This window comes from Alnus glutinosa, chromosome 10 (assembly GCF_958979055.1).
Source record: "Alnus glutinosa chromosome 10, dhAlnGlut1.1, whole genome shotgun sequence".
In the NCBI taxonomy this organism is placed as follows: Eukaryota; Viridiplantae; Streptophyta; class Magnoliopsida; order Fagales; family Betulaceae; genus Alnus; species Alnus glutinosa.
Window position 1 is genome coordinate 10,609,965 of NC_084895.1, and position 69,272 is coordinate 10,679,236.

The 69,272-nt window shown below is 36.5% G+C and overlaps 1 protein-coding gene, 1 long non-coding RNA gene and 1 pseudogene across 2 annotated transcripts; 1 reads left to right on the forward strand and 2 right to left on the reverse strand.

Annotated features, from left to right (window-relative positions):
• Positions 1–16,204: 16,204 nt before the first annotated feature.
• Positions 16,205–20,021, reverse strand: LOC133880732 (uncharacterized). Its single transcript, XR_009902389.1, has 3 exons — positions 19,807–20,021; positions 17,806–17,904; positions 16,205–16,599 (listed from the first exon to the last, which is right to left on the reverse strand). It is a non-coding gene; the product is annotated as an uncharacterized LOC133880732 (long non-coding RNA).
• Positions 20,022–28,176: 8,155 nt separating this feature from the next.
• Positions 28,177–45,642, reverse strand: LOC133879025 (uncharacterized). Its single transcript, XM_062317576.1, has 4 exons — positions 45,426–45,642; positions 35,695–35,793; positions 31,298–31,377; positions 28,177–28,860 (listed from the first exon to the last, which is right to left on the reverse strand). The coding sequence occupies exons 1-4, from the start codon at positions 45,640–45,642 to the stop codon at positions 28,249–28,251; spliced, it is 1,008 nt and encodes a 335-aa protein (XP_062173560.1). The 3' UTR covers positions 28,177–28,248.
• On the forward strand, positions 33,270–35,598 carry LOC133879766 (transcription factor MYB1R1-like; annotated as a pseudogene).
• Positions 45,643–69,272: the final 23,630 nt, after the last annotated feature.

The window sequence follows — 69,272 nt, forward strand, 5'->3', positions numbered from 1 at the left end:
AATTTTACTTATTCTATCAAATTAATGTTGGAAACTCAACAAATCCAAAACGTAACAAGGATATTTAATAAAGAAGCTAGTTAATAAAAGGACTGAACAATCGTAGAAAACTCTCTGTTGTTAAAAGGGCTTAATTTTATGTTTGCACATTCTATGCTCATTTGTATGCCACTTCGAATACTACTCGTCGTTTGACTCGCGTTTGAGCAACGTTTTCTAACCTACTTCCATTTGAAATCTTGTTTGAATTCTACTTCGAATATATTGAAAATGCATCATTGCCAACAAATGGCGAAGATAATAATACCCTGATGAGTTTCACGATGAAAATTCATGAATTTGATTTTTGTAAGAGTCACTTGCGAACATCATTGCCAACGAATGGCGAAGATAAGGTACAGGAAAAAAATTTGAAAAACAAAAACCAAAAGTTTTGGCTCGGTGACAAAATGCCAAAAAAATGACTAGTCTTTGATACAAACCAACATAGAAGAGGCAACTGGAAGAGGAGAGGAAAAGATGGATCTTCCTGAATTATTTGAATTCCACAAGGAAAGACAATTGAAGTAATTTTGTTTGATTAAAATTACTTACTATCGATCATATGAAGTTTCATTATAGTCTTCATATAGGTAGCACTGCATGCAAAACCCTAAACAAAATAATATAAAAGAATGAATTGACCTTTAAAACTCTAACCACCGCTTGAGTTCCGTTTGCACATTTGATACACTTTTCTAAACACACAACTCTCCATTTAATTGACTCACGTTCAAATGGTGCTTCAAACGAGCTTTCAACCCTGCTTGAAATCTTGTTTGACACTTGCTTTGAACGCAACTGCTCTCATTGGAAGGCACGTTTGAAATGCTACTTTCAAAGTAGACTTCTATCTAAACTAACTCGGGACCGAACCTTAAACAAAATGTATGTCTAGAAAACATTTTAGGATTTCCTTTGAAAATTCTAGCATTTATTTCCCTTCATAAGTAATACAAACTTGAGCACGTCCATTTCATGTGAAATGGAGAGGAGTTTATGTCATGGTCAACATTTAAAATTTAAAATTTATTGTATTTAATGGTGTACATAATATTGATGCCACATCATTTAAAAATTTTAAATGTTATGTAACAATATTCACCATGAAGAAATGCTACTTTGCATTCATTTGTCATTCTCTGCTGATATGGCATTGTCAATTCACCATTGAATAATTTCTTTTTCTTTTTTTGTTTAATTAAGATTGATTTAAAGGTGGATTGTCAATGATGCGTCAATAGAGAAGGATAGGAGAAGGACAATAAAATACCAAGTAGCATATCTCATTCATTATGAGTAATGCTACTCTTTACGTCAATTCATTATATGCACTCATGTCATATCAGCTGACGTAACATGTTTTTTTAGTTTAGTTTTGAATATATATATATATATATATATATATATATATATATATATATATATATATATATATATATATATATATATTATCTACATGGGAATCTACTTCAAACACACATGTTGGCCCATGTGACATAAGTATGATAAATGAGTGAGAAGAATAGCATTATTCATTGACTATTTGATAACATATACATCATTATATATGTAAAATCCAATCTGAACCCTAACAACAACAAAATGTTGATGCTAGGAACCGTAAAATGACGAGTAATTATACTCTTCATAGCCATTTATTATACTCATTTCACATTGGTTGATGAGATATGTTTTTAGTAGCTTTTCTTTTGTTTTTTGAAGTGACTGACATGGAAAGCTACTTAAAATATGCCACATCAACCAATATAATAAATAGATGTAAAGAATTGTTAAAATAACTCATTTCCACTTCATTTGAAATGAACAAAAAAGCCGATGGGCAAACATTGACGTAACAATATGATTCAAGAGTCTTCCTACTAGCATTAAATGCCATCCAAAGTAGGCCAAGGAAGCTGTTAATACTAAATTTCATGTCAATTCAATATCATTTACTATCAATTCGATATTCATTCTTTAACGTAAAGGCCAACAATAAAAAATAAAAATAAAAATTGTTTTATCAATTTTTGTCCTAGTACCGACCAGAAGAGAAATTATAATATCCTAATAATATCAATATATTATCTTCTCATACAAACTGCAAGTTATTCTTCCTAACCATGATAGCTTATATATTAAAGAATTTTTATAGGTCAAATTAGCTGGTATGGTTGTTCCATACATCTTTCTAATTAATGGTACAATCCCTTTACCAAACTTAGCTTCTTTTAAATCATAAAGGGCTTTTTCTTTAAATAGTTTTTATATTATATAAAAAATAAAATGATGTTAGATATCGATGATGATATAAACTCTTTCCGGCCGCTTTTTGTTGCTGCCAAGGTGAAAAGATCTATCTATACAAACAACAATTTGGGCCTGGATTCGTTTGAAAGAAAGAAAGTCGTTAAGCCTAGAACTCATAACAACCAGAGTAGTTGGAGGCTACCGGGGGCAGTGTCAGCCTGCAAGAGACTAATGCCCAAGATTCCCCGTCTATGTATCACATGAGGTGGAGACTAGGGTTTTTCTCTCCTCTCAAGTAAACCTAAGCCTATAAATATAGGAGCATATGAGGCACATTAGATGCACACTAGACAATACAAACGACTACACAGTGTTAAGAGTTAACACTTGGTAGAATTTTGTATTCTCAAGAGTTGAGAATTGAGAGCCCCCTTTCTTGATCATCTTCAGTCATTGAGAAGAGGACTTGAAGGTTAAATAAACCCAAGGCAGCCCATTTCTATAAGAGAAGAAGAGAAATAAAAAATTGTCCATATCCAAAGAGTGGCCAAAAATACAAGTATGAGTACTCTTGTCTTATGATGTACAAGAGTCCAACAAATGCTATGAGGGTCAGCTTCAAAGAAAATATGAAGATAGAAGTTTTTGAAACGTCATGCTTATTGCAGTTCATGAAAAGCTTTCGGAGTTTGTCTGTAGTTGTTGTCTGCAATTCTTCGGGGTGCTTCCCACGTTGGGTTGATTGTCCCTGGTCTTCTAACATGTCTATTCACATGTAAGGACCTTAATTGGATTATTCCAAGTGGTTTGAAGCATGTTTAATATTTTACTAATCTGTTGCATTCATAAGAGTGTTGCTGTAATTTTTTTAAAGCAACACCTGTTTGTGTTGTTATTTTTTATAATGCCTATAACTGTTCAAAATTTGTTTTGATGATTGACTTCGCATGTTAAAATCATGGATAACACATTCGGAAAAAAAAAAAAAAAAAAAAAAAAAAAAAAAATCAAACTAGCGTTTTAGAATAGTTCTATACACTTTTTCTAATTGATTGTAACATGCTAACATGACTGGAATTCAGAATTCCAGCAACATGCTTGATTTGTAAAAATTCCTTTTGATCAATAATCGAACAAAATTGTTTCTTTGGTTATGGAATATGTTGTAAAGTGTTTATAATATATTTGGATCATAAAAGAATCGATTTGCAAGTTTGTTTCATGTGTTCTTGTAGGCTTGTAGCCCTTTAAAATTGTTTTCAAGTTGATGGCCTACAACACATGATTTCTTTTGAAATTGTTTTTCATTGAATAAAATTATTTTGTTGATGCCCAGTGATTCGAAAAGTGTTTTTGATTGTTGAGGCATGATTTTCAATAGAAAATAATTTGTTTATGGCTTGTTTGTAGGATGGTAGGACCACCTTGGGCAACCAGCCATGGGTCCAAACCATGGTTGCAGCACCACCTTTACAGCGCAAGGGATTGCCGCCACCCCCTAGCTCCTACTCCTAACCTTAACCTTTAACTTAAATTTTTATTATCTCAAAATACTTCAGCTTGGATGATTTTTTAAAGTGTATTTTCTAGAATCCACAGTTATTAATTTTCTTATTTTTGAGTGATGTAGTGAGGAATTAATGTAATTTTAAATGTGGAGGGACTCACTTGCACATGATGGATGACACATGTCATTCTCTCCTTCTTAGCCTTTCCACCCTACCATCTTCTACCTTGGTCATCTAACCATCACTACCCTCATTCAACCCATTTCATCTTTCAGTGCAACCTTATACCTTCCCAAGGAACATTATTATCATTTCATGTACAAATTCGTTGTTCTTCCTTGGTCACATGAAAAGTCATTCTTATCTTCTTAAGTTAAGTGTAAGAATACTCTAGAACCCTTCCCTAACCCTTATATATACCCTAGCCATGCTTTCAAGTCTCTCATTCCATCCTATCTCACCAAAACCTTCTTCTATCTTGTGCAAGTGTTGTCCAACCCAAGTTTTTTCTATTGCTGTATTATTTCATAAATAAGAAGTACATTTTCTATTTAGTTTTGATCTTTCTTCTACTTTTGGTTGTGAGTCCTTGGGCTAGTGTAACTTTGTTGCACTACTTGAGAATCGGTTGTTCCTAATATTTGGACACCGTATTTCTCTACATGGTATCAGAGCTTCAAGGGTGGTGGTGATTCATCCTTGGTGAAGAAGATCAATTGGTGGTGTGGAAATGGATTCGGGTGGACGGTTTAACAATTTTGGGGTTGAGGTGCTCAACCATTCTAACTACAAGATATGGAGATCATGCATGGAGTCTTATCTTGTTGGAGAAGACTTATGGGAGGTTGTTGGTGGTGGTGATGTGAATCCTCCGGAAGATGCTCCAGAGAATGTTGATAACTTGAAGAAATGGCGGATAGCGAATGCAAAGGCGGAATCTATCTTGAAGAGATCTATTTCCCATGGGCTATTTGAGCATATCATTAGGTGTAAGTCGGCCGGAGATATTTGGACTACCCTTGATGGGTTGTTCAATAAAAAGGATGTGGCTCGATTGCAACTAATGGAGAACGAGTTGGCAAATACAACTCAAGGTGATCTCTCTATTTCTCAGTTTTTCTTGAAGATTAAAAATCTTTGTTCGGAGATTTCAGCCCTTGATCCAGAAGAACCTATATCGGAGGCACGAATGAAGCGTCATATTATTCGTGGTTTAAAAAGGGAATATATTCCCTATGTTACGTCTATCCAAGGATGGGCTGTTCAACCCACCTTGGTAGAGTTTGAAAGTCTTCTCACATCACAAGAATCATTGGCTCGACAAATGGCGGGATGCTCCATATCGGGAAGTGAAGGAGATGCGCTCTTTTCCAATAAAAAGAAAAATTTCAACAAAAGTAAAAACGATGGTTCTAGCAAGCATGAAGATGGTGGAGAATCGTTCGAGAAGCGAGATGTAAATAAAAAAGGTGTCAAGTGTTATCGATGTGGTAAACTTGGACACATAAAGAAGAATTGCCGCGTGAAACTCAAAGGAGGATACGTAGCCAAGAAGGACGGTGAACCTGAACATGAAGAAGAGTGGGGAAAGTGCTTTATGGCAGGAACCACTACAATTGATGCCTTGTCATCAATCGATTATAAAAATGATTGGGTCGTTGATTCAGGTTGCGGGCATCATCTCACTGGCGACGAATCCAAATTCTCAAGCTTTCGAGATTACAAAGGAAATGATGAAAGGAAAAAAGGGTGGAAATGCATGGATCCCGAGACGCATAAATTTATTGTTTCTCGAGATGTTGTATTTGATGAAATCTCTTCATATTATAAGGCAGAAGGTGCTATTATTGGGAGTGATGCTGGTGACACTAGTGTTCACAATCAGCCACATACAGAAATCAGTTTACCATTGTCACCTAATGCTCCTATGCCATCAGACAGCTCTTCTTCTTCTTCTTCTTCTTTTTCACCTACGGAGGAGCAATCCAATTGGGGGAGTAGTGTTGATTGCCATGAGCTGGAAGGACAGCATGTTGATGAGGAAGTAGAAAGTGTACCACCTCTTAGGAGATCTAAGAGGAAAGTCGTATTGCCGGCTCGGTATAGGGATGGAAATTTTGTGAGCATGCACTCATGTTTTCTTGCTAATCCTATTGATGATTGTGAACCTTCTTGTTTTGATGAAGCCACAGGTGTTAAGGAGTGGGATAGTGCTATGAATGATGAAATGAATGCTCTCATAAAAAATCAAACATGGGATCTCGTGCCAAAGCCTAAGGAAGTAAAGCCTATCACTTGCAAATGGGTTTACAAAATCAAACGTAAGGCAGATGGCAGTGTTGATAGATACAAGGCAAGGCTGGTTGCTCGCGGATTCTCTCAAAAGTATGGGGAGGATTATGATGAGACATTTAGTCCGGTTGCAAAGATGATTTCCGTTAGAGTTGTCATTTCATTGGCTGCACATCATGAGTGGAAGCTATGGCAGCTTGATGTAAAAAATGCCTTTTTATATGGTGAAATTGACAAAGATATCTACATGGAGCAGCCTGATGGTTATGTTTCTCAGTTACACCCGGAATATGTATGCAAGCTGAAGAAGGCCTTATATGGATTAAAGCAAGCACCTAGAGCTTGGTATGGTAAGATTGCCGAATACTTACAATTTTGTGGCTATTTTGCTTCTAACTCAGATTCTAGTTTGTTTGTTAAGAAGCAAAGCAAGGTGCATGTCATTGTTCTCTTGTACGTTGATGACATGATTGTTACCGGCAACGATGATGAAGAAATTGCAAAGCTTCGAGCTGAACTTTCTATTCGGTTTGAGATGAAAGATTTGGGGGAGCTTAGTCACTTTCTTGGTTTGGAAGTTAGCTCTCTCAAGGGTGGAATATTTGTGTCACAACAAAGTTATGCAAAGAAGCTTGTGGGAAGATTTGGGTTGAACCAAAGCAAGTGGTGCTCCACTCCTCTTGATACGAACATTAAGCTGAGGCGTGATGAGGGCAAGCTTCTTTCCGATCCTCGTCCTTATCGGGCTCTTGTAGGAAGTTTGATTTACTTAACTATTACAAGACCTGACATTGCATTCTCGGTTGGCCTTGTTAGTCGTTACATGCAAGAGCCACGAAAACCACATTTGGAGGCGGCAAAACGTATCTTGAAGTATGTATATTCTACAATTGATATGGGTCTTTTCTTCAAGAATGGAGGTGCCTTTGAGCTACATGGATTTTCCGATGCTGATTTGGGTGGTGACTTGGATGACCGGAAGTCTACATCCGGTTATGCTTTCTCATGTGGTTCATCTTATATTTCTTGGTGTAGTAAGAAACAAGATTCAGTATCTCTTTCAACAACTGAAGCAGAGTACAAAGCGGCTTCTCTTGCTGCACAAGAATGTGTTTAGCTACGTCGGCTGATCGAGGATATTTATTCACCAATTCACAAACCAACAATTATCTATGGTGACAATCAAAGTGCTTTAAAGCTCGCAACAAATCCGGTTTGTCACGCAAGGACGAAGCATATTGAGATTGAGCATCATTTTATTCGTGAAAAGGTGTTAATGGGTTTAATTGAAGTTTTGGAGGTGAGAAGTAAGGAGAACATTGCTGACATCTTCACCAAGTCGCTTTCCAAAGGTCCGTTTGAATCCCTAAGAGAGAAGCTTGGTATCATTTCTAGAAAATCACTTTAAGGGGGAGTGTTAAATTTTAAAGTGTATTTTCTAGAATCCACAGTTATTAATTTTCTTATTTTTGAGTGATGTAGTGAGGAATTAATGTAATTTTAAATGTGGAGGGACTCACTTGCACATGATGGATGACACATGTCATTCTCTCCTTCTTAGCCTTTCCACCCTACCATCTTCTACCTTGGTCATCTAACCATCACTACCCTCATTCAACCCATTTCATCTTTCAATACAACCTTATACCTTCCCAAGGAACATTATTATCATTTCATGTACAAATTCGTTGTTCTTCCTTGGTCACATGAAAAGTCATTCTTATCTTCTTAAGTTAAGTGTAAGAATACTCTAGAACCCTTCCCTAACCCTTATATATACCCTAGCCATGCTTTCAAGTCTCTCATTCCATCCTATCTCACCAAAACCTTCTTCTATCTTGTGCAAGTGTTGTCCAACCCAAGTTTTTTCTATTGCTGTATTATTTCATAAATAAGAAGTACATTTTCTATTTAGTTTTGATCTTTCTTCTACTTTTGGTTGTGAGTCCTTGGGCTAGTGTAACTTTGTTGCACTACTTGAGAATCGGTTGTTCCTAATATTTGGACACCGTATTTCTCTACAGATATAACTACCAAGCCTCGACAAGACAGATTTCAACTTGATTGTAATTTAATCTCCTAATGTGATTAGGATGACATAATTTTGTAGGGTTCCCTAGTTTAGGAAAGACATGACCTAGGGTTAATTTCATATATAATGGAATGGAATATGACTCCTCCAACTTACAACAAGATAGATTCCAATGTGATTGGAATATGGTCTCCTAATGTGATTTGGTTAACCATATCTTATTGGATAGGGTTCCGTTTTGAGAAAATTTATTTCCAAAATGAATAAAATAAATTGAAGGCATTCTAATACGATTAGAATACCAAGCACCTACTTAGATAAGGAACCCTAATGTGATTAGAATTCCAAAGTCCAAGTAGGTTTAGGTTTCCAATTGTGACTAGGATTCCTAACTAGATAGGAAAACCTAGTTGAACTAGGAATTTTTATCAAGACTTTGATTCCTATTTTAAGGTGAAATTCTAATGAGATTAGGACTCCTAAATTTAAGATAGGACTTTTGTAGGATGAGTTAACCTAGTTCAACTAGGATTACTACCCAAACTAGTGTTCCTAATGTGATTAGGAAAGTGATTCAGTTTTGGAAAGATATGAAAGGGCAATGTCACAATTGTGACGAGGTCACAAGTGACACAAGATCACAATTGGTTTCAATAAAACCCGCATTTTTCAAAACATCAAGTGAGATAGAGATTCAAGATTTGAGTCTCATAGGCTCCATCATTAGCCTATAGTAATGTACAGTTAAGGCATCTCGAGTTGACCATAGGTCATGCTCCCTGCGGAGGGTGTCTTTACTTTGCAAATTACAAGGATAGACTTCCTTAAGAGATAGAGGAGATGTGAATAAGATCATGAATAACCATGTTGCTGTGGAGTTATTTGATAACCACATTAAATCTATATGATGGTATACACTTTTCTAATTAACGATGTTTGCCTCCATTTGAAGCTTTAAAATCTTAAACTTAGAGGTTAAGTGAAGAACAGAAAATTGTTAATGTTTATTATCAGAGTGCAAAAGGGATCGTATCTTTATATATTTATATATCTTGTGAACATGCTATAGAAACATGACATCGATAGGGCTACGTTTAGGGTTCATAAGCGAGCCAAAGTGAATGTGTGACCTGAATCTTTGGTCACACCAAACAATAGGCAAATGAACTCTGTAACGTCCAAGATATTCATTAAAAGTTTAAAACATAAAATAGACTAATTAGGTAAAGAATTGAAAAGAACACTTAAAAATTGTTTAAGTATGAATTTATAGGATGTGTGTCAGAACAGTACATTCTCTATGCCCGGATGGGTCAGGCAGTAGGGTCCCGTTCGCTGCCGTCCAGACAAGACATTTTAGTGTCTGGATGGTTTGACCAGTGAGTCAAGATGTGTGTTTCACTTTGGCGTGTCTAGAAGGGTCATTAACTTGTCCGGACAAGCTGGGGTAGAAAATGGCTAAACGCATTTTCAACCCGTTTCTCTTCTTCCCCAACAAAAATATATCTTCTCTCTCTTAAGGTTTACACCCAAACCCTAGATCTTGATAGTTTGAAGCTTCCAAACTCAAATCTGAAACCGGAAACGTGATCCTTGGTGTAAAACCATCATTTTCACTGATTGGTTTGAGATAAATCCATAAGCCCAAGCTTTTCTTATATTTTTGTTTGATCTTGGGGAGTTCGAGCCTAATCTCTCAAATTTCTCTCGGTATTTTGTGTTTAGAGGTATTGTAGACAATTTCCAAACATCATGTACATCTTTGGTGAGAAATCAAACTATAACTAAGCCCCAAACCCTAGATTTTGGTTAAGTGTAGTAAATTGATGATTTTGGTGCCTAAGCCAAAGATTTTCTTATGGGATAGTGTTATTAGTTAATGGGTTATTAAATGGAACCCTAGAAATTCTATGAATTTCCATGGGTTGTGGCTCTTGAGACAAATCAAAAAGGTAAGTGAGATTTAGAGTTAGAAATGTTGTGGGTTAGTTTTCATGTGTCATTGCAATGTATATACAGTGGTATATTGCGAGGCTTTTGTTGGGAAATCTTTCATAAGCCATCAGTCAAGTAGCCTAGGTGAGTATTCAACTCACTAAGAAAATATATTTAGTTTTGTGATTACATGATGTTACAAAAAGCTATACATGTCTTAAATCGAACCGATGATATTTTGTGATGATATATGCTTTAAGAATGCTTTCAATACCTTGAATTATGTTGAGATACGATTTTGATGATGACCTATGAGTTTTAAGGTATGTTTATGCAAATTGAGAATTATGATAAGTTTTATGGGCTTCATGATAAGTTATAGACTTCATGTTACATTTGAAAATGACATGTAAAGTATATTATGTTAAATGATGCATAAGTGTGATCATGAATGAAATCATGAACGTTGAACGTAATCATGGGTTCATGTCCCATCAGCAGATCAAGTTTAAGACCGTGGGTTCAATTCCCACTGGCATAAAAAACAAGACCTTGGTTCAAGTCCCATAGGTACTAAGAATGAAGACCATGGGTTCAAGTCCCATTGGTACCAAGTGTAAGACCATGGACTCAAGTCCAGCAGCACTATGAAACAATGAAAACGAATGAAAGGCAAGCATGACATGATGATGATGTGTGACATGTTTTATAATGGATTTCATGCTAGATGTATCGATATGTATATGATTTTGAATTGAACAGAACATATGTATACCATTACAGTTAAATTGCATAAAATGATTTATGTGGTATTTTATACTAGACGTATTAATATGTCTATTAGTTTGAATGGAATAAAACATATGAATATTATTACAGTTGGTTTGCATATGATGGTTTAGGTTGTTTCATGCTTAGGAGTACATGAATTCTTGTATTTCACAAAGGTTTGAAATGCTTGAATATGAGTATCGCTAGTTTATGATGTCATCTGTTTTAGGTTTAGATGTATTCGTATGCTCGTATTTCCTAAAGATTTGGAAAACTTGTATACGAGTATAGCAGAGTCACATGATATATATATATATATATATATATATAGTATGATGTAGACAAGTTTGTAAGTGCGTATTTCCAAGTGGGAGATTGGAACATGTATTTATATTCACAGCTATGAAGTATGAATTCATGTATTTATGGAATATCTGTGTTTACCTTATCAGAAACGAAATATTTTACGAATAAGTATTTACTAATGGTATCTGTTATTGTAAACATATGGTAGAAAAAGATAAATGTTGGGTCATTGCAAACACTTAGTGAGTTATATACTCCTTGGATTGTAGACTCATTATTCCACCTATGTGGACATGGCAACCACCACGATTGTATAGATGATGTTTGGACTGCAGGTACCATAGACGTCATTGAGGACCATGTGGTTTTGTATTTGAAATGTTACGACTGAGGCTTATTGCGACGATTGTATGTGTTAGACTTGTGGATAGTCCATCTTTTGTGTAGTTTTATTTTGTATAAGGCCACATGTCGTATGAGACACCTTTTGTATAACCATATTTTTGTTATGTAAAGAATACAATGATCAAGCTTTAAGCATATAGATGTATTATTTAGCTCTGTATGTTGTATATAGTCATTATTTAATGTTCAGATATTTTGATGCTATGTATTATCTCTGATATGTTATGCACATGTTATGAGAAGTGTTGTGTTGATATTGGCTTATAACTAACTGTCATGCCACTGTGATGATATATTTTGTTTACAAAAAAATAAAGGGTCTTCATAAACTCTAAATTCTTCAAGGGAGATGTGAAAACGTTTGTTTAGAAGTTACCCAGTTACTCGTAAAATGACTCATAAAATATTAGACCTATTGAAGTAAGTTTAGGTGGCATAATAAAGTTAAAATGATTTTCGGACCTGCTGCTTTGGGCACATGAAAATAGGTTCAAACAAACTCTAAATGCTTCTTGTGATCTTAACTGTCAAGGAGTTATCTATCTACTAGTAAATGTTCAGCTCATTTAGAGATCGTTAAGGGGTCAAAATTAGGTCGAAAAAAGATTGCACCTGGTAGCCAATGGCTGGCTGCCATGTGGCAACAACATTTTTGGACAGTAACTTGTGCCACATGGCACAAGCAATTGAATCGCTAGCCACATCTACGCTATTATCCCAAAATGACTAGTCAATTTGGAGTTTCCCAAAAATTTCTTATAAATCTCAATTTCACCTAATAATTAGGCAATATGGGACTTAACACTCATGATTATCTCTATAAATCACTCACTCTATGTGAACTACTCATCTTCCCAATATGGGACCGGAGTATTACACAAATCAATATCAAAGCTTATCTTTGAAGGGAGACAAACACATTTGCCACATGTCATGCCGCATTACAGCCTGAGCGTGGCCAATCAAGGTTATCCAAGATGGTTACATGCGTCACCATCCATGCCCAAATCGTGGCCTGTAGAAGGGTGCTTCCAACCTTTAGTTTTTCATTCAAATTTCCTTTTACTTATGATTTCCATACGTAGAGAGAGAAAGCCCTAGATTTTAGAGAGAGAACGGCCAAGCAGCTTGGGAATAGTGTTCTTGAAGCCCGGAAAGTGATTTTTCCAAACTTGCTCGATAAATTCATTTTTATCTCTAGTTTATGCAAATTCTAGTTCTTAGAGTTAAATTATGTTGTTATGATTCTTAAATTGATTGGGAAAGTACGGTTGAATATTTTAGAGAAGGTTATTATATTCAATCGTTCTTTAAATATTACGAAAGCGTCATTGTGCTCCATTAATTTCATTAGGTATTATACAATTGCACCATTGCAATGCCCGAGTGATGTTAGATATGTCATTATAATGCCCAATTGATACTGTGACATTTTAAAAATGTCATTGTGCTGCCCAAATTTTAGGATAAAGGCGAAACATAGGAATAATATTGCTCGAGGTATTTTTTTTTTTATAAGTAAAATTTTATTAAACGCAAAATGCGATCAAGTACACAGGGAGTATACAAGAACGGCTGCTAAGAAGAGGAAAATAAAACAAGAAAATCATTATAACTAATCCCTGAAGGTGCTAGGAACGCGGCCGTCCAAGAATACAAAGAAGAAAAGAAAAAATACATGAGTTCCTCTATTGATCTTTCTTTGTCCTCAAACTGTCTATCATTACGTTCCATCCACAAGCACCATAAGAGGCAGCAAGGAACCATCTTCCACACCGCCGCATTTCGAGAGCGGCCACCCATCCGCCAACAAGCAAAAAGATCTACCACCCGACGAGGCATCACCCAAGACAGACTGAAACGGCAGAAAATGGCATTCCACAGAACACTAGCGACCTCACAGTGAAGAAGGAGATGATCCACAGACTCCTCATTCTTTTTGCACATGCAACATCTATTAATCACAATGATTTGTCTCTTTCTAAGATTGTCCAAAGTAAGATTCTTCCCTAGCGCTGCCGTCCATGTGAAAAAAACCACTTTCGTAGGAGCTTTAGTTCGCCAAATACTCTTCCAAGGAAAAGAAACAGACTCCTTAAAAACAAGAGTCTTATAGAATGAACTAACATCAAACTTCCCTTTGCGAGAAGGAGACCACCAAAGCTTGTCTTCTGCACCACGCCCTATTCTTATAGAATACAATAAGGCGAAAAAAGAGGCCAAATCATCCACCTCCCAATCATGTGCCGCTCGAATGAATCTGACATCCCACTGGAAAGGCTCGTACTCCAAACTGAAATGCGCTGCAACTAGCAAGCTCTTGTCGCAAGCTATGTCATACAAACCTAGGAAAGCTTCCTTGAGAGGCATCTCTCCAACCCACAAATCATCCCAGAATCTGATTCTAGATCCATTACCCAAGATAAGTTTGGTATGCCTACTAAACGAACTCCATCCCTTCCTAATAAACTTCCAAAACCCTACTCCATGAGACCCAGGGGGATCTAGAGAACACCAACCAGCCCGAACAGAACCAAACTTAGCATCCACAACTGATCTCCACAAAGCCTCTTTCTCGTGCTCATACCGCCACAACCACTTCCCTAATAACGCTTGATTAAACATCCTCAAATTCCGTAAACCCAAACCTCCTTCTGGAATAGGAGTACAAACCAAGGACCAGCTAACCAAGTGATATTTGAAATCATCACCTACACCTCCCCACAAGAAATCCCGATAAAGTTTTTCTATGCGATTAGCCACACTGGAAGGGATGGGAAAAAGGGAAAGTAAGTACGTGGGGAGGTTAGATAAAGTACTCTTTATAAGGGTAACTCTCCCACCCTTAGACAGGTACATCCTTTGCCAACTAGCCAGTCATCTTTCTATCTTACAAACAACATCATCCCAAATGAACTTTGCCTTAAAGGGAGCCCCCAACGGAAGCCCAAGATACTTTATAGGTAGAGAGGAGACACCACAGCCTAACACACCGGCCAACTCATCCAGATTGTCCACAGCACCCACAGGAACCAGCACAGACTTGGCCAAATTAATCTTCAAACCTGAGACAGCTTCAAACAACACAAATAAAACCTGAAGAAAACGAAGATGATCAAGGTTAGCCCCACAAAAAACTAAAGTATCATCAGCAAATAATAAGTGGGAAATATTACCCACCCCATCACTGCTCGAACCCACTACGAATCCTGACAAGAAGCCTCTTAGGACAGCGACAGAGAATAACTTGCTAAGGGCCTCCATCACAATGACAAACAAAAGAGGCGACAGAGGATCACCCTGTCTAAGACCACGAGAGCTGCTAAAAAAGCCAGTAGGGGACCCATTCACTAGAACAAAAAAGCGCACCTAAGAAATACAATGCCGACCACCGTTCTGGCTCTTTCCCGGCCAGAATCCGGCCGTTCTGGTTTGGGAAGGGCCGAATCCAGGCCAGTCGGCCAGGATCCGGTCGTTCTAGCAGGGAAAGGGCCGGATCCCCAGCTGTTCTGGTCGGGAAAGGGCTGGATCCCGGTCGGGATCCAGCCGTTCTGGCTGAGAAAGGGCCAGATCCCGGCCATCCGGCCAGGATCCAACCGTCCTGGCCGGGAAAGGGCCGGATCCCATCGAACCGGCTGGCACTCTCCGTCTCCGTCACGCTCTCCGTCTTCGTCACCGTCTCCGTTTTCATTTGCCGACCGGAAGAGAGAAGAAGAAGAAGAACAACAAGGGAGAGGAAGAACGAGAGAGAGAGAGAGAGAGAGAGAGAGAGAGAGAGAGAGAGAGAGAGAGAGAGAAGAAGAAGAACGAGAGAGAGAGAGAGAGAGAGAGAAGATTTTAAAAAAGAAAAAAAAAAAATTCTGATGTGGAATTTCCACGTCAGGGTGTGGGGATTTGGGTGTGGGAATTAGGTGTAAGTGTAGCATTTTCCGTCTTAAAAAGTGTTACTTGGAAAGATAACATTACCAAATGGAAATCTTTAGACAATGGACAATTTATTCGGACATGGACCTGGACATTGGACAATTTATGCGAACATGGACAATGGACAATTTAACTAGTCTTAGACATGAACAATTTTACCTTGAGTTGACAGGACAATTCTACCTGAATTCAGACAAAGGACTTGAGACATGGGACAAAGGACTTTTTGAACATGATGATTATGATAAAAATGAGAAACTGTGCTTAATAATGAAAGGATTTGAGTTATGAACTCGAGTTTATTTTGTAGAAATCAGGATTCTAATTTTTAATAATTTAGATTAGATTATAATTGATTGATATTAAGAAATTCTCTACTTCCGTTGTAAGAATTTTGAATTCAAATGCAGAGTCAACCAAAAAGGTATGTAGCGCCATGTAACTAAGACAAATTTTCTATTACCCTCTTTTGTAAAAAAAAAATTCTTAAATAAAGTAACATGTGTGCAATGAGCTCTAAAGTTAAATATAAATGAAAGTCACTTTTGATAAAGTAAATTTTGTAAAAGGGTAAATGTTGCTTTTATGAAAGCAGAGTATGTATCCGAAATATTTATAATCAGAGTTTCTCTATACATCTTCATATTACAAAAAAGTAAAGTTATTACATCTGTGACAACCCTTTTTTTTTTTTTTCTTTTTATATATATATATACAAACATAAATGAGTTATCACAGTGGCACGACGATGTATCGCAAAGCCAACATATGGTATATATCCCATAATATATACACCTGGTAAATCAGAGTATAACATATAACTAACTATACAGCGGAAACATAAACCTGAATAGTGAAAAGTATAGCTTATACATCTATTACAAATTATTTACAATACAGAGCCATTTAACATCTATATGTTTAAGTTTTATCAACATAATATTTAAACAACAGTAATGGCTTATACAATAACTAGTGACCAAAGCGTCACAAGCCATAAACAGAACCTATAAAATTGTGGACAACTGTGGTCCAACCATTACGACCGTCGCGGCGAGCTTCGGTCATATTATCCCAAGTGCACATCTACAACACTCTCCCCTACTACCGGAGTACCTGCAGCCAAAGGAACATCTATACGGTTGTAGGGGTTTGCCACATCCGTATAGGTGGAATTATGAGCCCACCGTCTTAGCATACATAAATACACTAAGACCTCAGAGGTATACTATTCACTGAGTTTTCGCAAAGAACCAACTTTCATTTTCTAGTCATGTGCACACTATAGCAGCCACCAATTTATAAACTTTTATTTGAAAACACCCATAGCTGATATAGCAAACACTGACTATTAAAAAGCATTTAAAGCATACTACGCAGCTGAGCTTATACGTAGAAGTTCTATTGTTGGAAACATCTACATACATCCTCACCTACTATATTACTTTTGATTTAGTGAGACTTAAAAGCAAGAGCATTTAAATCATGCAACCATCCGATAGAAATATGCATAAGTTCTTTTCCATTGAGACTCTTATGCATACTAATACGTCTAGCATAAAACTACTATATACCTAGAAAACAGTGGCTTTTAAATCATGCAACCATCCGATAGAAATATACATAAGTTCTTTCCCATTGAGATTCTTATGCATAATCATACGTCTAGCAAAACTACTCATAGTATAAAAACATCACACTCATCAAAACCATGCTATAAATGATCATGCAATGCACATCATGGAAATTAATCCAAGCATCATGGAAATTAATCCAAACATCATGGGAGTTACCCCAAACATCATAGAAATTAATCCAAGCATCATGGAAATTAATCCAAGCATCATGGAAATTAATCCAAACATCATGGGAGTTACCCCAAACATCAAGGAAATTAATCCAAGCATCAAGAGTGTATGCACGTTAGCGTTCATATGCGTATGCTTCATGCCTTAAAACAATATATATTTCATTTCATGAATCATGTCTTTAACACAGGCTTTCTTTATAAAAACATAAACAATTCAACATGTCATTTCTTAAACAATTTACATAACTTTAATCTCTCACTTTATACTCACTCTAAAATCACATTAATATTCCATTAAAATCACATTTTTCAAAGCTCCCAACCATAACTTACAGTAGCACCATTTATTCAAACTCCACATATCATATTCATACTTCAAAACATTATCATAACTTTAAAATACTCAAAAGTACTCAAATCATCCAAACAAATCATAATCAACATACAGTTGGCTCAAGTTTGTAAAACAACATATACTTTGCAATTCATCATTTATGAAAATAATACTTCTCAGTGAGTAGAATACTCACCTTGGCTGCATTAAACTCATGACTCGAACACTCCCCGTGTTCTATTTACTTGAACTCTACATTGGAGAACAAGTTGAAGTCTCCAATCAAGACACGTGCCTGCAAATACTTATAACGTTAGACTAGACCATTGAACCCCATACTCAATGACACATAAACTACCCATGTGCTCACACGTCGCATAACCAGCTTGTAAAGCTGATTCAACACTTTTAGCTACTATTAGGTTAACACTTAGGTTTAGGTTCATATTTTGTTCCACTATAATCTTTAAGACACATTTGTTATTTTATGTCTCTTTATTATCATTACATCATATTGTCATTATTGTTACTCTTTTTATAGCTTATTACTTATGTACTAACTTAGCATTATTTACCAGAGTTATATTCATGTATATGTCTGTGTATGTGTATGTATATATATATACACACATGCAACGCTTAACAAGCTTAAACCTAATCTAATGATACACTTAAACACTTGGCATACGTATATAGGTAAATTGGGTACCACGTTCCCTTATTATCATTATTGACTATAAGCCTTATAGTTGGTTATCCATTTAAGCTAAGTGTATTCAATCCATATACATATATATGTACATATATGTATAAAGTGCTTATTAAGTTAAGCACAAACCCATAATACGCTTAGGTATTTCGTATTGCATAAGTAGACACACTAATCATCTAGTTTCATTATTAATTGACTTTGGAGTCTATTTATGTATTTCTATAATGTCACTATTTTATATTTGTTGTCTTAAAGTTATTTGGACAATTTACCACTCTTTGACGTTCTTATCCTTAAATACAATTTCTAATATATTCAATGGTTTATCATTATTGACTACTAACCATGTAAGTAGTTTAGATTTAGAACTTTTAATCTTATTTAACATTATAATTTAATAACTCTTATTAAACTAACTTATAATTGCATATTATAATATATATATATATATATATATATATATTCATTTATTACACTTTAATTATTTAATTATTCGTTTTCCTTCATTGTTTGTTTCATTTTCTCATTTGGTACTAACACTAAAGTCCTTTGATCTCATTCAGTTCATATAAGCATAATAAAGGCTCAACTTTAATTCCTAACCATATTTGTCATCTATACAAAGAGTCTAATTACATTAACTTCAAACCCTTCTCCAACAAGCCAACACTTACCCAACACTCAACACTTTAACATCACCAACCCACCATTCGGCCAACCACCTAAATAAGCGTCCATCAACTACCCTTCGCATATTAAGATTCAACCCATTTCTCAAATGGAAATGCCCACATTTCTCCCACTAGAATATCATAATAATAATAATCAATAATCTATTAACAAACTTCATAAAACTTCATCCCATAAATACCCAATAAATTCCTTATTTTCAAGTGGGGACACACTTGGATTTTCTACAAGATTACATAACAATGTCCATTAGGCTTCATACCAATTCATAATCAACCCAACCCAAATACACTCAATCTCTTCCATAGGCAACACAACTAACCATTTCTAACAAGCAAACATAACCAAAATTATATTCTCTATCACCCATCAATTATTGCAAATCAAATACCCAAACTTCACACACATGCACCAATTCAAATAGTAGTCCATGGAAACCCCTAAAATCACCAAACATTAAACCCTAATTTCGGATCCAATAAGAATTTCTACAAAACAATATAATTTCAAACTATAAATTTAATGGGTATGATGGAATTTCAGGGAAAAGCTTCAATCCTTACACTTCCAGCTTCTATGGAATAAATTCCTTAATAAACCACTCAAAAATCAACTATGATCTTCAAAAATCGAAACCCATTCCACAACAATAATACCCATTCGGTTATTCCCTTCCAAAGCCCCTAAAAATCAACCTAACTCAAACCCACATTTAATCTTAACAATTAAACATGATTTTCGTGGTATATAAATAGCGGGTAACACATGGGTACAAAGAAAAACTAGGAATTTTACCTTACAAAGACCCATGTCCGAAAATCCATTTCTCCTCTTCGTCTTCTTCCTTGCGTCGTGCTCTAAATCTCCCTCTCAAAAATCTGCAACGCCTCACTCTCGGCATCAATCTCTCCCATGGCAGCTCTCTCTCTCACGGCCGTGTGTGTGCGAGTGAGTGAAGAAGAAATGAGGAAGAGAGGAATGTGAACAAGGGAGAGGAGGGGCTGCGTGGAATGGAGAGAAGAAAAGAAAGAGGAACGAGGGAGAGAGAGAGTGGGACACTTGTTCCATTATAGGTGGTTGGGAGAAGATGATGTTGTCTTCTCCTAACCAATTCAATAGTGACATGTAACAAGGTGAGATTATATTTTTATTTAAATGCATAGACTTCCATAAATTACACTAGGACCCTACAATATTAAAATCCATAATTCATTATTTATTTCATTAAGACCCGTTATTATTATTATTGTAATTCTATTATTTCACCTAAGACTTATTTTGTTTTCAATAATATAAATATTATTCTTTAGAATATAATTATTAGTATCATCTATTTAATAAATATAATTTATTAATTGCTAAATTTCTTATTTATTTTATTGATCTTTACAATATCATGCAAATTTCAAAGAAAAATCTTACGGCTATTTTCTGCAATATAATCATCATTATTGTGAAGAGTTGAGTTAATGTGATGTAAAAATCAAGAGTTGGATCCTACGGCAAAAATTTCTATCAGTACCGTGTGAAGAGAGATAAAGGATAGAGTGTGCTATCAATATGAGCCTTTAGTTGAGTGAGCCACCATGGGATGTATAGCCACCGGTCAATAAAAATTTCCTAAATAGTTGGTCTCATTCCTATGGCCACAAGATGCGACATTCCCCTCTTTCGTATAGGGAAAATAGTATGAAAGAGACAAAAAGGGAAACAATTTTCCAGCAAAAGTTTAAAAGAGATATTATGGTTTAACCATCTATAGATGAACAAGAGATAAGTTTAAAGTAAAAGTTTAAAGGGATAAAGAATATTTGGTACTTGATGTTTGAAAAATTTTATATTTTGGTACCTAAAATTTAATTCGCTGCGATGGCACTTAGGTTTTGGAAAAAGATGAAATCAGTACTTCTATCTATTTTTGCGTCTAATATTTAAGGAGTTGACACGTGGCATAATATAAAAAATAAAAATCTTTAAAAATTAATTAAAAAATCTTTAAAAAAATAAAAAATTAGCATATTACTACAGATGATTTCTATGAAGATTATTGACTTCCAAAAGAGGAATTATGGGCGAGAAACACTTGGATTCGGCAAAGCGAAAGCAAGCAGGTCTGGGTCATTTTCAAACACAGCCATTTCCTTTTCTTGTAAAGTCACCCGTGCTCCCTCTGCTCAATATTTCACATTGGCAAAAAAATTGAAACTGATCCATCACTCTTACACAACAACACAGAGTTATAAAATTTTCGTAATTCTAAGCACAAAAACCAACAAATTCTACCGCAGAGCAACACAACGAAAAGCAATTCCGTTCGTTTCCGCGGAATACGATTCCCGGGAAAACAATTCTCATTTGGCAAAAAAAAAAACGGTTTCCACGGAAACAAGCAACAACTGAGAAAGAAGCTTTGGAATTCCGAACCATGGAGAAGAGGGAGAGGAAGAGCGCGAGGAATAGGCCTTGGGAATCACGCTGCAAAAAGGGGCACAAGGAATGTTGAGAGCTGAACCACCCCGGTCAAAGGTGGCTCAGCCACTCTTTTTTTTTAAAAAAAATAAAATTTTTAAAATTTTTAAATTTTTTAAGTTTTATTAATTTTAATTTTTAATTCATTTTTAAATATTTTTACTTTTTATTTTTTAATTTTTTTTTATGACACGTGGCAAACCGTTAAATATTGGACGGAAAAATAGATGGAGATACCAAGTCCGTCTTTTTCAAAACCCAAATACCATCTGTGATACGAATTAAAACTGAGGTACTAAAAAATAAAGTTTTTAAACCACGGCACCAAATATGTCATTAACCCAAGTTTAAAAGAGATCATTCATGAAATAGTCTATGGCTAACTTTTTATGGAATAAAGAGATAAATTTATACAACAAAGTTTTAAAGGGTGATTTGAAGTTAATAGTATAATTACACAATTAAAGTTGTACAAGTACAGTTTAAAAGTTAAAGTTACAATGAACAGTTATAAAAGAGATTAGGTATGGTCTAAAGTTAACCATTCCTGGATGCTTTATTTTAAAGTTAATTTTTTAAAGTAATGATTTAAAGTAAAGATTTGGGAAAGAAGAAGAAAAATAAAGAACCCCGAAGATGGTTTGTTTGGGAACGAAAGAGAATTATTATTCTCTTCGGGTTTTTTCCTTCAAACTGGGTATTTGAATCCAACCCAGAAAAGAAACCCGGAATTTAGCCATTTTTCAAAGAGTAATGATTGAATACCACCCAAAGATACAACTTTTTACCACCTTGCCTATGTGGCAAGGTGGTCCCCCACTACTTTTTGAATTTTTTTATTTTTTAAAAATAAATTAAGGTAGGGGACCACCTTGCCACATAGGCAATGTGGTGAAAAGTTGTATCTTTAGATGGTATTCAATCATTACTCTTTTTCAAAACCTGCCGTGGTTTCTCGTGGGTTCCACACGTCCTTAGCACATAACACCCACTAAACACAAATAATAATTATTTGAATTAAATAATAGTTTTAATATTTTTTTTATAATAAATAATTATTATTTCAATCATTATTTCACACTACTTTTTATAACACCAATCATTATACATACTTTTCATACCTCCAATCATTTCCTACCATTAAAAAACACTACTTTTCAATCTCAAAAATCCAACACCCAAACACAATTTCAAAAAGAATTTAAATTCTACTCATCATCCAAACACATTTTCTTTCCATCTAAATTCGCAAACAAAATAAGAATTCAATTCTGATTTAAAAAATCCAACACCCAAACGAACCATTAAGTTTTCAGAATAATTGTGTGTAATGATTCTTTGGCATAAGGCATGTATTAGTTTATTTATTGTAAAGTAAAGAAAAATGATATGGCATGAATAATGTAATAGTGATATGATTCATGACGATATAGTACCGTGGTATTTTTAATAAGGTGAGTTTGTGGTGTCATGAGTTATTGGGTATTCATAGTGCTCTGGTACTTCAATATTTTGTGGTAAACATTAAGTATTTATAAAGAAAAAGAAAACTTTTTGTTGCAACCTCTCAAATCGCTCTACCTCTTTTAAAGGAACCCTAGACATTGCATCCGTCGTCAAGTAATTGTAACGTATAACGACACCCCATTACAAAGTAGCTATACTTAGATCCAAATCCATTACAGAGTAATCCGTACGGTGTACCGATTCCCTTTGAGGGTAATCGTACGTAACTTGTTCCATATCTCATTACCTATCCATATCGTTTCATCATATTTCATAGTTAAAATATGCTTGGTTTGTAAAACATAATTTAGCATTCAAAATATTGTCATGCAAAGGAAATATGATTAGGATTTAGGGCTCACGTCATGTCAGTAAATTATATCATTTTATGTTGTAAGAATATCTTCAGTTTTCATTTAGAACCTCATGCAGGAAAATTTATTTATAATTTTACACTGAGTTTTACTTACCTCGAATGCTTATCCTCATACCCGGACATCTCAAACCTCACCTTCACAATTCTGGAAGCCACATTCTAATATAAGACATAACCCACACTAAAACCCTAATGAAACCTTAATGGAGTATCTAAAAACCCTTAAACCTATTCTTGGGCAAAATGGTCATTCTGTCCAGCCATTGATTGTTCGAGTATCGTGCCAAACATTCGAAGGTTTGGCAAAACCTCCCATTTTTACAAAAGGTTCAAACTTTACCCCACCCAACATGATCTAAGGCCTTATTCTCAAGCTTAAGACTGTCCTAACCACAAATAATATGCTCATGCATCAAAACGTATGTCCAAGATTATTAAATCGCTAATCTATCACTAATCTCATCATAAAACAACAATAACCCATGTAGATTTATAACAAATCTATGTGTCAGTAGGGTAATCACAATGAAATCATAACTATCACGTGCTAACAAAGTCTTAACTCAACCAAACACAGCACCCAACTCATAATACCTATCACAAAAGCCTAAACTGTGACAACCCTTTTTTTCTTTTCTTTTTTTATTATTTTTCTTTTTTATACAAAACGTAAAACGAGTCATCGCAGTGGCACGACTATATGTCGCTCAGCCAACATAGGCACATGCCCATAACATACACCTGATATACAGAGTTACATCTACAGCGGAAGACTTCATGATACCATCAATAAAGCGGGAAAGCATAACTATAAACACACTCGTTATCTAAACATATGCGAGCCATAATACAAATCTATATGTTTAAAGTTTACTACATATAACTACAAAAGTATGGCTGATACAAAATATGGTGTGACCCACACATCAAGCCCTACATCAAAAATACCCAAAAAATAAGGACACTGTAGTCCTACCTCACTACGATCGTAACTAGGTGCATCAATCGTAGTAACCCAGGTAGTGTGCTACCGGATCGTCGTCCGCCTCAGGAGTGCCTGCAATCACAGGAACATCATCTACACGGTTGTGGTGGTATCCACATCCGCATAGGTGAAATGATAAGTTCACCGCCTTAACATGAAATATACTAAGACCTCAGTGGTATAAGACTAACTGAGTTTTCGTAAAGAACCAACCTTTCTTTTATTTTTAGTCATGCGAGCACTTATTAGCCACAATTTACCAATAGCTAATACAACAAACACTGGCTATTCTGAAAACATTTAAAACTTACTAAAAAACTGGGAAAATATGTAGAAGTTCCAGTCATCTCTCCTTGGAAGTTTCCATATACTAACCCCTCTATTATAATACTTTTCATTGGTTGCTCAGACATATGTGCACAAGATCACTCCATCACAGATATCACTTATACACATAAGTCTTAAGCAAAGAACATGGCATCTTACTCTTCCATACTAGGGTAACATCCTTCAACAAAACACTTGCAACACCATCTCTAATCGTATTTCAGTTTCATGCCTTGAACGTCAGTGGATCATGAGAGCACTGGAGATATACTCAACCATGCTAACATGTCTTTTCTGAAGAACAATAACATTCAACCATTTTACTCATAGACATGCTATTACTCGCGCCTGGGCAGTCATGTATCCATGTACTTTCAAGTTCAACGTATGCTATTAACACATGGACCATCCAATAGAAATATACATAAGATCTTTTCCATGAAGACTCTTATGCATACTACTATGTCTAGCAAAACTTACTCATATCATAAAATGTCTCTCATAAAACAATGCTATACATGACATGCATGACCATGGCTCATCATAACTCATTGTGATGCTGTTCCTGTTACCCTTCTGATACTGTTACTGTTGCTGGTTCCATCACTGGTGGGGAATGTATGCTCTACTATATGCTCAATGTTCCATGCTTGACTAGTATATATTTCACTACTGTATCATGCTGAAATCATGCAGTTGCTAAATCACATCCCTTTAAAACTAAACAAATCCAACATTTTATCTAATACTTTGAAGACATTCAAAACAGAGTGTAAACAGTTTCAACATAACATATTCTCAATAATTTGCATAATTTAAATCTCAACCACAGAATGTAACACTTTAAAACAATTCAATACTTTTCACTCTTATACTATTTCGTAAATATCATTAATATAATTTAAACATACTCGAAACTAATCAAATCATCTCAAAGCATATAATTAATCATATGGTTGGTTCGATTTCATAAACAATATATATATTTTTATCAAATCAATACATATAAAAATATATATTTTCTCAGTGAGTGGAATACCCACCTCGGATTGCTTGTACTCCCAATTATCCAGACAATTCTAAGCTCAACCGCAATGTGCTGCTAAAACACAATGCATTGCATTAATTAGTATTACAACTAGTAATTACTCCTAGTGGCATTTTGAATCTCTCAAAAGCCATTTTACTAATTTACCCATACTGCTCTAACATCCCTAGGTATTTTATTAATCCCCACATTGTTAACCCATAAGCATAACTGAGGGTTACCCACAATAATATTACACTAATAAAATACCCAAAACTACTATCTATGGAAAACTTACCACAATTCACCAAGCAGTGACCAAATGCTCGGGATGCTTCTGGCAACTCCAAACCACACCAAACCTAAAGAAAATACCAAGTTAAACTCATTTCTATAAAATTTAACAAAAACCTCTAAACGATACGAGTTTAACTATTTACCCCCAAAACGTTCGGTCAGAACGTAGATCGGGCTTCAAGGATTACGTTATCCAAGTCGGATCTAAAATTGGACGGTTGGATTTCAAGATATCACAGTTTTTGAGTGAAAAACTGTGAAGAAATAGTGAAGGAAACCGTTGATATTGAAGAAAACGGGCGTTCTGCCCCTTTTAAATCGGTTCCCGTCCGGACGGCCATCTCCAGTCGTCTGGACGCGCGGTATTTCAAACAGATCATTCGGACAGGCATGAGTCACCGTCCGGACGCGCATCATTTAAGAAGACGTGAGCCGCTCGTTGCGGACCGTTCGGACCCTATAAAGTAGACGTCCGGACGCGCATCGTTTGAGCGTCCGCCACGTGGTGATAAGATACCGTCCGGACGAGCTTGTTGAGCCGTCCGGACGCTCCACATTAATTTTATTTATTTAATCCCCCTTTTTATATTTATTCAATTTCTCCTTCATTCTCCCACATTTACTCTTTTTATAACCTAATCTTTGGTCCATAAAACATTATCTGCGCGTCCCATTGTATTTTCTAGTCGTCTAGTTAATTATAACTGTCTATCCTAATAAATTTTATTCCCAAATTTGCCCGATAATAATCGGGACATCACATAAAGTACTAACATAAATAGAAACGAATACTATAAGGCTAATAACAGAAGGTAAACTTAGGAGAAACATGCTTGAAATGATAGTGGAGACAAGATTAGAGCAATGTATTACCTCCCTTGAAGACAACTTCAAGATTCTCCTTCCCTTCTATCTCTTCTCTCTCTTGCCTCTCTCTCTCTCTCTCTCTCTCTCTCTCTCTCTCTCTCTCTCTCTCTCTCTCCTATGGTTTCTGGATTGCAAAGGGTAGAAAATGAGGACCAAGGGGTATAAAGTTCTACCTATAGGCAAGGTAAAGGGATAAGAAGGGCTGAGGTGTCAAACTTTTTTAAAACAGATCTTCTGGCAACTTCGAAAGTTCGAATCCAACTTCGATCGTTTGTAGTCGATCGTTCAAAGGAAACTTCGAACATTCCCTCTCGATCATTTATAATTAAGGCACTCTTAAACCTAGACGACTGTTTATAATTAAGGTACTCTTAACCATAATTAAAATTCGGGGTATTATACTTTGTCCCTCCCCTCTTATAAACAACATACACCTGTATTTCCAGACCTCCACTTCTTCCTCTTTTCACCACCTTCATCAATGACACACATGAATGTTCTTTATTTTGTTCTATGTAAGATGTATACTATAGCTATTTTCTTTTCTTATTTGAAAATTTATAGAAAAACCCAGAATTCGTTAGTTGTATTTTGATGGGATTATTTACGAAAGGGAGAGATGAAAGTCACAATGAATAAACTATGTCTTATCAATCTTTTGGGGTGGTTCACACCCTTTGATTTGTTTGTTTATATATATACATAAGAGACAAGGAATCCCTTCAAGGCAGGGCACTTCGTGTACCAACCCTTATTGGGTAAATCTCAGACTTGTGCAAATCGTACCTTAATGATATATTGACGCATGTTTATGAAGTTTTGGTATCTATATTTTTTGTGAGACAAATTTTTTTTTTATAAAATACTTCATCTCCTTCTGTATTATGTTTTTCATTTTTTATATATATATATATATATATAAAAAAAATTAAAAATAAAATAATAATAAAAAAAAACTGTTAGCTCCACCACTAAAAGGAATCAACCTAAATTTTCATAATTTGATGTTATTTTTGCTTCACTTCAAAAGAATGATGATAAGGAACAGTAGTGGGGAGCCATTCTGGGCTCTACAAGACTACCTCCAACTCAAGCCACATGGGGGACCTGCCATGAATCGGCGGTACCTGAATGAGGTCTTTTGCTGCTATGTGTGCATCAAAGATATCATATTTGGAACATTATAAAATAGAAAAATAAATAATAAAAAGATATAATGATAATTGGCCTAAAACCAGCCGGATGAATCACAAAATAGGCAAAATAAACCAATTGAAGATTTATCAGTCATATAGCCGTAGAAGAAAAAAAAAATCATTAGTTTTGGCTAGTATGCCAATTCTTCTTGGAAAACATTTACATTATACAGTAAAATGAATAAAGTTATACCCACCTCTTCATTTTCTTATCAAAGATGCCTGGTCCGTAAGTTGACATGCACATGTCAACAAGAAGGGGAAATTGCATCAATATGAATAAGGTGACAGGTACACTAGCCAAACAAATGACAGGAATGACTAGCCATGAATATTGTCCCTGTAGCATAATTAAAAGAGCAGTAGAAAAGGCTGTCATCATGGCTGCAATGGAAAAGAAAAGAGTGGAAAGTCCTATGATCATCTTTCTTGGCAAGGATTCAAGGAAATCGTCTTCTGCATAGCGTGATGTTAGGATTCCCAAAAACATCACGACGGAAGTTGTGGAGGAAAAGAGGGACAAGGCGTCAAATATTATAAAGAGCATGAACAATCTTTTATCCAAGAATACAGGGACGCCAGTATCTTGATTGTTACCACCCGGAACAGTAAAGGCTGCAGCAAACATAATAGTAACAATGAGAGCGCCTACCACTGTACAAGAAGTTGATGTGCCCTTCATCCATTTTTCTCCTTCTTTCTTCAAGTCTATGTGCTTCTTCGTAAACAATTCCCTAGGAGTCAAACCATCCCTGTTCAAATGTTCCTTAGACCTAGCAACAACAATACTTTCCACCTCCTACATTGTTGATTTAACTCTTATAAGTCCCATGTTATTTGAAAAGAAATTAAAAAAAAAAAAAATTATACTTCCTCAAAATTACATGTAAATTAAAATGTCCCCCAAGCTTTGAAGAGTTTCATTTGATCCCTCAAACTACATAACTAGCCATTTACATAGTCGCCTCCATTAGGATTTTTTATTAGCTAGAGAGATGTTACACATCAATCACTTTCGTAAATCTGTCATTCAATTTGTGAGACCCACATGTGGACAAGAGATAGGTAACAGATGGAAACAAAAAGTTTCTCTTACCATTAAATCTGACAGAAAAATTAATACCCCTGCATCACATAAAAAATAAAAAAAAATACTATGAAGCAAAACCCATGGCCAGGTCTTCGGTCTCCATCCATGGCTAGTGAATTTTTTTAGTCGAAGCACATAATCGTATTTTTAAAGAAATGATAGGGGTATAATAGAAATTTTACTTACTTTCCGCCGTATTTAATGGAAGAATCTAGGGCCCACTTGGTTTTATGGAATAGAGTCCTAGAATGACTATTTCTATGGAATAGCTATTCTTTAATTTGGTAGGGACCTATTCCCCTTAAGAAGAGGAATACCCATCCCTCTCATTTATGAGAAGAATCGCTATTCTTTAAGAAATACACAACGTTTTCAAAAAAGAAAAAAGAAAAAAAAAAAAAAACATTTTTATTTTATATTATTTTAACCCTTCAACCATTTAAAAAAAATTAAAAACTTGAATTGCTATGGGTGTCTAGCCGCCCAAGTCATAGTAGAACCCAGGGGTGCTCACACAACCCCCAAGGTACTCCGGGGGTGGTGCAAGCATCTTCGATAAATTTGCAAGTGGCCTACACACCTTCTCAAGCCACCCTCGATTTGCATTGGGGTGGCCACAACCACCCCCAATGGCACCGAGGGTGTTGCGGCCACCACTAGGTTCTTCTGTGAGTGGCCGTCCACCCACAACAATTAAACGCTTATTTATTTCTTTTAGTTTTAGAAAAAAAATAAAACAATCATGTGGGGCTTTTTAGTAATTTTGATTAAATTCCAATTAGGGCATATCTTTTGTCACCAAACTAAGGAATATGAATAACTATTTCATTCAACACTCATTCATTCCTAGTAATAACTATTTATTTTCCTAATTGAATTATCAAGTGAATTATAGCAATTTTGGCATAACGCTTGAGAGGGATAAGTATGTCTTGAAAGGAAAAAAAGAAGAATAAGGTATTAATATATAAACTTAATGAGGAATGTTAGAGCATCTCCTTGTGTTCTCCTGGTATTCTCCTAGAATGGCATAGATGTAATTTTTTAATTACATCTATGCCATTCCAGGAGAACACTGGGAGATGTTCTAACATTTCTCAAACTTAATACCATATTGTTCAACGACAATAGTATAAAGACAGATAATTTAACCTTATAGGTAGGAAGAGTAAATATTAATATTAAAGCTCAATACGTAATATAACAAATTAAAAAAAGAAGTGAATTACCAAGATAAAATGAATATCAATTAAATCATCAGTTATCAAAAGTCTTAAACTTATAAAAGGTTAAGTATCATTATCCCAAGAACTTGAACTTTGTTTACATTATATGTGTTAGGACCCTAGATTTACCCTAGATTTATTAGTATTTTCTGCCCAATTCTCTCAAGATATTGAGAGAAGTATCTATGTTATTTCCATGTTATTTCTTTCCATGCAAGTTTATTTCTTTCCATGTAAGGTAGTATCTTTTATTTCCTTAGTAAGAGTCTTACTCCTAATTGGAGTTGTAAGAGGCTTCCTTATATGGAAACTCACCTCTCCTAGTCCAAAATAGAATAGATTTGTCCTTATTAGGTAAATAAAGAGACTTACTCATAAAGCAATATCTCTAGTAGGAAAATAAGGGATTTGTCTCCCTTTAGAATTATATTTACTATTTACGTTATTTCTATTATTACTATGTAATCTTCTATTTAAGCAAACATTTTGCAATAAAGTGGGAGAGAATTATTTAGTCAATCAACACTTGTGTTGTGAGGTTAAGGTCACTTTAACGACCTTAAAGGTCTAGGTTCCCTCTAAGAACCTAAATTATCCCATTACGAACTTAGGTTCGTAACAATATGTTAAAGAGTTAATATGTTATTGTAATTATATTGCAAATAAAATGTCCAATTTTACTACTTGTTACAAGTTATAAGGACCTTGTAACTTAGATATTTTGTGCATTAATTGCACTTAAACACCTAAATCACAAACAGTATAACATGAATTCAATTCATCTATTGAATCACAATTACCTAGACAATATGAATATTGAAAATAAAATAAATTTTATTTTAAAAAATCAAATTCAATTTGGGTTTTAGGGTACTAATCAGTGAAAGTATGTGAGAAAAGTTTTAAACGAGAGAGATGACCTTAAACCATTGTAGTTCTCTTTGCATCTGCAAAGCTGCCCCTGGGATTCGATTAATTTGAATCGAAGCTCCTGTCATTCCTGCCATATGCAACATGTTATTGCCTTTCTTATTAGCCCAACTTGTCATAGTTTTCTTGATAGCAAGTCCGTATATAAGGCTAAAGATTTTTGCTTGACGATGTAGGACAGCCAATGAAAATATAAATGTGATGTCTTCATCACGACTCCACACAAGCTCTGGATTTGCTTTGACCATACCAAAAATAAAATCAAAATTTCCTTTCTCGATAGAACGGAAGATGGCAGCTTCAACTTGACCTTTCTTCCTTTCCTCCATATTTGAAATTGATACTTCTTTGCACATGTGAACCAGAAGTTCATGGGACTTGGCATGGACTAATTTCAATCCGTATAAATCCTTGATTCCTTTATCAACAATCAAAACATTGCCAGCTTAGCTAGATGAAACTATAATTTTTTTTAAAAAAAATAGAGTACAAAGGCTCCACAAATTGTTAATTAAGCGAGGTAGGGTATTAATTGAATTGGCGTATGTACTATACGCAAGAAGTTACGGAGATTCGAAACTAGCTGGCACAATAAAGCTAGCACTGCAAAATAAAAATGAAATTCAGACACTCATACACATTAGAAAATTATTACTAAAATAAATAAAATGATGTGTTTTAAAAATATCACGGTTTTTAAAAACGTAGAAAAAAAATTGTCTTCAAATTGCAAGTAAGGGGTTTGTTTTTAAAAACATTATTTTGATAGTTAAATTGTAATTTTCTGCGATTTTACCAAGCATTTAATTGGTTTTTAAAAATTATCTTTAATTTCAAATCAAACGTTTTAAAATTGCTATTTTTTAATCTCATTTTTTTTAAAGCTGCAAATTCAAACAGACCCTAACAAAAATTACTCTAACTGTTAGGGATATAATTTATCGTTAGTCCCACTCAAGCAATCTCTCTAACATAGACCAGTACATGGGGAATAATTGTCCAGCCAGTTCATGGAAATAATGGCACAAGCCCACGCACGAGGAATAACTACACACTACATGGAAAATAATTTCACTCCCACTATGCGGATGATACCTACCAATTATTCCAGAGTGAAAACAAAATCCTAAAAAATAAGGATTGAACGTTGGACATCTACATAGATAGTAGGTATAGAAAACAATACAAAAGGTAGCGTAGCACTAGCGACCACGTAAAAGGGGGCATTTGGTTTCCTCCTAAAAAATCTATATTATTTCAAAAATATTCTCCAAACACCATGCTGACTTGGGCATTGGAGTGTCCCTAGTAATCCTGAGATCAACGGACTCTAGAAACCATTTTCTCTATGTTAGAGGTGACTTATCACTAAATATCTATCATAAAATTTTCTTCAACAGTAGCTTTTATTTTACCATGTAACATATATATGTATGTGTGTGTGGGGCGTGCGCGCAAAAGACCATCTATTAATTAAAATTCGTTAAGGATCGATAATTTATTAAGTATAGAAATTTCTTACAAACCAGGTTGTAGAAATTTCTACAACGCAACATCTAAAAATATGACTTATGTCCCCTAGCATGTGAGAAGTACAGTTTTTTTTTTTTTTTTTTTTGAAGTATGTGATTCTCATTTCTTTTTTAATAGCCTTAATAAGAAAGTATGTGCTTCTCATATGCTTAAAGGACACAACTTAGAGGCTCAATTATAAGATCAAACTTTTACAAACCCAGTTCATAGAAAATTATGTGACCACGCCAATTTATTAATTGATTGAACAGTTAATCAATGGTGTACATAACTGAAGCAGGAAAAAAATTAAGAACACGTCTTTCTTTCTTCCTTTTTTTTTTTTTTAATTTTTTAATTTTTTTTTTTTTATCTTGTTTGAATTCTACATCGAACACATCCTTCTATGTGGCTCTCATTGGAATGTTTGTCCAGCCATTGCTAAATAGAATGCACCTTTTTGTCTACGCTCTAAACACCTTGGATGAGCGCCATTCAAATGGCTTTCAAGTGCCCATTTACCGCAACCTTCGTATCCTTGCGTTTTGACCCATGCCCATTCTTGAAATATACTCAACCTCGAGTTATAACTTGACATGGAGAGGACTCGTTTTTAGGGTCAAGATCTTATTTCATAAATCTAATTGTGTATATGACGCCATATAGTGAAAATGTTTCACATTATTGAATTTTTTTGGGGTAATTACATTTTTCCCCATCAACTACGGGTCATTGTCAACATGCCACCACAAACTGACACTTCGACCAAAAGATAGCATAAAACTACTATTTACATACCGTTACCCCCATTCCATTAGGAAATCTCATTAAATCGGACGAAATATGTTATTTTTAGACGTTAAATTTTGTTTAAAGATAGAAATGCCCTCAAACAGTAATTTAATAAAAAATATTAAACCTAATATATATATATATATTCTAAAAATAAAAAAGAAAAAGAAAGGGGGTCTGTGAGTCACCCCCTTAGAGGGAGGAGGGTAGCCGAGAGCCACCCCCAGAGGTGGCTCTCGGCCACCTTGGAACGTGGGGTGGCTTGCGGGCGGCGCAGGGGAGTCTATGCTGTTCAGGGTGAGGGTGGTGGTGGACGCAATGCGGACGAGCGTGAGCATGAACAATCTGTCCCAATACGAGTAGCCCCAGCCCAAGGAGTCGTCCAAGGTTAACACCAACACCAAAGACAACGTCGCAGGTGCTGGTAACACCTCCGCAAACGATGTTGTTCCTAATTACCGCGACCACGAGCGTAAGCGAGTTTTGATTCAGATTACCGATCATCTCTCTCTCTATCTCTCTTGCTCTCAATATTTCTGAATTTTTTGATACCAAAATAATTGATTTGTTTGTCAAAATATGTTTCTTTTTCCTTTTTCTTTGTCGATTTTTCTATGATCAAACTTGTCTTAATTTAGAAATCTTGTTTTATGTATTTATATTTTTCCAAACAATTGTAGCATTATAAATATTTTGATTAATGGGTATGTATAATTGGATTGATTTTGTGGATGATGTTATTTGAGTATTGCAGGGGTTCCAGGGACGCAGGAGGAGCACAATCTATTCCTGCTGGGATTACAGAAGGTAGGGAAAGAAGACTGAAGAGGAATATTGAGAAACTTCGTGAAGACTCGCACGCCAATGCAGGTCGCAAGCCATGCTCAGAAGTACTTTCTTCGCCGCTCCAATCTCAACCGCCGCCGCCGCCGCAGATCTAGCCCCTTCGACATTACAACCGATACGGTGCTTTTACTTCTCTATTCTCCTTCTCTCCCTGTTTTGGTTGCTGAGAAAAAAAGAACAGAAAAGAAAGAAAGAATCTCTGTTTCTGAAATTGTTTGTATGGTTTTCTTATTTCTGTGACTTTAACGAGATTCCAATGGAACTAGAAGAAGCAGGGCATCATCAAGATAATGCCTCACAGTCACATCAATTGCCACCATCCGAGGCTTGCAATTTTGGTGGGTTTCCTAAGATGTATGCTTTTCCGATGACTGTTGATTCGGCAATGGTTCCTATCCCCAGGTTTCGGGGTGGCAGCGAGCCACCCCCTTCCTCTAAGGTTTTTTTTTTTTTTTTTGTATTTTTTATTATTATTATTTGCTTAATTTTGAGGGTATTTTATGTAAATTTTGATTTCACGTTAGAGTATTTGAGTCTTTTCATGAATTTGACTGACGGAAGGGGGCTAACAGTATGTAAATGATAGTTTCATGCTCTCTTTTGGTCGATGTGTCAGTTCGTGGTAACATGTTGACAATGGCCGGTAGTTAATGGAGGAAAAAGGTAATTACCCCGAAATTTTTATGTAGCATCATGTCTACCGTTAGATGCAATAAAATAAAATTTTTACCATTAAATAGCTCATCTTTATTTCACTTGAAATGAATAGGATCCTTGTCCATTCTTTCCAAACTCTTTGTTTATGTGACAAAATCTTGACTTTTAATTAAGATAAAAACTCTCTACTTTAGAATTCTTGGGTAAATCGTCCTCTTTCATGGTACCTAACACAATCTTCCAAATGCACTTCATATATAATTATACAAACATTGTCTTACCCCTTATATGAAGCATCTATGTCAAATTTTCCAAGGTCTCCCCCATTTCAAGAAATATCATCATTACCAATGACATTATTATTGGCAACCCAAAAGTCATTGTTGATATATATATATATACGCGCTTATCAACGGTGACTTTTGATAGTTGACTATTATTTATGTTTTCTTTGATGAAGGCAAGTCATGGTTTTATCATTTAAGTAATTATCACAAGGGAAAATATGAAGTTGTCCAAAATATTATTCTAATTGTTACAAGCCAAATCTTAGGGAAAAAAAGTTCAGGCCACAACATACCTGATCCGATGATTTTTATTTGATTGCTTCGACCTTTTTCTATGTCTTGAATGTTCAAACGAATTTCCTCAGTGGCACGAGCTGGTTGAATGTATATACCTTTCAACACAAAAGGCCAATGATCAATCTTGAGTAAGAAGTTCGGTAACAGTATTACTACATATCTCACATGAGCAATTTTCTTTTCAGCAACACAAAAGATTAAATAAATAACTCTTCAATACCTTAGAAATTTGGGTTTATCATATAATGTGTTCTAGAATCGAATATATGGGTGCAAATGTGACCAGGACTCGACTTAAATAAATGCTCTTTATATTTTTCTATGACAAGATAAGCAGAGTAATACATTTGGAGTGTTGGAGGCTATCTTCCTTTTTTTTCTTTTTTCTTTTTTTTTTCTTTTTTTTTTCTTTTTCAGTTTTGGATTCATGATATATATATATATATATATGTCCCTTTGAGGAGAACCTTTGGTTTTTGTCCATGTGGCAAATAGCTGGAAGACAATCCGTGGTTTATGAGTTTTAAAGTATGTTATGTAAATTGAGAATTGTGATAAGATTTATGAATTTCATGATATGTTTGAAAATGACATGAGAAGTACATGATGTTAATTGATGCATAAGTGTGAGAAAGTATGGACACACTGATTTTATGTCACGAATGCACAAGGATGTACATGGAATGAAACGCTGAACTAAAAACCCTTGGGATGCATACCCTTGGGCACCATGCAACAAGACCCTTGTGCTGCATACCCCAAGGCACTATGAAATGAAAGACCGTTGGGCTACGTACCCCTCGGCACCATGAAACAAGACCTTTGGGTTGCATACCCCTGGGCACTATGAAACGAAAGATCGTTGGGCTGCGAACCCCTCGGCACCAAGCTGTGACGAAAATGAATGAAAAGCATGCATAGCACGATGATGATGTGTGACATGTTTTATGATGATTTTCATGACTAGATGCACCAATATGTATATGTGTTTGAATAGAATAGAGCATATATATATATATATATATATATATATATATATATATATATATATCGTAACAGGAAGAATGCATATAATGATTTATGTAGAATTTTATGCTAGACATACCTATATGCCTATGAGTTTGAATGGAACAGAACATATGTATATCGTTACAGGTAGATTGTGTATGATGATTTATATGTGATGTTATGCTTAGATTTACATGTATGCTTGTATTTCCCGAAGGTTTGAAAAACTTGTATACGAGTATAGCTGAGTTATGATATCGTTTGTTTATTGCTTAGATGTATTCATATGTTTGTATTTTCTAAAGATTTGGAAAGCTTGTATATGAAATAGCTGAGCCACATCATATATATATATATATATATATACCAAAAGGGGGGCGGAAGCAGAGAATAGTGGGTTTAGAAGTAGAGTGTGGTGAGAGTAGTGTGGACAGAGTGATGGTGAGCATAGAGGAACATAGTAATGTGCATAATAACTTGCATATCAAAATCTGAATACAAAATAATAGAATATTCAAAGATCATGAAAGAACTTAAAAGTAATGCTTAGATTCAAAATAACTTGAATGAAAACTTACAAATGAACGTAGGCCAGAATGCAACTGGCGGTTACAAGCTTAGACTTAGAAACACTGGAATGAAACATTACAAGTGTTTGGCTTTTGAGACGTTTAGGTGAGATTACAAGAGTTATTAACTCTGAAATAAGCTTTGCCTTGAACTTCAGAATTCTGCTTCTTAAATAGGCTTCAGGAGGGCATGGTGCTGGGATCACGGGATGCCAGCATGCTTAGTACTTGTCACGCGTGCACCGAAAGCAAATTCCTTCTGCTTTTACTTGAGGTACCTCGCACCGAAAGCAGGGTAAAACTTTTGTTGAATAGTAAAAAAGTCACTATTCATGAATAGTATCTTGTCGGGTGGCTGACCAAATACTGTTCACTTATTCGTCTTCTTGTGCTGACGAGACAACTTAGGAGACTAAGTCTAGATCTGTAATATCATAAGGATCTTGGGCATCTTGGAAGAGGTCACTGTTGTAATGATGTTGAATAGAAGACTCTACAGTAGAGGATTCTTCATCTTCATCACAATCTTCAGCTTTATGAGTTGCTTCATAAGATTAAGAGCAATTTGCTTGATCTTAGAGAGCTTCTTTCCTTTTGAAGAGGTAGAAGACGCTGGCTTAGGAATTTCGGTAACAGGCTTAAATTGAGTCTCTGAAACATGAGTTATAGAGTCTTGAACTTCTAAAGATCTTTCTGGGAACTCATTTTTTAGACGGGACTGAACCAAAGAGAACTTGAATTTATCCCACCACTTAACAGAAAATTGTCTGGCGACGCAGTTTTGACTGCTAAACACATATTGCCATTTTAATATCCACGAGACTTTGAAATGGGCAAAGAAATGGACAGTTATTGGCAATTGTTCCTCTTGCTAGGACAACTTTTTAACGGTAGAGAAATACCGTATGGCTTCTTTGACTTCTTCAGGGAGGATATGATGAACAGGTCCACGAACTTGCCACCACCTGTGAAACCATAAAGGAATTGACCCTTTAAAGTTTCTATCGAAATTGATAAACCAGGAGTGGGAATATTCCTCATTCTGGTGCAATAAAACTTTGTATTAGGCATCTACATAGTCATGGTAACTGAATTGAACTTTCCTATTGGAAAGGCTTTTTAAAGCAAAATGGGGCATGCCCCAATCCTTTTGGGTGATGAACTTCATAATGAACAGAGATTGGAAGGCAACTCTTCCAGGTGTTCTTTGACAGGGGATGGGGTTGATCTGAATGGACTTAGTTTGAAGGAGAACATCTCTATAAAACTCAATGGACTTATCTAGGTGGACTGCTGAAAAATGCCACCAAAGGGGAAAGTAGACTTTGGCAATGGCTTCAAGAGATTTTAGGTGACTAAAATCTAGCTCAATAATGAACAGGTTATGGGGTGGTTCTTTGGCAAAGTAAGGAGAAGACTTAGGGTATCTTATGAAAGGCTTTTGAGGTTTGGCTAGCTCAAAGGGATCATAAGGACTCGTGGGGCTTATTAAGGCAGACTGAAAAGAAGGCCTTGGACTTATGGTGCTTCCGAGGGAAGTGAAGCGGTTCACCATTTGGGTTGGTGAAGTTCTTAGAATAAGGTCTTGGGAACTTAGTTGGCTTGGGGTGACAAGGTTAAAAGGCTTAGCATCTGTGTTTAACTTAGGTTTAATGGCCGAAGCCTTTTCTTTCTTCTTATCAGCCATTTTTTCCCTGCAAAAATTCACGGGTTACGAAATCAAGGATTGAATTCTGACTTCCCTTAATATACTCAATGTCAAAATCAAATATGCTTAAGATTGCTTGCCATCTAGCAAAAATCTGTTTAGATGCAATGTTTTGAACATCTTTTTCTAAAACATGTTTTGCACTCATGCAACCAACTCTTATTAAAAACTTCTGATTTAAGAGATCATCTTGAAACTTTGAAATGCATAGTACCATAGATAAAATCTCTTTCTTAATAGTACTATAATTCTTTTGGGCTGAATTCCAAACACCTGAATGGAAACGAACAATTTGTTCAGGTTGGTTGGAATGAACTTGCTGCTTAAGAATACCACCGTACCCAATGTCGAAGGCATTAGTCTCAACGATTTTAAAAGACTCAATAGTAGGAATGCCGAGACAAGGTAATGTCTGGACATGGATCTTAACTTCTTTGACAACTGAGGTATGGTCAGCAGTCCATGGAGGAGGATTCTTTTGAAGTCTATCAAACAATGGCTTGCCTTTTTTCTAGAGGTTTTGATAGAAATAGCAACATAATTAAGAGATCCTAGGAACCGCTGGAGTTGGGCTTTCTCAAGGATTTCATCAGGAAACTTATCAGCAAATTGGATAACTCTGCTAATTGGACTTATTCTCGATTGATGGATATTGTATCCAAGAAATCTGATGTTGGTTTGAAACAACTTGATTTTAGTAGCAAAAACAACTAATCCATTAATTTTGATAACTTCTAGAAACGAATTCAAATGTTTCCAGTGTTCTTCAATAGACTTAGAGAAGATGAGGACATCATCAATGTAAACTATGGAATCTTTGCTCAGGGGACCAAGAATATCATTCATAATATTTTGGAACTCACTAGGGGCATTCTTAAGACTAAAGGGCATTACATTCCATTCGTATTGTCCAAAGGGTGTGACAAAAGCTGTCTTATACTTATCTTTCTCATGAATTTGGATTTGCCAAAATCCACTTTTCATGTCAAACTTTGAGAAGATCACGGATCCACTTAACATATTGATTAGGTTTCTCTTATTAGGGATTAGATATCTGATTCATTCCAAAACTTTGTTGAGGGGCTTGTAGTTAATGACTAACTTGGGGGCTCCTCTCTCAAAGTCTTTGATATAAGGAAGGCTTACGGTGTGTTTCTTCCTATGCCAAAAGGCAGTAGGGACATCAGAACGAACTTCACTTTTGATCCTATCCTCAAAGAGTTGTATTCTTTATTGAAGGGTCTTTTGACTTAATTGTTCTTCAAATATTTTAACCTTAATCTCTTCTTTTAAAAACTCTATCTGTTGAGTCTTTGACTTGATTAGGTTAACAGACTTAGAGATTGAATTGCTTTTGAAAGCATTCAATTGACTTCGTTCTGGCTTAGCCAAAAACTTGAACTTAACCTTTTCATCCATGGGATAAGTAATTAAACCATCCTGGTCTGTTGTAAAGGGATACAATAGAGTGATGAAAGGTAAACCTAATATGACTTTATTAGTCATATTCTTAACCAAGACAAATGATGTTTTGAAACAAACATTGTCTTGACACACATGGGCTTTGCTAATTTCAAAAGTAATTTGCATCTTGCTGCCATTAGCAGAACGCAAAGTTTCTTTTGACTTACTGTAATACTTTGTAGGAACCAGTCCTTCTTGTATACAGTTTAGATCTGCACCTGTATCAATTAATACAACTACAGATAGCTCAAAATCTTGTATCTTAATTCTAACCTTGGAATACCATTTTTTAATATGGATTCGGTTGATTAGACTTAGACTTTTTTCTTCAAATGGAGGCGTGTCTTCAAGCTTAGGTTCGGACTCGGCTTCGCTATCATTAGGACTGCTAGCGGCTGACTTAAGCTTGTGCTCAACTTTCAAGAGATTAACATCCTATTTTAACTCTTGATTTTCTTCCTTAACAATTTTAATCTCAGAATTAATTTGATTAACTTCAAGTTGCAAATCTTTTATTGTGATTTGTTCCTTTGGTTTATCAAATCTTTTAAGCGTGTTGCTTAAACTTATCTCAAGACTTTTAGACTTATTAACCTCTTTTTTTGTGAGAAGTTTTCTTAACTTTTCTAAATATTGTCTTTTTAACTCAGGATTCTCAATTTTACTAATGAGATCAAGAAGCAGATGAAAATATCAGAGACAGAATCCTATTCGGAGTCTGATTCAGATGAATTATTAAATTAATTCATATCTCCCTCTCGTGTGTGTTCATGTGTATTATATATATATATATATATATATATATATATATATATTATATGCACCATCAACAATGTACTGGATTTTTTACATAGTTATCATATCACAGTAAATGATGGTTAAATTGAAAAATCATGTACAAATTTGTTGGGAAAAAATCCCACTCAAAATCGGGATTAGAACCCTACTCCAAGTCAAATTGGGGGTATGAGCCACAAATCGTGTCCAATTAGAACTTTTTAAAGAATCTCGTCAACGGCCCTACTCCTAGTTCAATGGAGATAAGACTTCCAAACCAAATCAAACTCCAAAGTTAAGTGGGAGTAAAAAACCTGATTTAGGTTTGCCTCCACCTCTTTGCCTATAAATAGGCCCATACTACAGGTATAAATGACAGACTGATTATTTTATGCTTTAAGCATACTTTTCTCTCAAAAGCTAATTTAAGCATTGAAGCAAGACCCCCGGAAGGGTCTCTTAGTTTTAGTTATTTTGCAGTGATCATGGGAGCGTGAAGGGCATCAAAGAATTAATGTGCAATTCACATGCCCTGTGTCGGAAACTATTCTAACAATTTGGCACTGTCTGTGGGAATGATTATTTGTTTCTCAGAATATATATATATTTGTTATGGCAAAGACAACACGTTCTCGCGACCGAGTCAACGACCGAGAAGATAGCAGTCGGAGCCGGTCGTTCAGCCTAATCTACCCCCAGAAGATCAGAACAATCGACAACCTCCACCATTCCCTCCCCCGGGCAGTAGAGATCAAGACTGTGTAACAGTGTTGGAAGCTCGGATTGAAGCCCTAAACAGCAGACTGTGGAGTTGTTGCTCAAAACTCGGGGAAAATCCCATCCCTAGCTGAACTGGGATGAGCATGAAGAAGAAGAGCGCAACATACATGCCAACAACCATGATTGTCTGGAGGAGGATCATGTAGTGGACGATCACCAAGAAGACAATTTCTGAGAGGGTGATCATCGGGAACAAAGGAACGGAATGGCCAACCGTCACAGAGACCGATAAGAAGATGGAGGAGATCTGAGCAGAAATATTGCTGAGTTGGAGAGAAGGTGCACATAGATGGATATGGAGAGGAGGACAAAAGCAAATCTGTAGTGGTGGACAAGCTTGTATTGGGTATTGGCTCACCCTTCACCAAGCGGGTAGATAACAACCAGCTACCCGAGAAGTTCAAGGTCCTTCAGATCCGGAGTTATGTTGGAGACAGAGATCCTTTTGATCACTTGGAGAATTTTCGAGCTCATCTAGATCTTCACGGGACACTCGATGAAGTTGGGTGTCGGGCCTTCTCTTTTAGTCTCTCTGGGAATGCCCAGGACTTGTTTAGGAAGTTGCCCTTGAATTCTGTTGATAAGTTCAAGGAGTTGTGTAAGATATTCTTGATGGAGTTTCTTACTTTGCAGAAACAGAAGAAGCCATCGGGATACTTTTTAACATTGCATCAGCGCAACAATGAAACTCTTAACGAGTTTATGGCCCCATTCAACCGAGAGAAGATGGCAGTTGAAGATCAAACCGAGGATATGGTCTTCGCTGCCTTCTATCAAGTCATTTCACCCAAGGAGCCTCTGATGAAGAAGTTGGCCTAGAAGCAATCGAGTACCCTACAGGGCCTGATGGATAAGGTACAAGAATTCATCAATCAGGAAGAGACTTTAAAGGCTATGGCCAGATCGAGGCTACCCTAGGAGGTAGCCTTGTAAAAGAAAATGAAAGAGTTTAGGAAAGCTGATAGGGAAGAGCAGAGGCCGACAAAGAAGTTGAAGGACTATGACTTTACGACTCTCAATGCTGGGATATCAGAAGTCCTCATTGAGATCAAAAGAGATTCGGAGTTTCACCGACCACTGAAGATACCAGGTAATCTTCCTTACAAGAATGAGGCAAAATATTGTGATTTCTATGAACAATCAGGTCATTACACCGAGGGGTGCATACCTTTAAGGTTGTTAATCGAGAAGCTCATTAAGAATGGAAAGTTGGTTCAGTTTACAGGAGAGCAAAGGAACCAACCAGGGAATGACAGGGATAATAGGCCCCAGAATCGTCGGGACCACCAGCCTCGGGATTATTATCCATGAGACCTTCCTAAACAAGATGAAAGGGATTACTACAATGATCCCAGGGAGCATATAAAGAGAAGAGAGGACCAAAGAAGCAGGAGTTTGAGGCGTAAAGAACCAAGTCAACATGAGGTTATAGCCAATATCAGATAGAAGGTTCCCTAGATTTTGGGAGTATGGAGACCAAAAACCTATTGACGTCACTTCTTTTACAGGAAGGAGCTAGGGAGAAAACAAGGAGGCAAGGAAATCAGCTCGGAAATATGGAGAAAACCTAAAGCAAATCCAAGGAGACAACTCTACAAAGAAAACAAGAATGAGAGAAAATCTTAAGGCAAATCCATAGAGACAACCCTGCAAAGAAAACAAGAAAGTGAGAAAACCCTAAGGCAAATCCAGGGAGACAACGTTGCAGAAAAAACAAGGATGGGAGAAAAGCATAAGGCAAATCCAAGGAGACAACCCTGTAGAGAAAACAAGAAAGGGAGAAAAGCCTAAGGCAAATCCAGGTAGACAACCCTACAGAGAGGAATGAGACAACCCTATGAAAACAAGAAAACATGGAGCAAACCCCGAATGAAGGGAGACGACCCTCGGTTCTCAGGAGGAATGGGGCCATCCCAAGAGATAGGGAGAAAACCCTAAGAAAAAACAAAAAGGCATGGAGCTACCCTAGTGATAGGGGGAAACCCTAAGGCAAATCCAGGGAGAAAAGCCTACAGATAAAACATGGAAGGGAGAGAACCCTCAATTTTCAGGTAACCCTCACTTTTTAGTAATCCTCGGTTTTCAGGTTATAGGGAGAAAACCCAAAGAAAAAATGAGAAGGCTGGGGGGTCGAATTTAACCTTCGGGTTTGCAGGTTTTAGGTTTTTAGAAACTAGAAAGGTATCACACATTTTTGAAAGATATTCTCAACGAAATTTACTAATGAGCATCGCCCCCGGAATCTGAAGGCAAAGGGGTAGGTCGATATTCACTATGATATAAAGCCATTTCTTGGGTGTGATCACACGCTCGGTATCCCCAAGAAGTGCAGTAGTCGAACCCGACACTTGTAAAGGTTAGGAGCTAAAAATTGTTCAAGCCTCGGAAGAAGTCAAGGCTTGGATTTTCCGAGACACAGAATTCCCATTATCCAAAAATGTCTAGGATAAGAGAATTGGGGGTTAACTTTTGGGAATAAATCCAACTTAAAATCAGGATTAGAACCCTACTCCAAGTCGAATTGGGGGGGGGGGGCATGAGTCACAATCCGGGTCCAATTAAGACTCCTTGAAGAATCTGGTCAACAGTCCTACTCTAAGTTAAATCAGGATAGGACTTCCAGGCCAAATCAAATTCCATGGTTAAGTGTAGTAGAAAACCTAATTGAGGTTTGATTCCACCTTTTTGCCTATAAATGGGCTCATACCTAGGTATAAATGACAGACTGATTATTTTATGCATTGAACATTTTTTTTTTCTCAAAAGCTAATTTAGGCATCGGAGCGAGACCCCTGAAAGGTCTCTTAATTTTAGTAGTTTTGCAGTGATCATGGGAGCATGAAGAGCACCGAAGAACATGCAGTTCACATCGTACCGGAAACTATTCTGACAAGACTAATTTTGATTAGATAGTTTACTATACCTTGTAATAAAACCATTAAGAATTGATTGAACTAATAATAAAACCAATAACTCCTTTTCCCTCTCCCCCGTTTGGAAAAGAAAAAAAAAATACTAGATTAAATAACACAACTGGAAAAGAAAAAGTACTAATAGTCTTTGTGAACCAAAACTTTGAAAGATAAAAGGAACTATCATTAGGTGACAAGACCTTCTTTAATAAGATATTTATACTTTTTAAATTTATGAGGGGGGAGGACTAGCTCATAGCCACCACTATTTTATTTATTTTTTAATTATATTTTTATTTAATTAAGTTTCATCAATTTAGTTATCTGACATGGCACTATGCCAATTAATTCAAAAATAAGTTGACGAGTGGACATTTTTAAATCTAAGGTAAAATTTAAAATTTTAATTATCAAAATTTGATGATAGAATTAAAATCACAAGAAAACATGCTGACTATTTTGAGCATTTGCACAGTTGAGTGAGAGAGAGGGAGGACCTAAGTCAGCACCTGTAGACACGACATACATTGCTTCCAACGTATCCCAAGCAGTTTTTGCAGAACTAATCTGAATAACCTCAAAAATTGTGTCCGGTCCACATGAAATTTGGATTACATGTAAGGCTGTGGAATTCTTCTTACTCCAAGCCTTAAAAGCAGCCTCATCATCTTCTTGCCTTGGAGGTTCGGTGGTTGCTTCAATTAGGTCCCAAAGATCATTGTCCATCAAATAGGTTTTTACCCGAACACTCCAATCTGCATAATTATCTTCCTCAAGAACTTGAAGAACAACTACACACAAAAGCAACTTTTGTTTGACCCATGTATGTGCATTTATCAAATTGGGGGGGGGGGGGGGGGGGGAGAGAGAGAGAGAGAGAGAGAGAGAGACCTGCCAAAGTATTCCATGCAATTTTTGCAGAATTAATCTCCATAATCATAGCCAATGCATACTGCCCACATGAAACCTTGAGCACTTGTAAAGCTGTGGAATTCTTCTCACTCCAAGCCTTGAAAGTCGCTTCATCATCTTCTTGCTTAGGAGGTTCAGTGGTTGCTTCAACTGTATCCCAAAGATCATGAGCCATCAAATAGGTTTTTACTTGAACACTCCAAACCACGTAATTATCTTTGTCAAGAACTTCAAGAACAACTGCACTCAAGCCACCCTTTATTTCCATGTTTAATCTGTTAGTATATCCAAATAGGGTTAGGAGCTTAAATTAAAGACAATAAAAATAATAATAGGAATTCCTTGATGGATTTTCCTAATCTTCTTGCAGACCATTAACTGACGTTTAATCATTTGGTAATTCTTATTTTTTTCCTAATTAATAAAATATTTGTTGGGGAAAACCAACAACTGAAATACACGGTTACTCAAGATATTTGTATGGGCGAAAGAGGAAACAAAGAAAAGTCAGCTCCTTCTCAATGACCAAAATAAAGGTTTTCAAATAAATAAAGAGCTTTTATATTCGGTAACTAAATCAAATGAAGAGCACAAGATTCACAAGAACACGAACTGGAATGAGAAGTCCTGCTTGTGAACATGTAATGCCCTGCCTTTTACAAAAAGGCGTAAGTGAAAATTTCGAATTTCCACGTGACATTACGACATCATCAGAGTTAAGATTTGGCAGCAGAATATATATATATATATATATATCCAACAGACTTGGAATTAAATAACACATCAGAGCTTCTAACTGAAATACCACAAAATAGATAGATAAAGTGTAACTGATTAATTACACTTAAAGATAGTAATTGTGCCACATGTAGCGCACATATAATTACAAACCAAACTGACTAGAGTACCAACAGAAATATAATGGTTATTCTCCGACTATTATCATAATGGACTAAAACATAGTAGTTTACAAAATGAGAGGCAAGCTAGCCTCAAACACAGCCAACAGGATCCACTAAAGAGTCTGGGTAATCCTGATACTCCTCCTTCTTATACTTGTATTAATAAATAATACAGAGAGAAACGGTAACACAAAAATACCTAAGTGAGTCCGCTGTTTCCAATAATATGATGAATGTTGATTTATTTAATAAATGAAACACAATGTAATATGGTTTCATAATCACATTTATACGCAATATATAGTCTATGGTTGCGAATCATAGACATAGATTGAATATAAAGATAATCATGAAGCAGTAATTTGATAGTTTTAAAAGCAGAGATTTAAGTATTTCTCTTTTTTCACTCATCTGTTGTCCTGGCACAGTTAGCGTCTTATTTAAAGCCTGGGCTTCCTCACATTTAACTTTTAATTATATTCTTTGGGAGCCTAGGCTCCTGGAAACCTGGGTCTTCCCTGGTGACCTAGGTACACAGTTTTTGTATTTAAATACAAAAAAAACCCCAAACTACCACCCGTTCTCCGAATGACCCCCTGAATTACCAATGCTTGCAGTCCGGCCCCCTAAACTACTAACTGCTTATTTTTTAGCCCCATCCGTCACTTTATGCTGTCTAAGTAGATGAAAATCAAGTCACGTGCTGACTCTTTTAGCCTAAAAGCCTGAAAATACCCCTCCTTTCACTTTGAAATTCCGCCCGTTGTTTTAAGTTTAAAGCCGAAATTTTTTTTTATTTTTTTTTCAGTCTCTAAGACTCCATCACAGGTCTCACGGTTGGATCTCCATACACCCTAGCGACTAGGGTCACGGCAGCAGCTCAGTGCTCCACACAGCTCGACGTCGCCTTCCTGTAGCTACCGAAGCTGGGAAACTATTTTGATGTTGAACTTCTCGAGCTACAATCGAACACTTTGACGGGCCACCTTCTGGCCGATCTCTCTGAGTTCTCGCATTTTAACGTGCTTGATTTGGGTAAGAAAAATTTGACAAGTGAAATCCACGAGGAGATTTCTAAGTGCCAGTCCTTGACTGCTTTGTTGCTAGACTCAAATCATCTTTCGGGTGGCATACTGGTCTCATTGTCTGAGCTATCCAATTTGACTAGGCTAGACCTTTCTACAAACAACTTGAGTGGGGAAATTCCCGCTAACCTTTCACTAATTTCCACCTTGGTTAGATATAAAAGCCAGTAATATCTTCTTAGACTCAAGTTCGTGCTAAAATTGCCAATTTTGGGTTGGCCAAGTCTTTCCAATAAGATAAGAGCCACATAATCACGGACCTTGTCATGACTCTGTTCACCTCTGTTTTCATGTTCTAAAACAGAGATGAATTTGTATCCGTTAGACACACCCTTTGGGGGATATTTTGGAAAGCAAGTGAATAAGTTTAGTATAGTTCCTCATAGATATGGACCGTAAAGCTATAATATAATACAGAGAAGATGAAATCTAGCAAAAGGTCCATAGCTGGTGCACTCTGCTTTTTAATTTGCAAATGGTGAAGTTCAAAGCATGAATCGTGTCCATAGGTAGTCTTACCCAAGATAGTACTGGATGGCCATCAGAAGATAGAACTTGCAGTGGCGATGATTCATTGTCACACTACAATTTGTTTTAAGGCAAGTGGGTGTTTGATAACCAAACTTATCTCTTTGTACAAAGAGAACCAGGGCATATTCATGTCTGATCAGTTGGCTTATGGGAAGTTTGGGACAAAGGACTTGAGCTATCAGAACTGGAGGTGGCAACCTCACCAATGCAACCTTCCTAGGTATCTATATACATACATATATACAACAAATGATGATGACGATGATGATGTTTATATGTTTAAACATGTCTTTTGTTTATGTTTCTGAGCTTTTTGTGGTCTTTTTTACTATGTTTAAAGATTTTATTGGGGTGAGCTTCACCCTAATAAAATCATAAGCAGTAGAACAAGAAGCTTAATTTGTTACAGCTAGCATAGTCTTGTCGAAATGGCAAGCTCAGTGTCTAACGGAGCTTTCTTGGGCTTAAACATGGCGGCACAAGTTTTCTGGACTCCGCTGGCTCAGTTGTCATCCTTTCGTGTTGGCTTGGAAATGTTTTCATACTCCGAAATGGTCTCCGTCCACGAATGCCCACAGCTCCTACCCGAATGGTTGTTTCGTAATATTATGGTCTTCATGTTATTTTCTCAAAGGGCAATCTAGTAATTCCACGTTTAAAGAGAATGGCATTTTCAAGAGTTTGTATACTGTTAAGTCACATGCAGGGCACGTGTAGTGTTTTCCATCCATATTGACGAGAAACACTGATGGAGTGGGCCAAAAAACAAGCAATTGGTAGTTTGGGGGCCGAACTGTAAGCACTGGTAGTTCGAGGGACCATTCAGAGAATGAGTGGTAGTTTGGAGGGCTTTTTTGTATTTAACCCTTATTATTTTCTTTTTCGGTACTTCTACATTCACTGCACCTAGGCGACCAGTGAATCGTCATGTACCACTGTGGATTTAGATCCCCAGCTTGTTATTAAACAAATTATCAAAATAATAAAATATGCAAACTCACATGCGCAAACAAATAAATAAAGTAGTAGACACAATATTATAGGAAAAATCCACCAGCATCACCCTCAGTAAGTATAGAGATACTTATAGCTTACACTTCAAAGATTATCCATAGAAAATGCATAATTATATCCATGCAATAATAGACTAGCAAATAATACTAGGTGAATCTACTTATTTCTTTATTTCATAAAATATAAATATAACATTATCGTTATATTTTATACCAACAACTAAAATAATCATTTTTATATTAATAAAAATGGATGGCACAACGGTATAAAATACTGATATTCTTTTTATCGCTTTTGATCTCTAAATAATATAATGTCGTTTAGACATTATAACTGCATATAAAATGAATTAATTATAATACCACATATTTCTTGCGGGCATTACTATAGCATTTAAAAGTAATAACCAAAATAAATTTTTTTAATAAAAATTGTCATTTTCACTTTTAAATCATATTAGCATAAAATTTCTTTTTAGATATAACTAATTGTCATAGTTATAAAACAATCCTAATTTGATCATTTTTTAAAATTGAGCAGAATAACAGCATTAATATATTGAATGTATAAAAATACTTAAAAGTATTTGGGCAGCGTAACGGTGCTTTTGTAAAATAGTGACTTTTTATTTGGGCATTATAACAGTGTATTTTTATATTTAATAACTCCGCTTTGAATACCCTGTTTAAAACACGACTTAAAAACATTAAATAAAAACTCATAAAATCAACAACACTTTTAAAAACTAATGTCCTTTTTTTTTTCCTTTCCTTTTCTTTTCTTTTCTTTTCTTTTCTTTCTTTTCTTCTTTTTCCTTCTTCTTCTTTCTTATCTTTTTCTTTCCTTTCTCTGTAGGTGAACCGAGAGAGAGAAGACAGTGAAGAGAGAAGGAGAAAAAGAAAGAAAGAGAACTTTAAAGAGAGGGATTACCTTCTGATCTTCCCTTCTTCTTGTTGTTAGAACACCGAGAGAAAGACAAAGAGAATTTGAGAGAGATTGTGAGAGATTGAGAGAATTGAGATAAATGAGAGAAATGAGATGTGTGATCAAAGAAGGGGGGTTGGGTTCCTTATATAGTGAAATGGACAGCCCAGATCACTCTAAAATGATCGTATCCAATGTCCGGGACGAAGATAGGGTAGATTTGGTATTAAAAATCAAATCTCAGGTGATTCTGTACATGACTCTATTTTCTGCAGAAAGTCGATTGATCTACTTGAATAGTAGGTTGATCGATCTACTTACACTATAAAATAATCGATCGATCTATTATACTTAACCAAATTTTCATCTGTTTCCGCACCTATATAACTAAATCGCTCGATCGATTATTTAATGATCGATTGATTTTGGCTTCTAATAAAGGTTCGATTTCACAATCGCACGATCGACTCTATAATCATTTTCTAATTCATTTTAACTCCTATAAACTTATACATATATTTCTAATAAATATTTAATTTCTTAAATATTTTATATCTATCTTGATGAATATTTATCCCACAAATATTCGTATGTATGTTATTCCTATTATTAGGCCTTAAATCATATTTTAAGATTTTTTATTCAATATCTTAAAATACGAGATATTACAGAACAGTAGCATTGTCCTGTTTCTTCTAATTTCAAATTGTTTGATGCAATGGAGTTATGAGTCCATAACAATATTATTATGTCCTTCTCGAACCAAAAGTGCTTATTATTTGTGCCAAGTAACTTAACCATTCTTTCTTAGTGCAAAAAAGTTATGTTATCTTTGAATGAGGTACTTCAAGATATACTAGTAGAACAACAATGCTACGTATTATATTTTTATCTCATAACTATCATACAATCTTGACATGATAGTTCTAACAAATTTTTAAATCAGTCTTAACATTGTTTAAAAAAAAAAAAAAAAAAAAAAAAAGGAAAATTATAATTTAGCCCCTCAAACTACCACTCATTCTCCGAATAGCCTCTCAAACTACAAAGGCTTGAACTTTAGCCCCTCAAACTACCAAAAACTTTGAAACAGACCCATTTTGACGAAATATGCCTATAATACCCCTGTCACATGTCATTTTTCAATTAAAAAATAATTGACGCATAAATGGGTCCTTAACTAAATAGCATGAATTGAAGCTTGCACAAATATCTCTCTCTCTCTCTCTCTCTCTCTCTCTCTATATATATATATATATATATATATATATATATATATATATATATATATAAAAATAAAAATAAAAAATAAAAAGGAATACTCCACTCTCTTACTGGTCCTAAAATCACAATGATACAGATTAAAACCTAATAATATTGAATATTCATGGTATGACTTGGTTTGTAGTGATGGAAATCCTCTTTTGAGGAGAGGGTTTACAAAACGCGAGAGATAGATCTAGGTTGTTAAAAGGGCAAGACTTTTTTCGAGTCTAAGGACAAGATTGCGTTCAAATTAGGGGTGTACAACCGGTTGCGGTTGCGGTTATTTGGTCATAACCGCAACCACAACTGGTCTACCGGTTGCGATTTTTACCAACGGCCGGTTATCCAATTATTAAAATCGGGTTATTAACCGGATAACCGGTTTTAATATATTGTTGAATCTTTTTTAGTTTTTTTTTTTAATCCAATATTTGGCCATTCAATATTCAATTCTAAATACTAAATACTACTATCACTGTTCATTCAACATAAATAAAATGAACGGTTCCTGACTTGCATTTTGATCCATGGGTGGCTGGTTGCAATCAGCTCTGCCGAGCAACTCTCATTTCTGTCAAAAGGAATTTTCACTACCGTAAGGTACTTCTCCCATGACCATTTATATATATATATATATATATATAGTGAAAGTTTTATTACGTGATTTCTCGACTATAATATTCATATTTGTGCACCTGTTACGTGGTTGGCTTATGTTCATTTCAGCTCAATTCCATCAATGCTACAAGCCAATTAACCTCCATTAATTTTGCTACGAAGAATACACATTGTTGTAATATAAATAAGATAAAAATAATAACCGATTATCAGGTTATTAATCGCTTTTTTAAAATAATATAACCGGTAACCGCAACCGGGTATCCGGTTATCTGATTGCGGTTATTTCCAGTTTTCCGGTTTCTCCAGTTAGCGTTTGTTCGCGGTTATTAACGGTTACTAGTTATTTCCGGTTAATAACTGCCCCGCTTGTACACCCCTTGTTCAAACAACATAATTCAGGAGAGTCAGATTTTAAGGTTGTAATTTGGCTTACATTAATTCAATTAAATACTACCTTTTCTCGCATGCTTTTAATTTGATGTATGTGATTTTGCAGCTACATTACCATCCCTTAATATGAGAAAGGAGTTTATTATTTTACTAAAAAAAAAAAGGAAAGTAGTTTAGTATATATTTGTAGGAAATTTTTTACCAACCAACTTTTAATATTGACATGTGTCTTTTACATGTGAGAAACACATTTTTTCTTAATTATATGTAGTTTTTACATGTCGTTTTTTAAATTATAAATGTTTGTTTGGGTGCATTAATTGTTTTTCAAAACAAATTCTATTAGTATTCGCAATTTTTCAAAAAAAAATTAGAGTTTGTCAATTTTTTCTAATTTTGTTTCAGGAAGTCAAATCATCTAAACATCTTTTTCAACTTTATTTGCCTTCAAATTCGTGCAGTAAATTATAGTTGAATTTAGATTTCAAAAAATCGAACACCCAAACAATGAGTGTCCAATAAATAATGGGCAGTCTTTTTATAATTTTAGTTTTTTTTTTCTTGAGCAATGCACCTTGCAGTGAATAAATTATGGTTGCTTGGTGCCATGTTGAAAACTGTCCTTGCCTTCGTCCCCAAACATCGGTGGAACCGGAACTGCCTCTGTTATGTTTGGCATTTATCACTTGAACTCTTTTTTAACTTTTATAGCTTGTGGTTGTGTAAGACATTCAATTTTCATTAGCAACATATTTTCTCTTTCGATCAGTCCACTCTAGAGAAAAAACTCTCAAAAAGCAGATCTGAAAGAAGGAGGGAGTAGATATGTTCCCTCCTCATCTCTCTTTCCCTTTCTACTTCCCGCTCCTACCATCTCCCTCCCATTCTGATTTTCTTCTTTTGTTTGTAGGCGTTCACTGACCAGATCAGCAATTTTGGCATCTCCGCTATACATCCGTCCATCTACCTCTATGTTGTGCTATTCATCTCCTCTATAGCCATTGCTGTTGTTTCCTGATTGTGTTTTTGCTTTGACTAAGAGTTTTTTTCTCCATAGATCTGCCCTTATGGATGATCTATGGTGTTAGTATTTTGGCTTTATTCTGTGTTTGGACAAAATCACTTATATGTAAGGATGCCGCAAACAGGGATTCCACTGTTCAAGAGTGAAGTTAGAAGAAATTCAAGTTCCCTGTCAGCCGTCCGGATGATCGTACCATCCCGTCTGGACGCCTACTGTTCCTGCTCCATCCGTCCGGACGAGGTGCCATACCGTCCGGACACAGTCAGTCCAGCATCATTCGTCCGGACGATGTGCTCCTTCCGTCCGGACCTCTTCACTGTATCGAGAAGCTTTTGTGCCAGCTTGCTTCTGTTCAGACGTTTCAGCAGCACGTCCGAACGCTACTTAGTTCTTGAACGGTTCTCTGATTCTTTCCAAGTTCCAAGAAAGGAAAGATCAATCAACCATCTGGACGATGTGGTATCCCGTCCGGACGCGTATCTCCATAAGGCAAGAATCGCAGTTCAAATTTGACCGTTCGGACGTCTGACAGCTGTGGTCCGAACGCTGGTGCATCGTACATGGAAACTGTCGATTCGACTTCAACCGTCCGGACGTCTCCCCCTTATGGTCTGGACGCATGCACATCAGTTATGGAAATTGAGTGTTGAAGTTATGTCGTCCGGACGCTCATTCCTATGGTTCTAACGCTTTGAAGCCTGATATGGAAATTACTTGCAACGGACGTGTGTCCGTCCGGACGATCGAGCCATCCCGTTCGGACGATGTTCTTATACAGGAAAGATTTCTCCGCGGAAATTTCGGAAAAATCCTGTCGTACAGTTGTCCATCCGGACGGCCCTGGTCCACCGTCTGGATGGCTCCCAGGCTTATTTTGCCTGACGTCCATTCTGACCCCCAGCCTATAAATAGGGGTCTCTAGGCACTTAGAGCTGTAAGAATTCGGTATTGAATTCCACAACTGCTTAGAGAAGTCATAAATTCCTCTGAAGCCTTATTGAAGTGTGCTATTGCTGTGCTACAGCCAAAGTCTATCTTAGAGGTTGGCTCTAAGATAAAGGATTCCATTGAAGACCCCTTCAGGTAGGTGAACCTGGTTGGGAAGCGTTCGTGTTGGGTTACACGATAGAGAGCAAGGTACGACCACTGCATCGGTACATGTGAGTGTTACTATCTTGTATCTAGCTTTGTCTTCTGAATAGTGGAATTCCTGGGTTTGGCTGCCCCAGAGTGGTTTTTCTCTTAACTGAGTTTCCATTTCGTTAACAAAAATCTCTGTGTCTTTTATTTTCCGCTGTGCTTTAATTTTTGTTGACACTTGTGCACACACACTTTGTTTTGAAGTCAATTCATTTTTTTCAATTGGTATCAGAGCTTGGTACACTCTGAGAAGATTAATTTCTTGAGTGTTATATTGACTTCTATTTTTAATGTCTCAAACTCTTAATTCTGTTCCTGCCTTTGATGGCTCGAACTATGGCCATTGGAAAGCACGTATACGTTTCTTTTTGAAATCTATTGACTGTTGGGGTATTGTTGAAACTGGTTGGACTAAACCAGAGGATGCAACACCTGAACTGGTCCCTCAAAAGAACGCTCGTCTTTCAAATGACAAAGCCCTCCATGCTCTATGCCAAGCACTTTCTCCATCTGAATTCGCCAAAATTTCAAACTACGAATCAGCTAAAGAAGCATGGCAAATTTTGGAAACAACATATGAAGGCACTAAACTTGTAAAATCTGCCAAACTTCAAATGTTGATTTCAAAATTTGAAGAAATTAAGATGTTAGAGGAAGAGACATTTGGAGAGTTTTACTCCAAAATTAGTGACCTAAGAAACTCCATGGTGAGTCTTGGGAAAGCTATTTCGGAAGTAAAACTCATCCGAAAAATTCTCAGATATTTGCCTGAGCGTTTCAGGATTAAAGTAACGACCATTGAGGAAAGCAAGGATCTTGAAGAAATGAAAATTGAAGAGCTAGTTGGATCTCTTCAAACATACGAGTTTTCTCTGCCCCCGGTCAAGAAATTAAAGACCATTGCTCTCAAGGCTTCCAAGAAGAAGGTATAAGCCTCCTCTGAAGAAGAATCTGAGGATGAAGAAAAAGCTGTGGCTATGCTAGCCAAAAATTTCAAAAGACTAATGAAAGATGATCATTTCAAGAAGAAGTTTTTTGAAAAAGCTAAGAAGCCTCTCAGAGAAGTTGAACCAGAGGATGAAGAGAAGAAAGACCCCAGAGGACCCCGATGTTTTGAATGCTCTGGCTATGGGCATATCCGGGCCGATTGCGGGAATCTCAAGAAGGGCAAGGGGAAAGCTTATAATGTGACTTTTAGTGATGAGTCCGAAGAAGATGCTCCTGAGTTTGATAGATTTTTGGCCTTTGTGGCCCCATATGTTGAAGAAGAAGACTCTTACTACTCTGAGCATAGTGAGAATGAGGTAGAGCTCAAGGAAGCATACAAAACTCTCTACAAAGAGTTTGAGAAGTTGAGGGAAGGCCGAAAGCAGCACGTAAATGATTTAAACAGTTTGCATACTGAGAAGAGTTAATTGCTACTCAAGATACAAGAACTCGAGGAAAAGCTACTTGAGACACAGCTCCAGCTAGAGAGAGTCACTAATGAGAAGCTGACTCGTATGCTGTCTATTCAGAAAAGCCCACTCGACAAGACTGGTCTCTGTAACACCCCGTATTTTAAGATATTGAATAAAATATCTTAAAATATGATTTAAGACCTAGTAATAAGGCAAAAGAATAAATATGAATATTTATGAAAATAAATATTTATTTATTAAGAAGTGTTTATAGTTTTAATTTAATAAAAGTTTAAACAGACCTTAAACTTTGGAATAACGAAAATATGGTCAAACGAACTCTATTTTAGTCGATTCAAAAGCCAGAACGCTTGTCTCGAAGTCCTCTAACTACTCTCCGAATTTCATAATTTTTAGACTCCATTAGTATCTGAAAACATCCGTGAAAAATTATACCTCTGAATAGGACGAAAATTCAGTTATGATTAATGGGCTCATTTTAATTCTCCAAGAACCCAGCCCCTAATCCAGCCCACGTTGCAACCTAGTCCAGCCCACGTTGAAGATACCCAGCTTCTAATAATCACAAAAGAACTGGCCAGCAAACTAAGTTACAAACTTAAGTTAAAACTCAATGTTAGTTTGTTGAAGATAAGAGATATTTTTTACTAAGCTGAGAACCTTCTTCCACCCACGTGATTCATCTCCCCTAGTACATCAACTTGCTGCCCAAGTTTGATTCACAGCACTTGGATCAATTTTGATCCAGATGATCATAGCCGTTCAAATCTATATGAAAGAGAGGCAAATCCCCTTCAATCGCACCTCTCTTCTTCTTCTTTCTCTATTGTTTTTTTTTTTGCAGATTTCCTTCTTCTTCTCTCTGGTTCTCTCTATTTCTTCTGCACCGAAGAAGTGCAGAAGCTCCCTTCTCTTCTCTCTTTGTTTCTCTTGTCCAAAACAGCAAGGAAAAAGGATTCTCTCCATCTTTTTGTCCTCTCTGTGCAGCAGCTCTATACTCGGGCTTCATCTGTCTCTTGCTCCGTTTCTGTCTCTGATTCAAGCAGCAAAGAAAAAACAGAAAAAGAAGAAAGAACTCCCTCTTTCTCTCTGTACTGCAACCGCTCTCTCGCTCTTGCTCATTCTCTCCTTTTGTGTGTCTAGTCTTTTGGGAAAAGAAAAGGAAAAGAGAACAAAAAGGAAGTAAGGAACAATTCTTGATGGACCCATCTCCTTCTCTTTCCCACGTAAGTCCACCTTTTATTTTTGGTAGTCAACTTAAAAGGTAAAAAGTAGCAAAGGGCAAAGAAAAAGGAAAATATAAAAAGCAATGAAATAAAGGGACTCTTTAATATCTTAAAATACCATTTTGAGATATTTGGTGAGGCTTTGATTTATTTTATAAATTTCTAATTTATAAGTTTTATTTTAATGTTTTGTGATTTTACAGTTTTTATTATTGTAAGTATCTATCGTTTTAGGTTGTGTTTTAACATGATATTTCAAGTGGCGTATTTAATTAATAAACCATGCCATTATAATGCCCGAGTAAAAAGTAAATGTTTTATAAAAGCGCCATTACGACGCCCAATAATTTTAAAAGTTATTAGGCATTAATAATGTCGTTATTCTACTCAAGTTTATAAAATGACAACATTGGAATTAATTATGTAGTTATTTTAATCCACCTGTTTCTAAAGTATAAAGCCCGTTAATTATATTAACGAAGTTAGTAGGTTTACTTAGTATAAGCCATATGTTGGCTTAAACATGTTTTGGTATCTCACTGTTTCAGTTATTTTAACTGAAACAGTGCCTGCCTTAATATTATTTAATAAAATGTTCTGTTATTTTGGGTTGCAAAATTTAATTGTAAAAATTGTGACTTTGAACAATTATACCTATTTTTATAAAAAGGTTGTTATGAGATCTGTTTGGATAAATAGATATTTAAAAGTCTTAATAAATGCCGTAATATATTCCGCATAAAAGATTAGTAATAAAATGTAATTGGACCAATTTTATATGTCGTGGTAATGTTCAATCGAAAAATAGGAAATAATTTTTAAATAGGAAATTATATTAAGAATTAAAGGTCAGAAATTAGAATAAGATTAAAATGTAATTTTTAGTGAATTATACTAATTCACTATTTGCTTGTATTATATATGTATATATTGCAGTAATTATATCTGTGAACACATTTCCTAAAGCCAGAAGAACTACTGCGAGTATTTCTTACTCACTGAGGATGAGTATGCATATGGTTTGACATTTGATATGTTTAACATGCTCTGGTTGAAATTATGTATATGATGCTGTTTGCATAATCATATTATGAGTTATGAATGGGTTAATAAAAAGACTGGAGGTTTAGGTACCAAGGCGTCAGTGAATTGAGGATACCAACGGATGAACTGAGGTTTACGTATCAAGGCGTCAAGCAATTGACTAGACCAACGGGTAAACGAAAAGTTTAGGTACCAAGGCATCAATACACTAATAAGACCAACGGATAAACCAAAGGTTAAAGGATTAATAACAAAGCTGGTGAGCATAGGCCACCAATGGGAGCATAGGCCCCTGAGAGATTTAATGAAGCATAGGCTTCCATTAATAAGCATTGAGCATAGGCTCATAATGAAAGAAGCATAGACTTCAATCTAACGGAGCATAGGCTCATAATAGGTAAAGCATAGGCTTCAAATGGATAGAACATAGGTTCTTATTAAGGTTAATGCAAGAAGTATATAAGGATGTGCACGTATTTATATAACTGTCATCATTTGATTGCTTAGTGTACTTTTAAATAATGCAGTATTTCACTGTGGTCAAGGACTGTTGACTCCCTTGACCACAGCATGAGATTGTGGTGATAACCGCAATCTCATGCGAGTTTTTGCAGGGTGGATCGAAGGTCAAGACTACTGGAATAATTATTTTAATATGTAATATTTGTTATGTTGGAAAAGACAATAGTCATGTATTTATTAAGTGCCGCTTGTGGCACATATGTTATTATTTTGGATGTAATTATTATATCAGAATAAAATGCTATTATTTTTATATATTGAGGTTATTCAGTCAGCTTTAATGTGTCATTGTTAAAGAAAAATTATATTCCGCTGCTAATTTATAACTCTGATGAGTTAGTAATGTCACGTGGAAATCGAAAAATTTTCACTTACGCTTTTTGTAAAAGTGGGGCGTTACAGCCTCGGGTATGAAGCTTCCTCTTCTGATGCTCCTTCTTCCTCAAAGACTGTGTTTGTGTCTCCTATAGTCCCAGAGCCTCCTCCAGCTATTGAAGATAAACAGAAGGAAAAGGTCAATGATGATGTTCTAGGCACCCAGTAGCCTTATTCCATCAGAAGACCTCCTATTTGCCATCACTGGGGTCTCAGTGGGCCTGTACGGCCTCAGTGCTCCCTCTTGAAAGCACAAAAGGCCAAAGCAATAAAGAAGTGCCTAGACAAGCTCATTATGGCACTATACCTGCAGCTCAGCATCAAACTTCTTGGCATCAGGCATCCTATCAAGCACCAAGACATCAATTCCAAGCTCCTTGGTCTCATGCTCCTCAGCGTCAGCAGCCTCAACAGCGGTTTGTACCAGCCAATCAGAGTGGCACTTACAAGAGCAAACCCAGGCAATTTAGAAGGCCACAAGAGCAATACACTGGTGAGCCTCCTGTTTGGATGCAAAACATGATGGAGTGGATGATGCAGTCTTGTCAGCCACCACCCACTAGAAGGCATACTTGGGCTGAGAAGGACAGTTACCCCAGAAGGGGGAACAGGTGCACCTAGCAGATTCGGGTGTTCATGCCTAGGATTTGATTCCTAATCCTAAGGCATCAGGTTTGATTGCTAGCATATTTTCCTTGTTATATTTATGTGCTTGTTATCTAGGAACCAGTTTGTTGTGCCCCCTGTTTCTCCTGTGAGAACTTTGCGGGTCTTTATTGGGGAAGACAGAAAAAGCAGGTCGGGCGACTGCTTTTCTATGCTAGGCATCATTGGGCATTTACAGGTGTGATCTTACCTTTGCATATGATGTCATTTCCATATTGCATGTTTTTGTTTGGTTTATTTTATTTAAAAAAAAAAAAAAAAAAAAAAAAAAAAAAAAAAAAAATTGGGGAGAATTTGCTAAATTTTATTTTCTTGGCAGTTTAGATATTGTATGTATCTACACCTGATTTCTCAAATCTGTGAGCATTAATTTACTTTGCTTAGATATATTTAAGAGTTTATGACTTTTTTTTGGCCAAGTTATTTTCCTGATTGTGCAAAAGTAGGGTAGCTTCTTTCCTCATGCGATGAAAATGTGCACTATCCGAGACTCCCTAGGGTACATTTTTTCCTTCTCTGACTATTTGCTTCTAGAATTTCTGATTGAGAGAAGAGGTTTGTGATAAGATGGTCAAATTGACCACAGGCTAGTTGAACCTAGCATCTATAAATTCTGGCACTCCCTAAAGTTTGCAGTACCTCCAGATTCAAGCAGTAATTCTTAAGAAGTTCTGTGCATTAAAATGTTTCAATTACTACTTATGTGCGTACATTTACCTTGCCCTCTATGAGCAAGTAAGATTTATCTTGTCCTTCATGGTACAAGAAAAATAAATTGATGCTGCATCTCAGGGGGAGTGTATCAGATGAGGATGGCTAGGCCCTAGTAAGTATAAGGTTTGACTTTTGGCTAATCTGTCATGGATTCTCTCTCTTAATTAGGAAATCCGGTTGCTTTTGTCATGATTTTTTTTTCAAACCTTGTGGGATCAGTCTTCACACACACACACGCATTGCTTGAGTTGAGTTGCCTATCTGAATTTTCTATGATCAGGGAAATTGTTTGTGCTAATTGAAATCTTAACTCTTTTTTATATCTCTGTGTAGTTTTGAGATGCTTTCTGATTATGTTATTAGTTGTTTATACATGCATGTTCTGACACTGACTTGAGAAAATTTGATTCTGTAAATTTTTCTCAGTTTTTATGGTGTTTCAGTGTGAAGCGTCCAGACGGTATCCATTGGTGTCCGGACGGGTGTAGCTTGGTAGTCCGGACGGTATTCTCTGGAAGTCCAGACATGTGCAGTGTCTCGTCGTCCGGACAGGTCGTATTTTACTTCCGGACTCACGTGTGCTGTCACCATCGTTTGGATGGGTAATTTATTTCATCCAGACGAGCGTGACCGTTATGCACGTTCCCAAGGCCCACGAGTCTGGACGTCTTGGTACTCTGTCCGGACGGGTGACCCACAGGGGCTATATATCTGCTCGTCGCACTCTCTCCCTCATACCCCACAAAATCTATTTTTTGATCTTTTGTGAGTATTTTTCTTTGGAGTTTTTGGAGTAATATCATCCCTTTGTGTTTCTTTGCATTCTAAATCATTCTTCAAGTATTTTTCTTGTCCTATTCTTTTCAGTTCTTCAACTGTTAGAATTTCATATGTGTTAGGAGTGTTTTTTAGAATTTGCTATGCATATACCTGGAATGTAGGGGTTATCTGTAGGACTGTGATATTTGTTTTGTCTAAATTTATAATAGTCCTTTTACTGCTGTTATTCTGCCAAAATTTCTGGTAACCTAACAAGAATTTTTGGATTATTTGGGATATCCTTGTTGGTTTCTTTTTGCTGAATCATGTCTGCCATTAGTTCTCAGCGCAGGGTCCGACAGAGGATAGAGGTGGAACAGAAAGAACTACAGGCAAAGATCATGGACCGAACCGTTATTGCTGAGAGGAACGTGGTCCGTGCTGACATCATGGTACCTCCGCTGAATAGTATCCATGAGACTATCCAGCATTATCAGTGGACCTACCTCTACACTTGTGCCTGCGTTGTGCTCACCAGGCTAGTCAGGCTATTTTATGCCAATCTAGAGGTGGATGAAGATGATGTGCGTGGGACGGTACTGCACTCCACTGTAGATGGATACATTATTACTGTTGATCCCCACATCATCAGTCAGTTTATCGGGGTACCAGTTCTTGATCTGCTTGCTAGTCCTTTCAACGAGGTGGTGCTTCCTCCCTCTATGGACGATCTCCAAGAATTCTTCCATTTGGTTCCACTGGATGCGGGGAGTCAGACCTCCATCAAGATCGGTGCTCTAGGTTCAGCCCATCGTATGTTGGCCAAAATTGTTCAGCACAATCTGTGGCCAATTACTAGGCATAGTGATCTGATATTGAAGAAGGCCTAGTTTGTCTATGCTGTTCATGTTCGCTTGCCTTTTTGTCTCTGCAAGCACATTATGGGGGTCATGCTCGAGGCTCATGATGAAGGTACTGCCGGTCTTCCTTTTGGCTGCCTCCTCACTCAGATCATCCTCCAGTCTGGAATCAATATTGATGGAGAGCCACGAATGAAGATCCAGCAGCACTCAGCAAACAGACGTTGATGAAGTCCAACGCGTAGCTCCGAAGAGATGAGTCTGATGAGGAAATGCCTGCTGCGATGCATGTTGCTTTTCCAGATATGGCTTCATCCTCTCACACAGTCCCGCCACCAGAGCCAGAGGTCAGTGGTTCTCAGATCATGGCGGCTCTTGCTGCTCTTCAAGGGGGGATGAGCAATTTACAGCACACCGTGTACTCCATGCAGCTGGAGATGTGGTCCATCAGCAAGAGAGTGGAGCAGACCCATCTGGACCTTTAGGAGTGCCTATAAGTCCATCATCCGGATAGCAGTGATGATGAGGGTATTGCTCATAGGCGGCGCAGAGATACTCGGACTACACCAGCAGCAGAGGATGTTTGAGTTTCCCTTTTTTTATTTCTTATGGTGTTTTATTTACTTTTGAGACAATTTATTGTTTGGATCTATATTACTCTGTTTCCCGGGTCCTTCTGAGACTGTTAGGGGGAGTAATTTTTATTACTGTTGAACTTATATTACTCTGTTTCCCAGGTCCTTCTGAGACCATTAGGAGGAGTAATTTTTATTCCTATTGGATCTTTTATTACTCTGTTTTACCCTTTGTCCCTTTGTGACAAAAAATGGGAGTAATTTTTATTTTTGGACCGAGAATGTATTTCCAAACCAGTCAAGTGATTTTTGTCCCAGAATGGCCAAAGGGGGAGTTTGTTAGTATTTTGGCCTTATTCTGTGTTTGGACAAAATCACTTTTATATAAGGATGCTGCAAACAGGGATTCCACTGTTCAAGAGTGAAGTTAGAAGAAATTCAAGTTCCCTGTAAGCCGTCCGGACGATCGTGCCATCCCGTCCGGACGCCTACTGTTCCTGCTCCATCCGTCTGGACGAGGTGCCATACCGTCCGGACACAGTCAGTCCAGCATCATTCGTCCGGACGATGTGCTCCTTCCGTCCAGACCCCTTCACTGTATCGAGAAGCTTTTGTGGCAGCTTGCTTCCGTTCGGACGTTTCAGCAGCACATCCGGACGCTACTCAGTTCTCGAACGGTTCTCTGATTCTTTCCAAGTTCCAAGAAAGGAAAGATCAATCAACCGTCCGGATAATATGGTATCCCGTCCGGACGCGTATCTCCATAAGGCAAGAATCGCAGTTCAAATTTGACCGTTCGGACGTCTGACAGCTGTGGTCTGGACGCTGGTGCATCATACATGGAAACTGTCGATTCGACTTCAATCATCCGGACGTCTCCCCCCTATGGTCCGGACGCACGCACATCAGTTATGGAAATTTCGTGTTGAAGTTATGCCGTCCGGACGCTCATTCCTATGGTCCGGACGCTTTGAAGCCTGATATGGAAATTACTTACAGCGGACGTGCATCCGTCCGGACGATCGAGCCATCCCGTCCAGAAGATGTTCTTATACAGGAAAGATTTCTCGGCGGAAATTTCAGAAAAATCCTGTTGCACAGTTGTCTGTCCGAACGGCTTTCAGGCTTATTTTGCCTGACTCCCATTCTGACCCCCAGCCTATAAATAGGGGTCTCTGGGCACTTAGAGCTGCAAGAGTTCAGTATTGAATTCCACAACTGCTCAGAGAAGTCAGAAATTCCTCTGAAGCCTTATTGAAGTGTGCTGTTGTCGTGCTACAACCGAAGTCTATCTTAGAGGTCAACTCTAAGATAAAGGATTCCATTGAAGACCCCTTCAGGTAGGTGAACCTGGTTGGGAAGCGTTCGTTTTGGGTTACACGTTAGAGAGCAAGGTACGACCACTGCATCGGTACATGTGAGTGTTACTATCTTGTATCTAGCTTTGTCTTCTGAATAGTGGAATTCCTGGGTTTGGCTGCCCCGGAGTGATTTTTCTCTTAACTGAGTTTCCACTTCGTCAACCAAAATCTCTGTGTCTTTTATTTTCCGTTGTGCTTTAATTTTTGTTGACACTTGTGCACACACACACTTTATTTTGAAGTCAATTCATTTTTTTCATATGGGATGAAGGTTAGTCAGGTGTGAGGGTTTAGTCAGGTGTAAGGGTTATCTCTCACGGCCTGGATAGATCGATGTGAGGGGTTATCTCTCATAGACTGGATAGTTCGGTGTGAGGAGTTATCTCTCACGTCCAGTTTAAATAAATTTTTCTATGATATTTGGCTACTATTGTCTTAGATCTAGTCTGCTCGGAGCAGATCTGCTCTTTAACTAATTTTGTACATGGGTTAGTAGAAGATAAAAGTCATAGATAACACTTTATTGTAAAAAATTTGTTTGTATATATGACTTTGTAACCTCATAGCATGTGGCTATGATTTTGCAGAGCTTTATGCTTTGTTATGTAAAAGTTTTGTACTCGTGGTCTTTAATTAATGAAATACTCAGATATTTCGTTAAAAAAAAAATCTTTTATAGCTTTTGGAATTATTTTTTAAAGTTTAAAAATTCTTAATTTAGTGTATTAAATTTACAAAATTTACAATCTCACCCTCATTAGAATTTTGTATTAAATCCTAACAAATAGGTGAAAAATTCTTAAACTACCCATTTACTTTCCCCAATTTTTTATTAAAGAAAAAAAGATTAGAATTGTAATTTAAGAGTAATTTGGTAATAATTATTTTACCCTTTAACCGTTTAATAAATTGTAAATTTTGTAAATTCCAAGGCATAATTAATTAGGAAGTAAGAATTATTAGATAAAGCATTTCAATTATTATCTTCATGCTCAGTTAAAGATCATGACAAGCTCATAAAGAAAAAACAACATTAAGTAGGATATATATATGTTATTCAGATATCCCGTTTCTCTGTCTCAAACTCACTCACTGCCAGATTCGATGCAAACAATTAAATGCAAACGCAAAACATGAGATAACTACTTACAGTGCTAGACGGGCTATCGTCTTCCAAAACCGTGGCTCCTAAAGCTCACCGATGTAGACCAACTTGAAGAAACGACTGGGTAAGAAGCTCGTCTAAGTAAAGGTTTTCCCAAATTTAGCCGAGTATGTCACTGAATAAACGGTGGTTGTGTACTATAAATAAAACATTCAATTGAATTAATTAATTCTTGTTGGTCGTTGAACAAACTAGAAAAAAGCATTCAATTGACGTACCATATACAAATGCTCTAAGGTGCACCAAATGAATGGAAAGTTTCAAATTGTCATTAATTCTTGGTAGTTGGTTTGTTTAGTTGAATGATCACGAATGGAAAGATTGAAATTGTCATTAATTCTCTAGTAGGAAGTGGTTGGAAGTGTTGCTTTAAAACCAATTAAAAATAATATTTATTTAAGTAGAGTATATTTAAAGAGTTTGATATTTGATGCTTTGAAATATACCTAGTGAGCTCTCAATTTCTAATTTTTCAACAAAATTTAGTGAAAATTAAAACTCAAAAAAACCCCACTTCGATCAACAAACTCTCTATAATTTCTCTATTTTGGCTCTTGTCAAAATTTCACCCCTTTGGCCCACAAATTTCATAGGCTATTCAATATTTTATTATTTTCCATTTGTTTCCCACATCTCCCCCCTTCTTCACTTTCCCTCTCCCCCATTTTCACTCTACACCCGCATTCCGCACCCACTTTTTCCTCTTTCTCTGTTTTCTCTTGTATTTAGGCCTACCAAAACGAGAATCGAAGATTTAGGCACCGCCGTTATGAATGGTGAATCCCAAGCAGTAGCAGTTTCTTGCGCTCCTTTTTCATGTCAGGGGCGAGCGCTGCTTTTGCTTTCAAATACTGCAAGGAAGGGCTGGTACTACCGCTACCTCGGCCTCTACCTCTAAATCTCTTACACCCATATTCCAATTTATATATATATTTCTTTACTTTTTCTTGTTCTCCGACCCCACCTCCATACCCATGCATTTCAAGCTTTCTTATTTTTCGCCTTGATTCTTAAAAATACTCGTTTGGGTTGAATTATTTCTCTTAGAATTTCTTGTTTTTTGGGGGTTTGCGACAATGTTGCTGTACAAGCCAAAGAAGAATAAGAACGCCAAGGGCAACAGGCTCTTGATCAGCATTACTGTGCTGGTTTATATCTGAAATTTAAAACTTGCCTTAAAAAAATTGTGTTCTTCTTTGACCATTTGTTCTTCACTGTTTCCTTCTTGGTTATATTGAAAACTCGTATCAGTTTTGATAGGAAATGAGTCTGAGAACATTCGTAGTGAAGTCGTCAAACAGGTGAAATCACATATATCAGCCGATCTTTCACAAAAACACGCACGCAGCAAGCTCAATACCACTACAGTAAATCAGCCGATTGTCAGAACGCCTCGTCTCTTCAACAAAGTCGTTTTCACTCGTCTCTTATTATTTTTTCGTTTTTTATTCCATTTTCCCAGGTTCGACGAACCAACTGCCTTCGTCTCTTTCTGGTTGTTGAGGAAGCCAAGGTTGACAGAGGGAGAAGCTGGTTGTCAAGGGTCCTGTGGATCCTGCCTTGGGTCTAACAGTGGAGAAGCCGGAGAACGGGTTGGGTCCGAAGATAGGCGCAACAGCAGGGTTGAGTGTTACAAGTGCGGCGATCCGAGGTTAGGGATTAGGGTTCCAGTGGATCTAGAAGCAGAGGATGTCTTCTTCAACCGATCTTTCATTTTCTCGGGTCAGCAAAGGTAGAGAAGAAGTCGGCCGTCGAGATCTTCTCGGTCATTATCAGGAAGCCAGCGTCGAGGGTTGGGTCTGGAGAAGGAGAATGGGTTGGGTCTGATGGAGGTTGGTTGAAAAGTGGTTATTGTTAGAATTTTGGCCTCATTCTGGACAAAATCACTTATGTGTGTAAAGATGCTGTAAACAGTGATTCCACTATTCAGAGCACTCTCAGAAGACTTTGCACTGCGTGAAAGATCGAAGATTTCAATTCCCTGTCAGCCGTCCGGACGATCAAGCCATTCTGTCCGGACGCACATCTGACCACTGTTCCATCCGTCCGAACGACGTACCTTACCGTCTGGACGCCAATCAGACTAAGCATCATCCGTCCGGACGACGTGCACTTCCGTCCGGACCTTCCACTGTGTCGAGAAGTTTCTATCCATCTTGCATCCGTCCGAACAACTCAGCAGCACGTTCCATGGCCGCTGCTACTATTTGCTGGTTGTGTTTTTGCTTTAAATAAAAGTTTTATTCTTTATAGATCTACCTTTATGGACGATCTATGAGATGAAGGTTAGTCAGGTGTGAAGGATTATCCATCACAGCCTGAATAGTTCGATGTGAGTGGTTATCTCTCACGGCCAGTTTAAATAAATTTTTCTAAGATATTTGACTACCATTGTCTTACATCTAATTTACTCATAGCAAATCTGCTCTTTAACTATTTTTATAAATGGGTTAATGGAAGATGAAATTCATAGATAACACTTTATTGTAAAGATTTTGTTTGTATCTATAACTTTTTAACCTCATAACATGTGGCTATATTTTTGCAGAGTTTTATACTTTATGATGTAAGAGCTTTATGCTCGTGATCTTTTATTAATAAAATACTCAGGTCTTTCGTTCAAAAAAAAAAAATTTTATAACATTTACAATTATTTTTTAAAGTTTAAAAATTCTCAATTTAGTGTATTAAATTTACAATCTCACCTCCATTATAATTTTGGATTAAATCTTAACAAATTGGTGAAAATTCCTAAACTACCCATTTATTTTTCCCAATTTTTTATTAAAGAAAAAAAGAGTATAATTGTAATTTAAGAGAATTTGGTAATATTCATTTTACCCTTTAACTGTTTAATAAATTATAAATTTTGTAAATTCCAAGGCATAATTAATTAGAAAGTAAGAATTATTAGATAAAACATTTCAATTATTATCTACATGCAATCATGCTCGGTTAATGTTCATGACAACCTCGCAAAGCTAGAAGAAAAAACAACATTAATTAGGATATGTTATTCTGATCTTGCAGATCGATGACCGCCTGGGATTCGGATCCAGGGATTGCCATGGTAGCAATGGCTTCAATCCAGGCCGTTCTTAGAACCAACGGCACGGAAGTTGACATTTGGGTAGGATTCACCCACTCAGATCAAATGGTTCTCACTCTTGTGAGTGATTGTGCACAACCACAACCTGTTGTGCACCAAACATTTTCCTTTCAATTTTGGGAAATGTTAAAAAAACTACAACTACACAACTTGGACACTCTCATGTGAGGGGGGTGAGTGCACAAGTTGTGCACCTGTAGTGCAACAATCACTCCCCTTCAGTTTTCCCTACCTCCACCAGTCTCAGACTCTCAGATGCAAGGACTACAAGTAACCATCTCGCCATCAAACCCAGCAACCGCTGAGGATATCAAAAGAACGGCCTGTGCGTCTTTTTTCTGAACCAGACATTTCCTTCTTCTTTCAACCAAAAATAACTTTCGTTAGCTCCCTTCATTTTCTTCTGAAAATTTAAGCCAAAAAAACTAACCTTTCAGCCACAATAGTAGTTTTCTCAACGAAAATGACAATACTGGATTTTGCATTTTTGGATTTCGGTTTCAGCCTCCCTCCAAGGCCACAGTAGTACTCAACTGGATTTTGCATTTTTGCTTCTTCCTTTCGGCTTTTTCTGATTATTTGGTTTCCTTATACCTTCAAGTTGCTTATTTGAGGTGGAAACAATTTTTATTTTTTTTTTTTTGTTTTTAGGCCTAGTGGGCTTAATCCTTGCTGGGACTTCTGGTAAAATCCATGCTTTTTTATTTTTTTTTAAAAAAAAAAAAAATTTCTGTTAACATACCTGGAAAT

Coding starts and splice junctions, on each gene's coding strand:
- LOC133879025 (XM_062317576.1), bottom strand. CDS start 45,642: ATGGACAATGATCTTTGGGACCTAATTGAAGCAACCACCGAACCTCCA. Junction 35,794..45,425: donor AATGTATGTCGTGTCTACAG/GTGCTGACTTAG, acceptor TTGTGTTGAAAG/GTATATACATTCAACCAGCT. Junction 31,378..35,694: donor AATAAAAATCATCGGATCAG/GTATGTTGTGGC, acceptor TGCATATGGCAG/GAATGACAGGAGCTTCGATT.